This window comes from Manacus candei, unplaced genomic scaffold (assembly GCF_025592945.1).
Source record: "Manacus candei isolate 608988 ecotype Guabito, Panama unplaced genomic scaffold, ASM2559294v1 h1tg000026l, whole genome shotgun sequence".
NCBI classification, from domain to species: Eukaryota; Metazoa; Chordata; class Aves; order Passeriformes; family Pipridae; genus Manacus; species Manacus candei.
Window position 1 is genome coordinate 5,227,410 of NW_026138074.1, and position 72,089 is coordinate 5,299,498.

The 72,089-nt window shown below is 38.4% G+C and overlaps 1 protein-coding gene across 1 annotated transcript; it reads right to left on the reverse strand.

The window, feature by feature from the left end:
* Positions 1-1,248: 1,248 nt before the first annotated feature.
* Positions 1,249-53,909, reverse strand: STT3B (STT3 oligosaccharyltransferase complex catalytic subunit B). The gene is made up of 16 exons (XM_051788975.1): positions 53,443-53,909; positions 29,864-29,972; positions 27,851-28,138; positions 26,120-26,185; positions 22,422-22,521; positions 17,857-17,955; positions 16,115-16,261; positions 14,149-14,197; positions 12,395-12,549; positions 10,620-10,831; positions 10,335-10,522; positions 9,659-9,830; positions 7,096-7,269; positions 6,013-6,126; positions 4,774-4,986; positions 1,249-2,888 (listed from the first exon to the last, which is right to left on the reverse strand). The coding sequence occupies exons 1-16, from the start codon at positions 53,673-53,675 to the stop codon at positions 2,808-2,810; spliced, it is 2,400 nt and encodes a 799-aa protein (XP_051644935.1). The 5' UTR covers positions 53,676-53,909; the 3' UTR covers positions 1,249-2,807.
* Between the last annotated feature and the right edge of the window lie 18,180 nt (positions 53,910-72,089).

Consider the following 72,089-nt stretch of genomic DNA (forward strand, 5'->3'; position numbering starts at 1 on the left):
TCTGTTACAAAATTACTTCTACAAGTCAAAATATTTCTTCTGGGATTACCAACATTGCTGTCTGCCTCACTGCTCTCAACAGTAATGATTAAGAGATACAGAACTTATGCAACACTGGCTTCTAGACACTTGCAGTTTTAGTTCCTTAGCAACTCAAACCTGGCTTAAGAGTTTTTTTTTAATTGAGATTAAACATACTGTTTTATGGCAATTATGCTTCAAAATTTGACCTAGCAGAACAACAAAAGAATGTCTGTAGCTAAGGAAATAAACTATGGAGGAGTGGATGATGATGATGCAAGATGGTGGTAGTCTTTGCTGGTAAAAGTGCTGTCCAGTTCTCCCACAGAAGAGGTAGGAGTTAACTGCTGTAGTTCTCAGATGCAGGTGTGCATGGTGTGCAAATTCCTGAGGAACCAAGGAAGGTGAGACAAAGCCTGCCCATTCTTCTTTGTAATATTGCTTTTTCTGAGTGGCTACCTCAATGACTCCAACCTATAATTTCATTTTAACTGCTGAACAGCGGCAGAAGCCTTGAAGTCAAGTTAGATTTAAGAAAGCTCAGGTAAGTGGTAGGCAACTTTAGGCCCAGGCTGGCTGAGATTCCTGCAGTTGGCTTATTTTTATTTCACGTAACTTGGATTCACTTACTTGTGCTGTTCAAGAGAACGCTGTCGGCTAAGGTGGAAAACAATCTGATGAACTGTAAAGATCCCTAAAGATGGGAAGACAGTCTTGTATTTTCTTTTTTAAAATGAGGCTGAGTTACTGCCAAGCCAGAGCCTGACTGGCAGGATCTGTTCTGCTGCCTTTCAGGTGTTCTTCCAAATGTTAGATCCCTTATGTCTTAACCAGTGGTGACAGGGCAGGGTCCAGATTTGCTTGGAAGCAGCAAGATACTAGAGATCATGCATCACACAATCACCTCTTCTGCCGGTGGGTAAGTAGCTGTAACAGCTGGAGCTTCTCCAGATGCTGGAAGGATTTGCTGCAACATGTGTGGTTGGGAAAGATGGCTGCTGTTCCCTGAAAATACAACAGCCACCTTAAACTGATCACAGCAGAGGCCCTACATTTGTCTTAGTAAGCTTAACCTGGAGGGATATCAAGGAGCTGCTGTGGCTTCATTACAGCAACTTCATGAGGTCACAAGAGATTTGCATTATGGAGTTCCAATGACTTAATTTATGACTAGGACTATAAGCAACATGTTACGAAGTTAATCACAACAAAACTGACACAACAGCCTTAACACAAAACTTGAATTAACTTTATTTTCCCCTACAGTCAACAACTGGTTTGCATTGAGCTTTAAAGCAACAAAATAAAATGAAATCTCCAAACGACAGGGGGCCAGAAATCCAGATTTAATTAACTTTGTGAAAATGTTGCAGCTGTGGTATTGGTCTGTATAAACCATCAGAGTCAAAAATGAGTTCATAAATCAAAAAAATATTCTACACCTTGAGAAATAAGTCAGCAGTAACATTCTCACAGAACACTTTAAATTTACATTTTCTTCATGAAAGGTACATACTATTCTGCATTTTACATCAAGTTATTGATGCAAGTTTTGTTTCTATAAAAAGTTACAACCTGTGGCAGGAAAACAAACTGCAGAACCTTTTCATTTTAATTAAAATTTTCAAGTCTGTATAAAGTTCTCCTAGAGCTGGAAAGTGAACATGTTCAGTCTCCATTTATGTTTTAGTGCATTTAATCTGACAGTTTTCACCACTTAAAAAAAAACAGTATAAAAGACAGACAAAGCAAATAGCACTATAGCAGGAATTTCTTCAGTTGATGTAAGCACTCTAAATAAAAATGCAGAGAAACACATTTCCAGAAAAACTTCTACCCTTACAAGAAAGGCAGTGAGGGGGGGGAAGAGGTTTGCAAATCTTCTACCTCCGATAGCCACAGAAAAAGGGTTTTGTATACCTGTCAACCTTCTTTTCCCCAATAAACAGGCTATACTTCTTTTACCAATGTAAACATTCACCTAAAATAGTTTAATTTCTGTTCTGAAACACCAGCTGCTACAGGGTGCTCAGTTGTGTGTTACTATAGCATTCATTACTGTCGTTTCAGATCTTTCAGGAGGTTACAGATTTAGCCCTTGTATCTCTGGTGTGCAAGATTTGCCTTGTCTACCTTGTGAAATGACAGTGTAAGGCAGCAATACTGCAATCCCGTGTTGAACAAAAGCAGCTTGTCCAATTAATCTGTCCTGTCTCCTCTTGTGAAAACTGCAGCTTTGCTTCTTACACTCCAGCTCAAAACCAGCCTGCAGCAAGAGTAAAAGGACATCGAAAGAAACCATTGAAAAATAATCATGGGAGTAACTTGTTTTGAAAGTTGAATTTGAGAGAGCTCTGCCACCTCTTTTTTTGTTGAAAAAAGAGTCATTGTCAGATGTCACCATTCCAGTTTACATACTGCTGCTATTCAGCTGAACAGTGTTGTCCAAAAAAGATTGACAAGTATGCATGTGCCAAGGACCAAATTACAGGGTTCTTTGGTAGTCAGTCCAAATTCTCAACAGATTTGAAGGATAATATGTACCAATAAAAAAAATGCTGCTAGACTTGGATAGCAGCTCTGTCTTGCTTCACATTACAAATCTAAAACAGCTGTTCTCAATAAGCCAATATTTTTAATCAGACATTGCCTGAAAATTTTGTACAATAATCTGGACCAATGATGGTTCTGTACCCTCATGTTGCTGTGAAACATGATTTGAGCTAAAGGCAAAGACTGGTTATCTCAAGGACAACTGCTTCGTATTAGCAATCAGAACAGTGTATTTAAACTGTCTTCCTGTTGGGTCTCTTGCCTTTCTTTAAAATTAGTTTATTCTTAATGTAGCCACGCTTCCTTTTGGAGGTCTAAAAAGAAAAACAGAATAACATGTATTAGTTAATGATTTAGTCTTGACCGCGGTTTAATGATGTGCATTTCAGTGCCTGATCTTTAGACTGATTTTAAAGAGCTTAAATGCTAAGTCCTCAACTAGGCATTATCCAGTTATTATTTTTGATGTTGGGATTGTTAATTCCTGCCCAACAGTTGCTCTTGCACAAGATGTGCTTTTGCAAGCCCCATACACCAGATCTGTAGAATTGTTTTCAAAGCTTGTGCTGAGGCAGAATTAATAATTAACCAACATCATACAACTCTAATATGCCCAAAGAGCACAACTGGTGTAGTGTTAGTTTTGCCTGGAAATACTGTTGTGCAACTTTTGCACTATTGATTCTCTTAGAAGTTAGGTAGAACTCTTTGCTCAAAGCAGCATTTTTAAAAAGAACAAAACCCTGAATAATCCCATTTTAGTCTTCAATGCTCTACTGTTGGTTTGTAGCTTACTTAGTTATCATGGTTTAGGTAATAATGGGGGGAATCATTAATGTTGTTCATAGGTAAAATTAACTTCAAAGTTGTATATACATGGTTAAGTTTGCGACAGGTAGAACTGTACATTGAATGTGCCTGCCAGGAGGCAGCTCCCACACTTGCTGCACTTTGCTGTGCTTGCCAGCAGGCTCTGTTATGTCAATGAAATACAATTTTTAAAAATAACAATGACATTATTGCAATAAGGTGAGACAGATACAAACTAATAGGAGATGGACTGAATTTCCAGTAAGGAAGCAACTGCTGAAGAACTGTGGCTACTAAGGAGCCCTCAGAATGCATTTAAGAAATCCTAGTTTAGACATTTGCTCCATGCTCTTCCCCTTGGTTCTCTGATTTCTTAGTGGGAAGCAGAGCCTATTTGTACTGCAGGAGTTGGTGATGGATCAGAAATTGCAGCAGCTTTTATCATCTTTAGATAGAGAATTGACCCATCCATGGCTTAAGTGGGGTCAGTGCATCTATCATGGATAAATATAGCCTTGCTTGTCACTTAAGATCAAAAGTTAGTGTTAAGTGTATGATAGGCACAATAAAGCTTATAATTTCCTTTCAACATGTCTAGCTTTAGTGGCAACTCCTAAATGCCTTATTTTATGTACTTCCATCAAATCACAAAAATAAACATCTTGACATTTAACATCCTCTACTTGTAGAGAATATTCTTTACTTGTACTTCCATGAAACAGTGTAAGTTCACTGCCTATACTAATTTAGTTTGTTAGACTGACTTCTGGAATCCCTTTTGCAATATCTATTTGAACATACAGAAAACAGATCTTGTGAAGGAGAGGGCTGTAAGAGGCTCCCCAACTCCCCTGGTATCAGATCTTTCTTAGGCTAAAGTAGCACAACATACACTTTTAAAAACATGAAGATGACTTCAAACAGTAAGCAGACAGACACTAAAGTTCCATCAACAAAAGTTTCATATTTAATTTATTTCATACAAAATCGCCATTTTTAAACTTCTAGGCATCACTACTTTCAAACAAAGTCAGAAAGCAACTTCCACATTATTTACTTAGTGAGCCAGTTACTGAAACATGAATTGATGTACTTTAGAGATTATACTTCCAGTTACATGAAGACTTAAGAGTTGTAACAGCCAGTGACACACTCTATTTCCAGTTAGCATTCTGCCTAAAAATAATCTAGCCTTGTGTCTTCACATGCTTTTAAGTTAAGCAGACAGTAAATAAACAATTATTACCAGCAGGCAGGTCTGAAATTGGACACTAACATGAACAGTATCCATAACATTCTGGCTAGTGGAAATACATAATTCACCAGCTATGTGATTCACTTTTAAAAATAAACTCCAAACCCCTTTCAGTTACTTCACTGGGAACCCACCTTCTTTGACAAATACTTCTGTTTCGGTACAATGTTGGTTACTCTAGGTTTATGATCCAATGTCTCTCTGTTGTCTAATTGTTTGACCTTGTATATTCTAACAAGCCAGTGCTCTGAAGTAAAGGCTTCCTCCAGATGTTTAAATTTAATGTCTTTGTTGCCTATCTCCGCATTGCGTGTACGATCGAATCCTGGGGGTGTCCGAAAATCCAGCTATAAAAATTAAAGCTGCATATTAGTTCAAGACAAAACCCAAACCACTGGTCACTGCAAACTGTGGAACTTCGTACTGCAAGGCCACTCCTTCAGCTGGCCCCAGTCAAAGGGCAACATTTCTCTTGCACAGGTTATTGCTACACAGAAAAAACTCTCAGATCCTTTTTACAACTGTGAGAGGGAAAAGTTCATTCTGACTCCTACAGATGTCACGGGAGACAGCACTTAATATCCCAATAAAAATACCATGTCTGCATTCAGAGATTAAACAACTCAAGTGACAGTCAGAGGTGTGGCAGCCTACAGTGACAGAGTGCTCTCTCCTATAGTGCAATAATTTGCACCTTCCTGGTTTTCCATACAATTTGGAAATCATTGACAATTATTAGTTAAATTTGGCCCCCTGTGTTACAAATAAGATTTGCTGAATAAAGGATTCTTGTGCTAACACATCAGAAGGAAGAGCCCTTGTGGGGGGGGGGGCAGGGAGGGAAGAAAAGGGAGCTAAAAACTCAAACAGGTTTAGCTACATGCATGTGTTTGATGCTCCCAAAGCAGACTGACAACTGCTGCCCTTACTGTAAAAGCGTAGTGTCGCTTAATATACTGATGTGACTTGGACAGAAATCATGTAGTTTCTGATTAAACAGTCAACAGTTCCACTTGCGTGTTGCTATTACAAGAAACAAATCTAAAGCTCTCCACAACGTGACAGGTAATGCTTTAGTGAGTGCACAGCACAATGGAATCAAGATATTCATCTGGGGCAATGTGAAGGACAGCAAAAAAATAAGTACAGGTGTAGGTTGGCAGCAAAGTACAAATGTAGGTGAGCAGCAGAAATGCTTTCTGCTAATGGTTATATAGAGTAGATCATGCCTGGATGTGTTTTAATTTCTAAAGCTGACTCATGCTGATTCTGTCACTCCAAGCAATGCTTAATCTAAAAGATAGAAAATACATAGAAACAACATTTGCTTTTTCACATTTCAATTATGATTCAGTAGAAGTTGTAGCACTTACCTGCATCTCTCCAAATCTGTAATAGGACATTTTATACATGAGGCAGTTCAGCAAAGTTGGAGAACCTGCCTTGTCTACTCGGAATTCTCCCTGAGGGGTAAAGTAATCACTTTCCTTTAAAAAGAAAAAAAGATACAAAGAGTCAATATAAACTAAAATCTCAAGGTAACTTCTCATTCCCTTCTCCACAAAAGAACCCCTAAGAATCTCAGCTGACTTTTACAGTTTAAAAGCTGATTTAAGGCAACCTTAAAATGAAAATGATGGTGCTCATTAAAGGTAAAATAGTTACAAAGTACCTGCTTGTAACGCAGACCCCAAAGGATCGGTCTCCTTAAATCCTATTGTGCTGCTACAAGTTTTGTCACTTCACAATAAGTGGTGCAGGAAAAACGATCTCAAACTGTAAAAGTTAGTTGGGCACCTATCAAAATTATTCTTCAGAAAGGTAAAAAGCCCTGTATAGATAATATAGGAGGTCTGCAGGGTTACCATAAACTTCATGTGTGCGCAGTGTTTAAACAAAAACTTTCTGCCATTTTCATCTCTAGTACAAGATGAAACTATGCACATGGACTACTCCCTTAAGCCTGAGCTCAATATCTGAAAGTTTTTGTTAGGCTTAAGAAAATATTACTACAGACTTCTGCAATCTTGGAGGTGTTTGAACAGCTTAAACTCTACATGAGTCAATATTAACACTTTCACTTGTCTCCTACTATTACAGAGTTTGAAGAAATTTGAAATGCTGACTATTTAAACAGTCTGAACACACATTTTTTAAAGTATGTGATGGTGCACAGTGAGACAGACACACAAGAACTACAAAAGAGATCTTGTACTTTCAGCATCATGCAAAAAATTTAAAAGCTTTTGAGGTTACTGACCTTTCAAAATCATAAATATTTAAAGAAACTGGGCTACAGGCCTCTGCACTCCTACTGTTCTAGGAAAACAATCCTAGTATATTTTTCAAATAAATTTGCAATAAGCAGTAGAGATTTCTCTTCACTGTAATGATCAATGCCAGAAAAATAATAACAAATAAAAGGTAAAAAAAAAAAAGGTAGCAGTTCCACTTACCCGAATATCTTTAGGATGTTCCCCCTCTGCTATTCTTACCATCCACAAGAACTTATTAATATCATCACCAGAGTAGCCAATCACACCACCAAAAATAATCAAAACATAATCCACATCCAGGCTTCTCATGATCTCATATGCTGCTGACTCATTTGATGACATTGCCTTTCCCACCTGTATCATAGCAAAAATATCATAAATATCTGCACAGCTGCCTATCAAATACCTACACAGATCAATATTGACAGACCAAAGCCCAAGAATCCTGTGCAATGTGCTCTTGGATGACCCTACTTGAGCAAGGAGTTTGGATCAGATGACCCATTCTGTAATTCATACTTGCCAACCAAAACCAACATTTTCATTCTAGATAAATAAAACCCATTGTGAATATTTAGAAACTCAAAAGCACAACCTTTAGAAAGCTCAAAAGCACTCTGTAAAGAGGAGTGCTGCCTGTTGAAATGAGTGTTTTGAGTATAAAATGTAGCAACAAGGGTTTTTCTTTTGTGGCACCTACAGATTGTTAAGTCTGTAGGTGTCTTTTGGCTTTATTGCCAAAAACTTAGTGTTGCAGAAAATAACTCATTACAAATCATTTTCAGAGCTTTAGACACAGGCCAAAGTGTATAAGTTATTTGAAATGTTAGTGACTTTTTTTTTCCTTGAGCTCTGTCCTTCATGATAGGTGCCCAATGAAGCAGACATGCTGCACTGCATTCAGTAGCACACAGGCACCCTCAGCATTAAGTCAAGGTAAATTTACACAGAGTCAGAACAAAACTTTTTAAAGCTGTATCCAGCACCTCTTCCATCCTGGTCACTTCTCACACTTAAACAATTCCCTCTGGTCAGCAAGTGGCACTTAGTTCAGCAGCTTTGTTTGCTGCTGAAGCTCCTATACTTGGGATATAACACACTGTTGTAGTAAAAGGGAGTAACTACAACATAAATAATATTGCATCTTCAGCTAAGAACGTAATTAGAGAACGCTTAGCTTTGGCTGCAAGCTGTCAAAAAGACCAAGAACCTCAGCTTCTTGGCCATTATCCTAATTAATGTGAAGATATTTGGCAGATTTCCATCTCTGTGCAGGAGGAAATCATCTGGACACGTCTCCAGGGCGTGCCTCATTTACAGTAGAAGATCAGATATTCACCACAATGCACATTTATTGCTTGGGTCCCCCTTTATGGAGTATTCATTCTGAAATGGAACTTGACAGCACCAGCAGTCATACTGGAGAGAATTCTTTATTGAAAACTATCACTGCTAATTGCTGCAATGTGTATGGCTACTGTGCTTATTAGGCAATAGAGATGACTTCCACAGCCTCTCTATTCACATGATGCACCTTGTCCTGCAAGGATCTGTGGGTTTAGAGAGGGAGGCACACAGAGCTATCAGAGCTGAATATCCATCAAAATACACTAATGCTGCCATGTCAACAACCAAATTAAAAGTGCCTCAGAGCACACGGCAATGCTTCTTGACTGATATTAGCACCAACAGTACAGTTTCCCAAGCTTGCTTTTGGCTGATGCGACTTCCCTGCCCCTGTCAAAAGCACATACATGTGATTCTCCCCTTCCCCAATACACGTTTTTTCAGGACTCTGTAAGCTCAGAGCACAACTTCAATTATTTGTTTCCTCTGTACACTGCTTATTGGCAGATCTGGTCCAACTGCTGTACTTGCTACTGATACAAGACAAGAAACTATCCTAATACATTCCTCAAGCCCTACCTCCACTCTGTCCCTGTAGCATGACACTCTGGAAGAAACAGGCACTGAGTGATGACTGATGTCATCACAGAGTGCTGATGAGTCATTACACAGCACCTAGTAAGGCTGCAAACCCAGTTGCAATATAGAGCTTCCTTTGGTTTCTGAAAACAGTGTAAGTTGCCCAAGGTGGTGCCCCTGTAACCACAAGCAGTGCTAACACCCTGCCTTAAGCCCATATAAGTACAAAGCTTAAGCTTACTCTTCAGAAGTGAAAGAAATTAAATGTGCAGATATTTTTGTCTAACTGCAAATTTGAGAAGACAGAATTGCATCAAATCTGCTACACTTCCATTGCTTGTCAAACTTTGTCAAACTTTCTCTAATTTCCCAGATGCCTGAAAATTTGTTAATCCTTGTGGTCAGTTTTCTCATGCCAATCAAAAATCCACTCAGCAATGACACTGCTGAACTGAAAAGACCCCTATTTGGACAGGCCAGTAAAGCAGCAGTACCAGGTAAGCTGTTGTAGCACTAATCCCATGGAGAATGGTTACATTAGGTTTTGTCTATCCTCCCAAAACGAAAAAAAGAGAAACTGAAAAGGAAGTTTTGGAAGCATCGAGTGAACAAAACAAACCCCAAAGCAAAAATCAATCCCTAGACTTGAGTTCTAATAAATGCAAAAAAAAATCTGTTCCTTCCATCTCTGTGTTTCCCACTCTACGTAATTTCTCCTTAATATCACACTGCCTATCAAGAGACATTTACAAGTTCACACTGGACTGCAATGGAAACATTTTGGTGCTTCTACTCCACAGAAAACTGCCTCCCTTACCAGGGCGATGTGGCTGTTGTTCCAAGTATTGTTGTCAACCAAGGTTGTTCGGTTGGCCATCCCAGCTATCTGGTAACCATAGTCCCACCATGACATCACTCTGGCGTGCTCATCTGTGTTTTGTCTGAGCCAGTAATAGGCTTCTCTGAAGTCATCTAGGATATTTCGGGTGCTGCAAAACAGTTCATTTTATTCTCATCGGAACAAATACTAGCAACAAACCAACTGCACCACGATAAATCTCGGCTCACAAATAAGGGTTTTATTATGAGTTCAACTTTCTTTGAGGGATTTGGTCACCAGCAGTCATAAGTTTGAACCCTCTGACAGCTGAATGGCCAGAAGCTGAACTGCTTTTGAAGACATGACTTAGTGCATTTCCTGTCAAATATATACTCTTAAACAAGTTTTCCCAGTTGACTTGAAAATTGTTGGTTTGTTTATTTTTTAACCATCATCTTTATTGGCTTTGGGTAGGATTATTTTTATATATTGACATTAAATATTTCAGAAAATGTTATATCTTTTTGAAAATTAGAGTATTAAGAATTTTTTATTCAGGTGACAATTCTGCCTTAATATAATAAGAATTGATAAGTAAAGCCAATTGTTAATGCAAAGGCAGTAGAAAGGCTTTTGCCCTTTAATCACTTTCAGACCCACAGACCTTACTTACCCATCGTGGTTATAGGAAGCAAGAACCACGCTGGGGCTGGAGTATGCATTGCTGGTTACCCAGGTACAGTGAACAGCAAACATCATCAACAACATCAGCATCAGCATAGTCACAATGTTTTTGATATTGGGACCCAGTCCCTCTTCTGTTTTTTCCTGTTCAGATACATGTTTCCTCACTTTGCCTGCCTAAACAAACACAAATTTATCTGTTATGGCAACTTTTTTCCCTCTTGACAATGGAACCCATGTTTTCTGACTTCTGACTCTTGCTTCCTCCCCTCACCTTATCATACAGGTTGCCAGGGTTCCTTTTATCATCTTCATCACTGCTGTCCTCTATTGGTGGATTTTCCCTCTTCATATCATCACCCAAATAACGCTCAAAGACATTGGAGAAAGCGATTGCTGACAGCATACAGACCACTGGAGTCAAAGTGAGCATCAGTCGAACCATCACTCCAGCAAAGTAAACGGCGCTGATTGCGTACAGAGCAACTGCAAAGAAACAAACCTGCTGATGACATTTAGAAAATAATACTAACTGTCTGCACATGTACATGGTCTCCATAAAACTACTTCTGGAAGTGAGTAGAGCATCTGTGTATATAAAGACTCAAGTGTGCATCTTGCATTTCATTGCTTTTTAATTTACAACATTCGGTTGAATTAACACTTATCCCTGTTAAGCCTCAAACATTTCCTGAGGTTCACCTTGACAACTGTTAACAATAACACAACCCCGTTTTCATATGCATTAATAATGTGCCAGAATATACATTATTAGTGAAATTTAATATTACACACCAAAAATACTACTAGAATAATAGGCAGCTTCATTTGATTAAAAAGGTCAAACAGCCCTAGACCAAAGAAGTTACTGGAACTGAAAAAGCAAAAGGAAGTGTTACAATTTAATGCAAATATTATATTCCAATTTTAAGCTAGAGATATCTGTGGACAAATTGGGGGCTTGTCTACATTATAATTCCATACAGATGAAAAATATGATATTGTGAGCCCTATTCTGAAGGAAGCTTTTCTGAACAGTACTATCTCCACTCTGTCTCCCACAAAACACAAACCAATGTTTTCAGAAGAGTAAGGAATATTCAGAACACTTTCCTTGGAAGAAAAAAAACCCCAAACAATGCTGTATACACTGATTAGGAACATCTCATAGTGGTTTCCTCCTGATGGATCCCTTGTCTGCTACAGTTTAACAACATCCTCTTGTGAAAGATTTGCCACAGAAATCATCAAGGGACACCAATTTATCAAATTATATTATGTAAATATCTTCTACTTTGCACTGAGGTAGTATGGCTCTCCACCCTCACTCATAGGTCTCTCTATGCCCTCCTACATGGATGATGCAGCAGTAGGAGGCTGAAAGCAAGTTGCCCAGCACTGGTCTTGACAAGAATTAATTGTAAGCCACAGAGCACAGAATACCCCAGAGTCACTGGATTTATTTAACCCAGTAAACATTCCCAATGCCCACACATCTCTTAGGCAGTCTTAAGAGGCAGCTATATTAGTCTGGAGTCTCCTGTCCTGTAAAAATTCGAGACCTGACTGATCTTCATTCCTCCATACGGATTAAAACTGCAAAGCACATCCTTACAAGCCTCTTTCATGATCTTAGAAGTTTGCTTTCAGAGTACAGCTTTGTACAAATAAGCAATTTGTTGGCACTGACATAGGACGCTGAGCTGTTCCCCCGGCTGATCCGCACTGCGGAACCGCACCTCCACGCGTGGTATGAAACGTCAGCCTGGAGAAGAGCATGAAACTCCTGGTGCAGAACTGAACTGTAGCGACAAATAATTCAATCCCACCTCTTGGAACTACATTCCATCACCATTTCAGCAACCTCTGCAATTTCATAAACAGTTTTAAATACCGCTGGATGCAGGCAACTTTTAATAATCATCTCTAAACACGTCACCTTTAAACCATTTTTTAGAACAAGCCATATATCAGCTTTGAGGAAACAAAAAAACAGAATCAAGTTGAAGGCAAGATTTTTCAAAATAATTTAAAAATATTTTCTCTTACCAAAGACTCTTTCATCATTGATGTTTTTGATACAGAACCACAGCCCTGCTGGGAAAGTACACACGAGAATATGCAGATCAAAAAAGAAGGAAACCCATGTTGTAGGCTGATGCTCAGACACAGAGGCAATGATCGGGATGTGAATTTTCGCATACCTTTTTTAAAAAAAATTCAGTTCAAATTATTTCGAAAAGATAAAATTATTAAAACTTGTAAACATTAGGAATTCTGAACTTGATTTCAAAGGAAGCATTTCAATTAAAAATGGTAAGTGCTCTATTCAGCAGAAATCTGATGAAACCTTTATACCAAAAAAGTCACGAGGTCTTACTGCATCTAGGAAGCATTTGGAGTAATTTAAAACAACGATATAAGGGATTATTTCCATATTATTTAAGGCAATGAAAATTATGGATGTTTTGTTTGTTTATGGCTACATATAAAGCCAAATTCACCAAAATGAAAACACAGTTATGGAAGCTCCATTGTTATGTTTTTGAAGAGTTTGTCATCACTGCCAGTAAGTCTCCTAAACTTTCAACATTGTTTTTCAAAAACTCTCCTCTACATAGAATATCTTAATTTTCTTAGTAAAGAAAGTTACAGTATTAAATACCAGATCAGTTACTGGTGCACCCAGATTCTTTTAGATGCTGAAAAAAAAAAACATCAGGCCTTGTCTACACTTGGAAATACATGTCATCTAAACAACATGACAAACACTCAGTGCAGACAAGGACAAAACTGTGCTCTATATTACAGACAGCTATACATATGGACCTAATCTCAGGTGCTATATGATTGAGTGGTGAGGTATCAAACATGTCCTTTTCTTCACTGAGATCTAGTTCTCATTCAAAACTGCACTGTGTGTTTTAACACAGTATGTTTTTCTAATGTAGACAAGCCCTCAAAAGTTCAATGCTTTGTATATATAGACAACTTCATTATAGGCGAAGAACAACATCTAGATATTCTTCAAATAAATTTGAGGGTTCTTTACTGACATCTGTTCTACTGTTTTTATTACAGAGTTGGTACAGAACCCTGTAAGAGCTGGACTTTGGAGCCTGAAAAAACCGTGAACTGCACAAAGTTTGAAGTTCTCCTATCCCTGCTCTAAACTTAAAAAAAATCTACCAACTGAATTTCACCTTAAAATATTTACCTGCAAAAAATACTTTCCATTTTATTCCTATTCTCCTGGCTGGCTAGAGAATCTAACATTGCATTTTTAAAGGTTAACTAAAACAAAGATTAACAAGGTTTTTAACCTGTGAAAACACATTAATAAACCAGAACTGTTCAGAGCAGACATCTGTATACACAAAACAGATATGTGAACATTACAGAGGCAACATGCAAGATCATATGTGCAACATCTTTGTGATTTCGTGCTATGTTGCACAATGAAATTAGTCTAAGGCTCTTAGTGATTTTTAAATGTGCACTCAAGTGTTGATACAGCTTTGGTTATTTTATGCTGACATACACACTACAGTTTCATATAGAAAAAGACATACCATTACATATTTAAAGACTTCCAAACAAGCAAGAAATTTAATAGACAAACTAGTGAAATGGCTGTAAAGATCATGAAGTGGTTACTACAAATGCTCTCTTTAGATAACTGATTTAAGCCCACTATATTCTCCTTGACTAAAATACTAAATGGATTTGGGAATGAGGAGAGCAAATGATTATTAGTTTTCAGCAGAATGCTACTGATATCTAAATCTCATATCCTTACTTACCCAGTGTCCCACAATGAATAAAATCTGCCACTCCAAGGAGCAATATAACCTGAAAAAGAGAAGGAGGGGGGAAAAACCCTTTTGCTACCTGAGTATTTAAATGCAATAATTTTTCTACTCCCTCAAGTTATAGCACAAAACCAAATGAATTTCACTGAACTTGTGATATATGTGAACCAGGCCTACTGCATTAGGCAGGCTATAAAATCTACCAACCATGAAGCAAGCTAGTTTTAGAACACATTTACAGCATCATATTGTACTTGTTGAGTACAATATGAATATCAAGACACACACCCCTCCAAAAATCAAAGCAATGCAATAATAAATATTTCTCAAAGAACATGACAGATAGCAATCTATACTCTGTAAAGATGTATAGGAAAAACAAAACATAACTGATAAGAAAGTATTTCATTTTTCTGAAATGCCAGGGGAAACTGGGAACGATCTACAGCCAAAACACTAGCACTTAAGGAAACACTGGTTTCCCATTATTTCTCTGTTGATGGATCTACACGTGGCATAGAATATAAAAGCTGCTACTAGACATGCTGATAAGCTTTACATATTGCTTTTTAAAACAAGGCCTTTAGATACTTAAATATCATAAGAGATAGTATATCTATGAGATGAAAGATAAAAAATATTATTAAAAATTATGAGCAAGTTTCTTCTTAAATTTTATTTCCACTTTCTTTGCAACTGTTTCAGCTCCTTCTGAAGACAGATACAGACAAGGTAAAATAAGAGAAAGTTAAATACAGAATATGCTGAGTTTGGAAGGGATCCATCAGGATCATCAAAATCCAACTCCTGGTCCTGCACAGGACACTCCAAAGATCACACCATGTGCCTGAGAGCATTGTCCAAACACTTCTTGAACTCTGTCAGGCTTGCTGTGACCACTTCCCTGGGGAGCCTGTTCCAGTGCCTCAGATCCTGTCACTGGTTACAAGAGTGCAGAGATCGGTACCTTCCACCTCGCCTCGTGAGGATGTTGTAACTGAGTCTCCCCTCAGTCTCCTCTTCTTCAGGCTGAACAAACCAAGTGACCTCAGCCACTCCTCATATGGCTTCCCCTCCAGACCCTGCCCCATCTTTCTTGCCCTCCTCTGGACACTCTCTAGTAGCTTAGTATGTTTTTTATATTGTGCACCCCAAACTGCACACAGGACTCAATGTGAGGCCACACCAGTGCAGAGCAGAGCAGGACAATCCCCTCCCTGGACTGGCTGGCGATGCTTTGCCTGATGCCTCCCTGGGCATTGTTGGCCCTCTTGGCTGCCAGGGCACTGCTGACTCATATTCAACTTATCCTTTTATTTATTACCCAAGTCTTTGTGCATGACTCAGTAATATTAAGATCACGGAATTTAAACCAAGCAGAAGTCAATTTTTGCCTGGCTAACATAATTAGCAGGAAAATAAGAGTGCTTTTCTTCATCAAGGGAAGCAAGTATGGTATCAGATCACCAAAGGAAGCGTGTCACCAAAGGAATTGGAATCAAAAGGCTGCAGTGAGGCATCTGAGGATGGAAACCAAGCAAAGACAAGCTTGTTCTTGTGAGACAAGGCAGGGATGCCTTGAACAGGAATCAGACTCAAGTATTTCAGAAGGGAAGCAATTTGACCTTGACCCATTAATGTTATCCAGAATACTGTATTACCCAGATTAGCTGTATGTATCTTCATAACATGCTTTGACTACAGTTATGTTTCTCATCCACTCTGACTTCTTACATCATTATGTGTATTGTACATAAGCCTGAAATATTGGCATGTTGGCACAAAGTTGTTTTTTTCCTGCAGCCCAGAAAGCACAGTGGATTCCAACACAAAGAAACATACAGTAACATGAGCACCGGTTTGCTGTGGCATTGTCAACAACTACTTTAGGCTAAATCAAATGTTGACCATCTTGGTTTACCTGCTCTGAAGGTAAATTAGTTTCACATTTATTTACCTGTGTATGTCAAATAGATGACACTCAGGAACACAGTACCAGCAGCTAGTGAGACACCCAAGAAGAATAATGTCTGAAATTCTTGCTTTGTTAATCTGTCTCTCAGATACTGCAAAAATGCATATGCCTGCAACAGTGCAAAAACACCTAAAGAGAGAAGAAAGTTTTTGTTTAAATACTCAAAAGCAGTAACAGTAACCGACATACTTTGGCTACATTTGAATTAGAAAAATAAACACAAGGTACACCCTAACGTCTAGAAAGTAGTATGAAATGACTTTCTGACAAATAGCTTTTAATACTTAACAGAGATGACACTTTCTTGTAAAGACAGAAACTTCCAGTAAGAGAAAATATTCTCCAAAAATTTATTTGCTAATTATATCAAGAGCTCAAATACCCTCTTTTAGCCTCCAACACTGCCTCAAATTGGGGTAAAGGAGAGAATCACCTGAAAACTAGATTGCACTGATTGTGACAAAAATACAGGTTAGCATACCTAGATATGGTGAAAAATAAATTCACAGACTCCAGTCAACACACAAACAAAGTCAATATAGAAATATATGGAATTTACGCTACTGAACTAAACAGAGGATTAAGGAAAGAAAAAGCCAAACTAAACAAGCAGTAAGTGACAGACAAGTGAATTACATAAAATTAGTGTTGAAACACCAGAAATCACTGGCAGAGCACCCCACATCCTCAAAAAGGCTGTTCAGAGTTTAACATCAAACCCACAACTTGGACACAATTTTGCTGTTATTATTCATTTAAGATATATAGTCAGATCAATCCAGTGATGAGTCCATTCAAAAGAGAAAATTCACTGGTAGCTGGCAGAAGAACAAAAAAAGATTAAGTCTCCAGTCTTTCTTCAAATTAACAACGAATTTGATGTCCATAATGAAATTTGCTAGTTCTGAACTCCTAGAGAAAGACCATTCACTAAATAAATGTAAAATCCTTCAGAAACAAAATGTGGTTTGGTGATTTTTTCTTTTTCCATTATACTCAGATTGCTGAAAAAGAAGTGTCAATTTTAAAAGTATTTTTATATTAAATTTTCATGATATTCCAATCACTGTCCCAAATACATTTTGATAAGTGACTACACATAAGAAAAACCCCCGAGGAACTGAACAAACTGAACTGTATTGCACAAACAGTACATGCAGTTTAACTCAGTGTTAGCAGAGGTTCTTGCTCTCAAGAAATCAAGATATCTGACTCTTAGTAACTTCTGAAAAATCAACATAAAGAAATTAAAAAAAAAACCCGAACAAAATTGAAATCAGTTATTTAAAAATCAGCCTTGTGATTAGTAACTTAAGTTATTTGTATTTAACCCACTCTGAAAAATTACAGAAGACTATCAACTCTAAAACCAAATTGCTCAGTAAAAACTGTTACCAGTAAGGAATGTTTCAATTGTACAATGCTTGAAGGCAACATTGTACTGCAAAACAGGAGAGATAATCAACGTGTAAAGTAAGTGCTTGTCAGAATGCTAATTGATCCAGTGTTATAGAGGCATTTTACCTCCATTAGCTCACACAAGAAGAGGATAATGTGTCAATTAGAAAGAAAACTTCCCTACAGACACTAAATTGTACCTCTTTTTCTTTAACAATTTGGTTTGCTAGTATGTGCTCTTTCTAATACGAGGAAACAAAGCCGTAAGGGTTTGAGGTTTTCTTGTGCTAAGAAGCCTCTTGGAAGCAAAAGTCTAATTTTCTTACCTGCAGCTGCCATGTGTTCACTTGTCCTAATTGGCTGAAATCCCACAAAAGGTATCTGCATCGATAGTATTAACCCCACAATGTAGAAAGTGCTATATGCTGGGAAAGAAAAATGTGAGGAGAGGGGGAGAAAGGCAGGAACAAAATTAATACACGTTTGAAAAAGAATTGGTTCCACAATAAAGTCCATCTTTCCCCCTAACTTCAGTGACACTGAAACAGAACAGTATCGTTCTAAATATTTCAACCATCCTAATTACTTTTTCCTCCTTTGACTAGAATAAACTTGTCTATTGCATCCAATTTTAGCAGAAGTAGCAGAGTACTGTTGTTCTTAATTGCATTGGTTTTTCTACTCCTAGGGAATGAAGCCATCTACCTAAGATGTTCTAGCTTCCCTGTTTTTGAGGGTCATGGATGAGGGAAAGAGCTCTCTCATAAAAAGCGACAAAAGAAGCTTTCTATTTGAGGAGAAACTGAAGGGATCAGACCTCAAAAAAGCAAAACATGTAAGAGCCCACTACCTATTTAGAAAAATGCAAAGAGAGACACTTTTTCTTTTTTTAAACACAAGCCTAGAGTGATGCCAAGAAACTGAAAAGTAATAGAATTAAAAATTAATATTAAGTGTATATATTGATAGATCTGTATCAACCATGGGGCTCCAGAAAGTAGAGGACAAGATCATAATTAATATTAACAGTAGTATTAAAAACATAAATTATTATTACACATGCAGTACCATTCATATACTTTATTTTGAAAGGGATTTTGGTCCTCAGTATTACAGGGTGAAGAAGAGATGGGAGGGGAAGAAAAAAATACCAACTCTGAACCGCTACGAGTCTGATTATATTTGAAGTAACCAAAGTCCAAATGAAGTTCTGTTCCTTCAGTGGCAAACAGCAGCAATCCACCTTTCAGATCTTTAAACACTCCTACAGATCCTAAACCACTGTCTCTGTTATGGTCTGGATCTTATGAAGAGATCCCTGTTCTCATATAATCCTTTACTGACCTCCGTGAGATCAGTTTTGGGGAGCGCATCATTGACCAGAGGTATCGTTTCCACAGCACCTGTGTGGTCTCAACGAGGGATCGTGCTCCCAGAACACTCTGTGTGTTCCAAAACGCTCAGAAGTGACACTGATGGTATTTCCAAGCACTTGGTGTATTCCTTCAAGCATCTGGATTGCACGACTTGGTCTAGCTACTGATCTATGCCCTCTTATGTCACTGAAATACACTTTTCCTGTAGGAAGCTCAATTTTTGAAGAATTTGCTACAACATAAATCATTTACTCTACCAAGCAACTGTTACAACACTGCCATCCTGTGGAAGTTCAATGATTGGCATAAATCACTACATTTCACATTTGTTAGACCATTGTAAGTCATCATTTTTAAGTCCAGTCCTGCAATTGCTTTAGTTTCTATATGCACTGCCACCCACTCTCCAATCCCTTACTCCCAGTTCTTCCAAGAGCTACATATTGCCTGGTATTGAAAAGATTAAAAAAAAGTAATTTACACAACAACACAATTTTTCTAGGAACTTAGAAACATCAAGGTGATATATGATCACGAAATTTCCATGTTCCTTTACAGTCTACTGTTTGCACAGTCTTTGCAAAAAGGAGTTAATTTTCACTCCTGCAGGCTATAACTCTGACCGAGTCCAGAACAAAAACATTTTGACCTACTGTAGATAAACTCATTTTACAAACAATTGAAATTGCCATTACCATATACCACAAACACAGGAAAGACCTACTGAAAAGCTTTTCCAGAGAGTATGATATATTTGCCCACATGCTTACACTTTTAATTAATGGATTACAATAACTAGAAATAAACATTTGCTCTGAAGTTTTAGAATATTGAAGTAGTTGATGTAAATCAACTGTTCACTGTTCAAATGACCAAATCCAAAACAAAGAACAACGAGTTACTGAAATTAAGTTTTAAATTCTGGAAGATGCTCAAGTGTTTTGTTATTAAATATTCTGATGAGTGTACGGAACTTAAAAAAATTGTACAGAAAAAAAACCAAATTGAAGTGAACGTTATGAAGTATTTTAAATGTGCAAGTGTGACTTAAAGAAAAACTAAGCACAGCAAAAGAAAATAGTATCAATGGTTGCTGTATCTGTATAAAGAGGTTATTCACTTCTACAAGTGCTGCTAATACACTGGAATTGTAAGCACTTGTTTGTATTGATTACACTATTATTTTATGTTCAATCAAACACAGTCAGTAGAATCTGACTGAAAAGTACTGATCATTGTCAAGATGAAAAAATAAAAGCACAGCTTGAGCTTTCAAATGTAGGTAGCATCATCACCATTGATGCCAAGTGGGTCAGAAGCTATCTGGCTGATAAAGTCATTTGCCTGCAAGCCCTAAAATATTTTAAAATTGGCAAAACCCTCACATTCTGGGAAATTTTTTACTCATTAAATGGTTCTGAATTACACTCCCAGGCATATCAGATCACACCCCATTAATCTTTTCTTTGGTGTATGAACACCCATACGAAAAACATGTACCAGGAAAGAATCATTATTTCTAAAAACTTGGTGCTGCCAAATATTGTTCTCTACATTTATGTTACTATGTTTGATTGAATGTAAAATAACCTTTACCAAATGGCTCATGCTAGCTTAAAATAAACTTAAGCAACTGATCTAGAGATTGAACCCCCCAAAATTCTCAATAATAAGTAAAATGGATGCAGATTTTACTAGCTACAGTCAGCTGACAATATTTTACAGAAATTTTAGCTGTACATTGGTAGTTTTTTAAGAATTATGAGACTGAAGCAGGCACACTAGCAACTACATTTCACAGAAACTCACAAAATATCTTTATTCTCCCTGTTTCAATGAGCTTTTGTAAACTCTTCTCCCTATCTGAATAGTTTGGAAGTGAAGCACACTTGAATTTCCTCTCAGAAGTGCTTGAACACTCTTACCTGTTTCACAAAAACATCCTGTTAAACAAACCTAGAAATTATATAGTAATGTGAGATGTACAGACTCCTCTAAGGCTTCCCATGAAAGCTTAAACTAAGCCAGCATTTGCAATGAAACAGCAGAGCAGCGATCACATTTTCATTCTGACAACTCCATGGCAGTATATATCCCTCACTGCTGAAGGGCAATAACATTTCAAAACACTGTAGCTATTTGCAAAACAAACATCTGTCAAAACCTTTAATTCATATGAACCTGCAGTAGTATTTTCCCCACACAATTCAAGGACTAGTTCATCGAAAGCAGAAGAAGCAAGAGTAGTTATTCTTTATTGTTTCTGGCTGCCACAGTGCTTCAGGATTTTATAATTACTTGATTTAATTTTCTCTTGCATAACTCATAGAAATTGGAAAATGAAAATATTCAATAAAACAGTTTTAAAAGCAAAACGAGATAAATTACTTTCCCTCTAAGTTATGAAGTAGTTAATGAAGAAGTTAAGTAATACAAACATTAAAAATTAAAAATGGGCTAGAGATTTTTCCTTCCCTTTTTTTTTTTTAAGAATTTCCAATTCTTTTACATATATAGGATAACAAAGAAATATGAAACCAGTACTTATAGTTTGATAACAAAATCTCAAAACTGAACTTGACTAAATTGAGTAATTATTGTAGCATACAATGGTTCATCTATAGACGCACATACAGTAATTTCTTTAGCAGGCACTAAAAAAGGCATTAAAATAATTAAAAATACAAAGATGCAAGAGTATTAAAATGAGTAACAAAAATATATTTACAAATGAAATAATGCCTTATGATTACACCTCAGCTCACATTATGTTCTCAAACTACCTACTGTTAAAGCTAGAACATTTTTAATGTGAAGCCCATTTATAAACCTCTGAATACCTGAATTGCTTATCAATTATTTAATTCACACACCCACATGATGGCCAACTGATTTTATCGGTAAAGTGTCTGCAAAAACAGTTTACAGAGTATTGAAATGTCAGGCAAATCAATTAAAAAGTTAGTATTCTAAGATCCCTATTCACACTTTCCAGAAGCTAGAAGGAAGGCTGATTAATCCAATAAAATTTTAAAAATTTACATGGAACATCCAGTCCTAGTCTGTTATATAAAACATACATGGCTGCTTAAAATTTCCTAAGTCTTTTACTATATTTTTTCATAATTTCTGCTGTACAACTTTTAAAAATACCAATTGTTTTTCATATTAGTAAAAGAGAAAAATATGAAATATTACTAAAGGCACACATGTAATATGTATTTTAAAAATATTTCAAGAATTCTACTATATCAAACCACTCATTTTTTTTTGCTGTGCACCAGAAAGGAAAAAATTAATTAGCAGCTACATACACAAAATTTTAGAAGTGTATGTTTTAACTCCTTATTTCCATGTTGTAGAAAATAACTGACTATAATCAGTAATCAAATTAAGAAAGTTCAGTCTGATATGCAATTACTTAATACCCACTTGATAGAAAACACATCAGTACAGTTAACTTCATATCTCACATTTAAGCATGTGACAATGACTGTTCAATGAACAAAACTTACCAATGTAGACTCTCCTGCTGTATCTCTGCATCAGCAACAGAACAAACACATGCAGTGGAATAAGGTTGATGATGAAAACATAACCACCCCATGCAGAGACCTATGACAAATGGAACAGGAAATTAGATCTGAAATTATCTGCAAATTCTTAGGATAGCCAATGCTGGATTTAAATATGGTGATGGTCTAACAAGAAAACACAAACTCCATCTAGACAGGCAGTGAGCACTACTAGTAATACCACCAGAATCCTTCTCAACATTTATTATCAAAGAAAAACAAACCACAACAAAAGCCCATGTATCAAGGGATTTGGAAATGGGCTGATGGATTTTCAAGGTCCTCCTTCCTGAATCTCCTCCTTCCAAGCTAATCTGGTCATACTTCCAAATATGAATGGGATGCTGGGGAAAATCTTTTCCCCATGGTGAAGGCTGCAGCACAAGGCAGCAGCAGGATCCCTAGGGCCACAAGCTGGACTTTGATGATACTTGTGGGTCCCTTTAAACTCGGGATATTCTATAATCCCATGTAGGATCCAAAACTTTCTTTTGATATACAAATTCAGCACCATGTTCTGCACTTTTTGCTGAGGACAGGGAACACTATCTCCTGGCACAGAAGAGAAAGGGAGCAACGTACACCTCCAGGAGCAGAACTCCTGGAGCAGAGCAGCCAATGCAGGTTGCTGTGTAAGGAAAGAAATAAAAGCAAGGTTGTGGATGCACACAAAAGTGGGACTGAGCGCTATGGAATGGTAGACAACAATATCATGGATATTGCAAATCTTTGGCAACAAGAGCTCCTGAGAACAACTCCTACGGTGTACTTAGAACTGAAACACTACAATGGTATTAACACATCACTGATTGCTGGTTCAGGTAAGGATTTAATGAGCTATCATTACTATGTGTTATCTAAATTTCTAATGTATTTAGAAGGGCTAATGCTGACTAGACAATCTGTATTTTAACATGTCCTCTTGTCAAATTACAGTCTAGACTTCCCCCATATGCACCATTGCCTATCCTAGGTCTTCATTTTTAGAATGCAGTAGCTAATGTGGTTTTCACTTAAATTGTACTTTAGGGTTTAGATTTAAGTAGATATTTTTAAAGCCCTAGAAGCCCAAAAGAAACCCAAATTACTGTGTTCTGTAGAAGAGATTCTAAAATAAGGATGAGGCCAAGCATTACCGGCTTTTGACACTAACACTACAAAACCCAGCATTTCAAAATTTGGGGTAACCCATTCAGACAGTGTGATACAAGTAGAATAGAAATCATCTAAGTTTCTAAAAAACTCATTTCAGATTATCATGATTCTATTGCCAAATTACAGCAAGAAGTATCATGGTTTACACAGGCAAGTTTATTTAATGGGAGAAAACATGAAGACACGTAAGTACAGATGTGCAGTTAGAACACTGTTACACTTAGGGAAAGGTTTGAATGAAGCAGGTAGGAAACACTTTGTATGGATCAGAGACCTGCATCTCTAATTACCAAAATATTAAACCAAATCTAAGCACTGAAGATTACACTGAATTGGATGCACTTTGGAACTTTTCAAACAAAACTGAGGCATCCTCATAGATTGGCAAAAAGAGTGAAAACATTACTGCTACAAGGATTACTTCAATGTACAGCTTTGTTTTATTTTACCTCCTCATCATGAAAAGCTGTATGAAGCAAAAGCTGTTCAAGTAAAATAAATGCTAAAAATATAAATGCAAGGAAAAAAACGTTTCTCTATATTGAATGCAATTATATGAGTCAAATTACCACAGTGAATTAGGTATATATTTTAAGCAGATTTAGTGATCAAGAAACATTTGTCAGTTCATGCAATATCCACTCACCTTCAAAGAAACTGTTCCCCAAATTTCCCATGAAAGAACTGACTCTTACTACCTCAAAATTGTGATTGAACTTCTAACTTACACTGAAAACAACTAATTTCATCAGAGAATGACAAATTATTATTATGTAACAAATAGCAGAATTATGCTTTGTCCTAAAAATTTACCTAAGCAAAATGTCCAGAAGGGTATCTTAAAATTCTTTCCAAAAGGGAAATACAACATATAGAAAGTTATCACCTACTTAGGATGAAGCATATGCACTCTGTAAGCAATAAAATTCTATTATCTAATCACTGAGATCTGAGGCTAAGCTGTGGACAAATCTTAACCTTTCACGAGCTGATAACACTTTACAGGAAAATAAAAAATCCCACTTTTAGTTTGAAGGACTGAATGTCACGATGACATTGATTCCATAAGCTCTGTCACCATGCACACCCTGGATCACATCCTCTCCCTCTCACCAAGTCCCACAGACCAAGACAGTAGAAGCTGTTATTGTGTGATTTTTCAGCAGTAGAACTGTGAAGTATTATATTTGTTACCTGTATGTTTAGGAAGAGCATTTTCAGAGAATCTTGCCAATACACTGGCACAATATAAAAAACACTACGACACATAAATATAACAACTCAAGAACTTAATTGCCTGCTTTTGTACTGCACTAGAGCATGTACCAAACCTGCAGACTCTCTTCACTGTAATGCTTTATAAACAGCAATGCTGTTCATAAAGAAGTGGCTGTTTATTTAATGACTTGGTCAAAATGAGGATAAATAGGGAATGAAATAAATGTACTCTTAACAAGAAATAGCTATCCTATCCTCTTTGGTGACAAACACGGGGCTATTATTTCCTATATTAACAGTAAAAGTCTCCCAGGAAACCAAATGCACAGTAAAGCTAGAGGAAAACTAGGCAGCATGCAGACAACCTTTGAATTAACCTTCTACTTTAAGGCACATAAAACAGTCCGTAAGTTCCTTTTTCTTGCAAATCTAGTTACCTGACGGTAGAAAAGCAGCATTTGAGACCTCAGTCTTAACTGTCACCAAGCAATTAGCCTGGCAGTCCCACCACTGCCTATTTCGAGGATAATTTATTTTCATACAGCCACACAGAAAAAGGGGAAAAAGGACCTTTGACTGATTCATACAGGAAAATTCTTCAAGTCTAAGGCTTCAGAAGATGGGAGGAGGGTGAAAACCAATTCTCTCCATTTTTCTATTAGTTTTATCTCCTCAGTTTTTCTACTGTTTTTCCCCTCTGTTAGCCCTTAGGAACATCTGTGCAATAGCCTCCATCTTCACAGATCAGGAATGAAAAGAGTATTTATGATCATTTATTATGACATTGAAATCATTCATCAACCCTGGTGCTAAGCTCTATGGCATAATTTTACCCAAAGAAATAGTTTTCAAAATTACAAAAATGTAACTTTGTCCTTACATTCTAAATATTCTGATTATCATTTCATTTTCATAATAATGACAGACAGACACAGGAATATTAAAATTACACCTTAATTTACCTGTACCCAAATGAAAATCTGACTGAATCAGACTACCCACTCATAGCATAGGAATAATTTATAAATTATTATACTTCAGTACTTTAAAAAAAAAAAACTTTTTGGTGTTTATTAAATACTTTCAATTTCAATTTATTTATTATATCTTTTAGTCATATATTTAAGGTTTTAATAGAAATATGAAGCAACAACTTCATATTATGGTTTCAATAAAGATTAAAATATCCTTTGGTTCTTTATTAACATATGGATTATGTAATCCCTACTCAAATAGTTCAGCTATTATATATATAAAAGCCTTACCATGTAAAAGTAGGATAGACAGCAGCAGATTGTCCAAAAGACTGACCCAGTTTTCACAGACTTCACCTGGAAGAATAACCAAGTATTTATGAATCACAAAGACAGGACAGTATTCCAAAATTTCATTCCAACTCAATTGTCAAGAGAAATTCTTTAGCCCACATCAAGCTATATTTGTATGTCTCTGAACTGATGTCCATAGAATTGTACCACTAAAGCAATGCTTTCACACACTAAAGGAGCTTATATCTCTAGCAAAAGCAGAGGCAGCATATGACCCAACTCTCTGCGTCATGGCCTGATGTAGAACAGTAGTAGCAACACCTGTACTACTTTCTCTGAGACTTTAGACCACTTTAGAATTCTGAGTGTTGACTATCCATGCTGGCATCCGACCCAACTCTGCAATTACAGACATAAGAGCTATTCTGTAATTTTGAAAAACTCAAGTGTTAATGAGAGCATCCAGATACTACCAAAGGTTTAGATGGATCCATAAACAGCCCAGGAGCATGAATTTCTCTAAAATTGATGGTGGTGACTGTGGTGTAGGAAAACAGGAACGAAGAACAGACATTAAATAAAGCTAGAAAATTTTCAATAAAATATATTTGATTCACACATAATTCTACGGGCGGTCATGCAAATATTACTGCATAAGCAGTTCAGTTAACTATGGATTTCCTAAGAACAGAGAACTGCTATTGTGTCTCAGTTAGTCTAAAATAACAATGTAAGTTGATTCTATTATTGTTATCAAACACAGCACACCTTTACAGCTGCAGCTTATTCTAAGACCAGACTTACAAAAAACTGCATTTAGGGTAACACCAGTCACTCAGTCATGACAAAACTCAATTCCCCTCTATCATATTCCTACCAACTACATCCCAAGTTTGAAATATTCTAAAGCTAAAAATATCTGTAAATGCAAAATTATGAGAAAAGGTGTAATGACCACGTACTTATGTGCAGACACTCAAAATGAGAAGTATATGCATTCCAGGAACACACAAGGGACAGTGCACTACAGTGTCTATGCTGAATTAACAATATAGTTTTGCTTTTGTGTTATTTCCAAACTAGATTCAATGGTCCAGAAAAGACACAGCTTGCCTAAACTCCTTCATGCAAAACTGCATTACAGATGAAATTCTACGTGCAGATTAAGGAGTGACTGACAAGCAGCTTTAGCAAGCAGACTAATTAAAAGACATAAGACTATTTTTTTAAGCACTCGAGTTAACATTAATATCTTGCTCTAGACAGCTTTGATTAAATAATTTGGATACTTATATCAAAGCCCAGACAGTCCACACAGTCAAAAGCTTCTCCAGAAGACAATTCAAAGCACTCCATATTCAGTCTACTCCTTTTCACTAGGTACGTAAGGAGGCTAAAAGTTAGATGCACACATAATGCTAATACCTATAAACCGAAAAACAACCTCTCTGTTTGTTTTAAATTTATAGACTCATCATCATTTTTATTATTACTATAGGACACACATACTTCAGCAGAACAGTACTTCTACATAGTGAACTAAAGAGAATGATTGTGGAGTGGTTCAGATCATGTGACTTCTCAGTACTTGCCCGATCAAGAGCCAAGGGGAAGAGGGATGAGAGGGAGGAAAATAAGAATTCAATGGATTCTAAGAAAAATCAAGTCACTGGGTTGGAGGAGGAACCAAAAAACCTTTCCAAAGCAAAAGACTCAGTAATTACTTACCCATAAATAGTATGTGAACTGCAGTGCAAAAATAGCTATGCCTTCATTGTCAAATGATCCTGCTACTGATCGAGATATGTAACCTGGAACTATGGCGATAAAACAGGCAGCTAAAAGCCCTGCTCCCTGGTTCCACAGTTCTCTGGTGAGCAGGAAAGTAGAAATAGCTGTAAGGCCGCTAAAGACTGGTGCTAGAAACACACATACATCTCTTATATGGACTGTCACGTTAAGCATATTTAAAATCCAATGTATAAGGCCTGCTGTCACCATCAGTCCTGGGTATACCTACAAGGAGAAAAAACCAGAACAAACCAAAACATTAGGTTATTGCAGAAAACTAGCATGGTGGGTTTGTTTACATATAATTTGCAATGAAATGGTAATTTCTTAAGCTGATATAAGCAGTGAACATTAGCATAAGCTAACAGAATTATATTAATACTACTTTAATCGTGTTTTGACAACATCACTGAATACAAGAGGTTCTTTAAATTTTATCCAAATGCTAGCAACAACATATAATCTATTTCATACATGAATAAGCAGCATACAGGTAATATCCTACCTTGTTTGACATTTAACATATAACGAGAAGAATTTGCCATTAAGGTATGGAAGCAGAAGCTAAAGTTTGCCACAGAATTTCAAGCCAGTTAACAGCTTTAAGGAAAAAAAAAGCCCCAAAAGCCTAAGACAACAAGAAGAAACCCAAAATTTCCCAGCCCTATCCATTTTCCTTCAAAATATACCATGACATTCTTTCACTTCTTGGTACCAATGGGGAACGAAAATGTGCATCAACACAATCTAACTTTTTTAAAGTTGAAAAGTTGATGGTCAGTCACCTGAGTGTCATATATTTGCAAGACATCAGTAGAGATCTTTGAATATGAAAGATTAAAATAAAGTCCTGTAAAATTGAATTAAGATGCCCTCCAGGGAAGGTATGAAATCTATTGAACCCATCACAAAATATTGGAGAACTTTAAAATATTCTTAATAGGAATTCTACCCTCTCACATTTATCAACATTAGAAAAATCAATACATATTAGAAAAGTTAATATGAACTTCACCTGCCTTAGTTTCTTTCAAAAACAAAGAAGGGCATTGTATGAAACTAAATTAACAAACGACAGAATGTTCCCCTGCATATATTTCAATTCCCTTTCCTAAGAGGTTTTACTTCATATAAGATAGGTATGGAAGTATGTAACACTCATTTATGTTACATAAAGAGTTTCAAGACTCTTTATCTTCTTTACTTTGGTATCTCCAAGATACTAAAACAAATGGTGATCTGTTGCAAAAAACCCCTCGTTAATGCCTTTAAATGTTATGTACTATAATTAAAAAGCTTTAATGAACTTTCACACATTAAAAAACTGGTTGTGGCTGTGTTAATAACTTAAGTGTTATTAAAGGTATTCCAATGAACAACATTTGTATTCTGATTTGATAACATTGTTTTGTACATCTTTCCTATCTTGAAAATTGCATCGGCGCCAACCTTAACTATTCCTGATGCTTCATACAGGTGCCATCACTGATTTAACTTCACAAGGTCTTTTCCCACTGAAATCCTAACTTTTTTCCATACATACAAGAAGTCAACTCAACATCTACCACTGGATTAAAACTTGTACCTTAAGAGATTTAGTTAACAGTTTCAACAAAAAAAAAATTAAAAAAAATAAATTGTTTTTCCTTTTTTGATTTCATGTACAGGTATTACAGGAGTAAGACCTTTTTTTATTACCATAAGAAGTTCATACGTAAGAAGTTCTGTATTTCTTGTTCACAGTATGGTGTTGGATAAAGACTAAAGCATGTTGACTTACTCTCAGTTTCTGCACCTAAAAATTAAAAATATCTTGATAGTCCCTCTGCAGCAATTTGACAATTAAAGGCATATTTTATTAAGAGTTGCCTTTTACTGATGTCGAATTTGCATTGAAAGTTCAAAAAACTTACTGCAAAGTCACGTTTAAGTTATTATTATGATACTTACAGTTCCACCTACTATTCTTCCTAGTGGATACCATGCTCTTTCATCAAACCAATTTAAAAATTCATAAAACCCATGAGATGCAAGATGATGTGTTGATCTATAGTTAAACCTAGAAAGAAACAGAAGAAAAGATGAGGGGGTAAGACGAAAATCCAAAACCTGTTAAAATAAAAATCAAGAACTTCAGCGTCTCATTTAGTATAGAAGTACAATGGTCCTCTCTAAATCCATAGCATTCTAAAGTAAATTATTAAGTTCTCAGTTACTAATGACTATGTTTTCTTCATTTCTACAGCCAGTGTATTTACACAGATGATATGTTATGGTCTTTGGTAGAGTTTTTTTTGTATGTAAATATTAAAAGGTTTTCTATCACTCTGAAAAACACTCTGGCCATTTTTGGTATTCCTTTTTTAAGCTACTAGTTTTCAAATATAGTCTCTCACATCCAGAATATCACTTAAACAGAATTAAGATCATGGAAGAATCAACGCAAGACTCCCACTCTGAGACAGGACAGCTGTGGAATCCATTTGCTACTTCTCTACCTCACGTAAAATTGAGAGGTGACTAATGTAATAGGCAATGAGAACCAGTCCGTTTATTCACACTATCAAACTAATGGCCTTCACATATTCCCTTCTTTCAATTCCCTTCCCTTCAATCAAGTAAGAATGTATACAATATAGAATCTCTGTAGACGAAGTTTCACCTTCAAAGTTTGTACATTCTCTGCTGCAGAAAATACCTTGTAGAACAAAAGCTCTCCCGTGCATACCTTCAGTTCAGTCTACAAACCATTAAAAAGCATCAATGGACTGCCATTAAGGCACTAATCTTTCACTTTCCTGGCACAAAATATCCCAAACTTCTGATAAAAAACTTCTCAACTATTAAGAAGTCTATTAATTCTTGAAATTAGGTACTAGGCTGTGAAAAGAACTACAATGCATGTTACCCCAAAAGAGCAACTCCTTCATGATCATTCATTCAAAAGCCAAACTAAAAAGGTTACAAGTATTGATAATGGGAAGTTTTCTAAAGAAAGTTTAGGCTCAGAAACGCCTGGGTGAACACAAGGTCTGAAACAAGCAACATCCACAAAGCCAACCCTTCTAATAGATATTCTAATTGGAATTCAGTTAACAATGTGAAATCTATTAGTTAAAAAAGTATTAAAGATTATATTCATTACTTAAGTAGAAGTTCAGGTGACTAAATGGAATACCCCAACAGGTTAGCTGAGCAAACCACCATGAAAGACTTCCACAGACACTGCTAGTATTCACAACTAGAAAAGTTTAGGTGTGTTTTTAATTTTGTCTGTTTTATGAAAGTATCCACTTATATCAGTAACATGCACCACTTCTAACACAGATTTTAAAACCACAGCAAATTCTCTTGCATATTTAGGATTCCCAAAATATTACAGGTTTACCTTGAATTAATTCAACAGAATCAAGCTACTGTCATTCAAGACTGCAAAACCCACCAAGTTCCTAACTGTTTAATCAGTACAAGTCTAATATCTGAAGTAAAACCACACTAAGGTCATGAGCAGCTTTATTTATCTACACAGTGACAGAACAAAAAACTGAAATTCAAGTTCAGATGTCAGCAAATTTGCATATTTCAACTGACTGAACTATCACAGCAGCGGTCAAGTGACATTAAAAATAAATAAATAAAAAATAGAGTGAAGTATTTTCAGGAGCACTCTCTTACATGTTAACTAAGCAATTATATAGGATACATTACCTGATAAAACCGTAGAATTTGAAGAGTTATTAGTCATGTTTATATAAGAAAATTCACATGACCATCAGTCATTCTGACCTAGAAATCTTTGATTCAAACAGCAATGTGACATTGGTTTCTAATAAGCCTACAACTATTCCCATTTGATTAGATTTCTAAATATTAATTAATTCTCCATTTCTGAACTGTCAACTATAGTGTGATTTATGAAATGCTGTACCTGTGAAATTAGCCTCTTATCTTACTATAGTGAGGTCTATTGTTAATTTGGTTAGTGCCAAGTGCCTGCAGTACAGCATGAAACAAATCAGGAATTTCACATTGCAGAGGATGCACACGATCCAGACATAAAACACACTGAAAACCCAGCCAATATTGTTATCCGAGAACTTTAAAAAGGAAACATGAAAGATGTTTACTAACATGGATTACTTTCAAATTTTTAGATCATGACTCAAACTCAGAGGCTACAAAAGTATGACTAATGTTTACTTTTAGAGCATTAAAAGATTAGTTAAACAAATGAAATTGCCAGTATGTGTTCTTGGCTTTCTCCTCATGTTTTGAACCAGTAAAGCTTCATAACTGACTTCAGAAGGATGTGAACAACTGTTCTGTGCTTTGGCAGCATCCTATTAAGTCTTTAATAAGAATAATTCAGAATTGAAATGCAACATAACAGGACTTTAATTCTACCACTTCGAAGGTAAGAATTTAATCTTCTCTCCTAAGGTACTTTTAGACAGATACAAATCTATTAACCCTTCTTTCAAAAAACAATTGATTCTTTTGCCACAAATGAAAGCATGCAGAGACAGCTGGGTATGTCTTTACAGCACAAATTATTGGTAATATTATAGGTACATTAATTTTTCACTGTGAGAAGACCTGTAAGTGACAACAAAAAATAACCTTCTGGACACAAAATGCTAAAAAATTATTTAGAAGCATAATTCAGCACCTCATTTTGACTTAAAAAAAAATAAATGCCCGCTTCACCTCCCACTAGGTAACCTGTGACCAAAATTTAGTTAAAATGTCAATATAAAACATATAGGCACATCAGAAGAAGATTAATGAGTGATGCTGAATATTAAAGCCAGCTTCAGGCACTGAAAAAGTGGCAGCAATGGGCAGTGCATCAGATAACAGTGTGGTCTGGCAACCATATGATGATGCCATTATTATGCTCTGATATCACTTACCCACTTTATAGCGCTCTTTGTTAGGGACAAACTTGAACCTTGTGAAACTGTTTCCTTTTTAGCCAGAATGGAGATAGCTGCTAACAAACAGCATCACATCACAAACCACAGTCACATAACCTTCTTACTACCTTGGTACTTTTCAAACTGTGCTTGAAACGCAGCACAGTGGAACTGTATTTCTACAGCAGTGCTGTCACAGTACCTGTAACTATCTATAGGCTTCACAGGAGTGCAAAACAGCCCTGGAAAATATTAGAAAAACTGCCACCTTTGCCTATGCCCACATCTGGGACATTTAGGGGCTGTAACTGAGGAAGAATCAGAACAGAGGCAAGAACGACCAGTGCTGGGTAGGGGTTGCACTTCAGGCTTGGGTGTTACTGTCTGCCCTAGTTCTTCCACCACCAGCAGCAGCAAGAACAGGTGATATTTAGGGTTTTTATCTGACCTGCTACACCTTATCCAAGGAGACACTGGAGTACACTGCTGGTTACACTGACTAAACAGTATGCAGTACTGTGTGACAGAACCAGAGTGAAGAATAGGATCCCTTTTCTCCCACCCTCAACCCTCACACACATCTGATCTTGAGGTATGGGAACAGTTTACTGATCTCCCAAGATTCCCTTTTTATCCTCCCTCATCCCTTTGAGGTAAGTCAATTTGAGATAGACCTGAGAATAAAGAACAAAAATATGTGAAGTACATGCCTAATTAAATACTTAACAAGAAAGACTGAGACAAATACTCAAGTTCTCAGTCCACCTTGTGAAGAAGATACACTTGCCAATATTCAACTAAGGGCCAGACTAAGGCCAGTAAGCATTGATGTTTCTTATTTTAGCTGACGTTCTAGGAGGAAAAGTGATGCTCTGCTGCTCTCCTTGCCTCTTTCTGTCAGGTCTGGAGTTTGAACTGTCTCCTCCTCCAAGCTAAGCTTTAGAGGAATAATCAAACAGTCCTAAGTCTTTGTACATTTCAGATTTTTAAGTCCCAGCTACCAAATTAGGCTGGTATTGTAGTTTGAACCTTTGGGGGGGGATGCTCTAGTGATCACAAAAGCACTCTATGCATGGTATCATTAATTCTGCGGTACTACTGGAAATACCTACATTATAGTCAGTTCAGCAGACAAACGGAGATAAGTTAATAAAGATATGGTTCTCATTTTTAAAGTATATTTTACTAGAGAAGAGAGTATATGCAGCAACAACAAAGTAACTCAACAGAGGTATAACTTTTTTTTTTAGTAGCAACATTAATTTAGAAAGCTTAACTAGGCAACTTACAATGTAAAGCCTGTAAAGTTTTCACTTATATATTATGTGCTCTTAATACATAATCTTACCTATCTGTTCATGCTTAGGTTTGATTTTTATTCCATCCTATGAACTGCTTTTTTGATGACACAAGGTAATACTGTAAGATGACTACTTAATGCCAGTCACAGCAATCACTCTCTATCCAGGAGCTATGGAATTCTCCAGCACTTCACAACAATAATTAATGCTATATTTATAAAGAGACATCTTTGGTTTTGACATTCCAAGTGTTTCCTTGACAAAGTACTATTTAAGATAAAACATTAAAATAAAATTTAGCCTACTGAGAAAATAATAAAATATAGAAAATAAGAGCACAAGTAGAGCAACGCAGTTACTCCATTCAGACCTTAACAACACCTAAGGCAAGTTATACTGACAGCAATGGAATTCATTCGACCCCTCTGTTCCAACACAGCACAAGATCAGTGTGTTGCTTCTTGTGGGAATGGTGACTGTTTAAACCCCAATCAATTTCATGCTATTATTGTCCCATCATCTAGACTTTTTATCCAGCATTTTATAGCCATCTGAGAACATGTAATCTCCTTACAGGCAGAAACTGCTGAAAAATTTCTAAGCCTGCAATTATAAAGGCTTCTGTGCTCTAAAAGTCTTCATCTGCAGATGCACAAAATTTTCACATCTGCAAACTCAGTAAAATGACATGATACAAACCGTGAACATTACAAGCTATCTGAGCAATTCTAGGAGTCAGTTTTTAATGCAAATGTAGATTACAGAATCAATTCTGCCATACAGCATCTAATTAGAAATGGCAAGTCTAGATTCTTGAAAAGGATAGTTGTGGATTGATTCCATATCCGACATATTCTTTGCATCCAAAGGAAGAATTTATTCAGTGCAACACTATGGAAAATCTAATGAGAAACTTCACTAGCTTCCATTGAAACGAAGAAACTTATATACAGTATTCCATAATAAATTTTAAAACACCTGCTTGCCTACGTATTATACTACGAGTACAACATCCTGCAAGTCTTATTCTGAATTCTGTATCTACGAATAAGCAATTACCACAACGAGTTCTGGTTTTTAAAATGGAAGTATATTACCCCACGAATCACACAATGAATTCAATGTACTACAGCAGTATTTCTCATCAGGAAAATCCTTACTTGTGTTGTGTTTATAACCTTGATAAGTATGTATGGACATTTAAGCCATTTTCAACTAATCGAGATCAGAATTTTGGAGCAGCAATACCTACAGGCAAAAGTACTCATGACAGGTAAAGAGCTTTTCCTAGTGCCCTCAACCCAAATCCAAGGTGTTAGACCTCACAGTAAGAATGAAGAAAATATACACTGAGATCTAGCTGTGTAAGAACCCATGAGATGGAGGGTGGTCCTCTCTTTATCTGAGCCAAAACTGACATAAATCTGCAAAATGGAAGAGCAACCAGGCAATTCTATTTCAGAATAATCTCCTTTCTTTTTGACTTAACCTCATGTCAGTGGAATGGTTTTATTAGGTTCTAAATATCATACAAACATATACTGCATGAATTTCATCCCTAATTAGCACATTTATATATAATTTAATTCCTTATGTGTCCACGAATCTTTTTTCTGGAATCTCTCTAGGCACACCTACCATGGTTTTATGTGGAAGCTGTTATCACTTTGCACAGTCAACTTCTGCACCTCACTGGACAACAAACACCCAGGAGTCATGAGCACAGAACTTTACCCAGTCTTTCACAAGGGACACAGAACATGTTTGCACAGTTCTAACTAAAGTTGATTGAAAGACAACTATTAAAAAAAGTCCATCAGAAAGAAAAAATAAAAGCTTTGACAGATGTGGAGTTTAATATTGTCCTAATTATGATGTTCTTAGGGGGTTAAATATGGAATTTTTGATTGTTTATATGAATATTTGGATATGTAAGGACTCTTTGCATTCTGAGATAAGCCTCAACTAATATCAAGTATTCTCTGCAATACTATTAGAATGATCCCTGATGGGTAAAGCAGTAGAAAGCCAAGGCAGAAAAAAAAAGCTGGATGCAGAAAAAAAATCAGCAGGGCAACTATTTTTTCAGGTCCAACATTCAACTATGCTCAATGGAAACCCTGAAGAATGGTTATAGAAGAACCATTAAGAATTACCATTAAGAATATCAGAATGTCCCCAATGTGTTTAAGAAGGATTACAGCATTCCTACTGCCACTACTTGCATGGTATTTTCACTGCCTGCAATAAGATGTCACGCTCAGCAAATGCTAAAATCAGGAACTGCATGCTGCCAGTGGCTTAATGATATGAAATTCTACAGGGAGCATGCAGTCACTAACTTCTTCAGAGAACCCAAGGCATCTCCAATATTTTTGCTAAAGAATTGCAAGCTTTTTAAAGCATTCCATGACCACGACTTATATTTTTCACACAATATACCACCATCTGAAGCCACGATATGCTTCCCATCATCACTGTAGTGGGTGTATATCTGTCTGCAATTTCGGATACTTCTTCTGATGCCTACTGCTATTTTTCATTACTTTTTTTGTCTTGCTTTTGAACTATTTGATGTCTCAAGGCAAATTATTATGAAAATAGTTAGTTTTATCAATATTAAAAGGCATATTTCACCAGTGAATTTTGCCACTCATAACATCTAACAACATTTCAGACCTAAAAAGAAAGCGATGATGACATTTCTTAGAACAGTCAAAGTTCCCAAGGGATTTCAAAGATAAGATGCAAACAGAACCATCTGAAATTGCTACAGGGGAAAACTGAATGCTCATTTTCTTTTCTACCAGACACACACTTTACAACAGATAGTACGCTACAACCAGCATCAATATGGATGGCAATATTGGGTCTTTATCATTTGACAGCATCAGCTTCTCAAGAGGCATCAAGTCTCTGCTCAGTACAGTATAAACCACCACAAACTCAAAAGGTCCCACAGTCTGTTTCTTTCTAAGTGCTATTGGGCTACTCTGTGGCAATTTGCCTTGAATCTTGCAACTCTGAAGGTTTTGCATCGAATTAAAGAAAATGTTCAAGTCAGGTATTTCTTCCAGATCAAATAGATTTGTGCTAGACTTGTTTTTAACATGATGGAGGCAGCTTAACTTCAAGATCTTCTAAGTTAAAGGCTGGTACATGAGGATCTAGTTGGCAGGAAGGAATTAAAAAGGCAATTAGCCGAACGCTATCTTTTAAGACGCAAAATATCTTTTCTGTGAAAAATCTGACAGTAGAAATCAATGAAGTGAAATGACTGCTTCACAAGACGTGACTCGGAACAGAGGATGGCTAGCTCCCAAGCCACTTTTTTCATGGTCTTCTAGAATAGAAAAGCAACATGTAACATCTAAACAACTCTTATTAAACTGATCTCAAACATACTACCTGCTATCCTGTAGCAAGATCTAATACGTGCGTGGAAGAGAATACTAATTCTTGTAATAGCCCAAAACACAGAGTAAAATAAAGGAAATTTATTATTCATTACAGGTACTTTAATTATATTTTAACTATTTGGGAGTATGTGGCACAGTCTTCATCTCTATTACATAAATAAGTTCATCTATATGCTACAATGCAGTGGCAACTGAGGAAGTACTACCTACATCAAAATGCAGTTGAACCAACTTCGCAATCACTTCCCATTATGTGAAATTTAAGAAATGGGCCTGCCAGACCGCTTCTACCCTGTAAAATACAAGACAGAGTAAAAAGTAAACAGGACTCTTTAAAAGGCTCCAGATCCCCAGCATCACAGATGATATTTAAGCAGTGACAATCTTATTTCAGGCAGAACATCTAAATACTTACAGCACTGCAGAAGAGCTTTAGCAGAAATTATTTTGTACACTCCTGAATAACCAAGAGCCTGTTAGTAGACAAAGCCTGTGTAGCATGACAAAGTAAGTCCAGCCAGAATAAGACATTAGATATCAAACCACTCTGTATAAATTATGGTAATGTAGGTTTTTTTAAGCTCACAGAAATCAAAAGTATCTACAGTGTTGTGATTGCACGTCCAAGTCAGTTTAGCAAGTTAAATAAGTTAAAATAAGGTAGCGTTTCACCCCTTTAGTACATTTCTGAATGCACCTGCTATTCTTCCTCCTGCAGGTCTCTGTTGCCTGAATTTTTTGACTATGCTTCCTTTCAATTATTCTTTCTGTGTGTAGATCATGTTTAGTCCAAGAAGCTGGATCTCTCATGGAGCACCTGTTGAGCTCCATCTGTTGCAATACTGACTTACCGACTTTTTACTACAATGACTGCTGAGAAAATAAAAATTAATGTTTCAGAGTGGATAATACAAAGCATCATCAGAGTAGAACAGACAGTCTAACTTGAACAATTTCTGCCCAGTGATTAACACCAGACAGGTTAAAGACCTAATTTTATCTAAATTAAATATGTCTGTCCAAATTCTGCTTAACCCTTCAGTAACTTGGCACAAACAGACACAAATATTGCATTCACCAGGAATGTTGCAGGGATCAGGCAATTTTTACCTGTGGGTATGTACATATATAGATAGAGCTACCTGCCGAACAAACCAAACAATACAATCAGGGTTTGCAGGGACCTAGAGATAGATCTAGTTATGCCCTTATTATTATCAAATTATTATCAAATAAAGCTGAAAAGAAAAAGGCACAAATACAGCTCACAGTGCATTGGTAAGGGGAAAAAAAAAAGTATTCCAACTCTAGGATGCCTTGTATTGAATTACACACTCACAAATTTAACTACGGGAGTTATCCTTCAACTAACCTTTGCTAGGTAAAAGGAGTGCAGAGCACTCCTAATCCACTTCTGTGTGCAAATCAGACACATCAGCTTGAATCGCAGCTAAAAAGCAAACCACTCTAGAGATGCCGTAAAAGACAACAAAAATGCTTCTATAAATACATCAGCAATAAAGGGAGGGCTAAGGAGAACCTCCAGCCTTTATTGCATCCGGGAGGAAGCACTGACAAAGGATGAGGTGCCTAATGCCTTCTTTGCCTCAGTCCTTAATAGTAACACCAGCTGTTGTTCCAGCCCCCTGAGCCGGAAGACTGAGATGGGGAGCAGAAAGAAGTCACCATAATCCAAGGGGAAATTGTCAGCAACCTACTACACCACTTAGAAACACATACAAGTCTATGAGGCTGCATGGGATCTACCCAGGGGTACTGAGGAAGCTGGCAGAGGTGCTCACCAAGCCGCTTTCAATCATTACCCAGCAGTCCTGGCTAAATAGGGAGATCCCGGTTGACTGGAAGTTAGCAAATGTAATGCCCATCTATGAGAAAGGTCAGAAGGAGGATCCAGGGAACTACAGGCCTGTCAGCTGACCTCAGTGCCAGGGAAGGTTATGGAGCAGATCATCTAGAGCAAAACCATGCAGCAAATACAGGACAATCAGGGGATCAGGCCCAGTCAGGGTGGGCTTATAAAAGGCAGGTCCTACTTGCCCAACCTGATCTTCTTCTGTGACAGGGTGACTTGCTTAGTGGATGAGGGAAAGGCTGTGAATGTTGTCTACCTGGACTCTAATAAAGCCTTTGACACTGTTTCCCACAGCATTCTCCTGGAGAAACTGGTTACTCATGGTCTGGACTCTTTGTTGGGTAAAAAACTAGTTGGATGGCCAAGCCCAGAGAGTGGTGGTGAATGGAGTTACAGCCAGTTGGTAGCCAGCCAAAGTGGTGTTCCTTAGGAATCAGTGTTGGGGCCAGTCCAGTTTAATATCTTTATCGATGATCTGGACGAGGGAATTGAGTGCACCCTCAACCAGTTTGCAGATGACACCAAGTTGGGTGGGAGTGTTGAACTGCTGGAGGGTAGGAAGACTCTAGAGAGGGATGTGGACAGGCTGGATCAATGGGCCAAGGCCAATTGTATGATGTTCAACAAGGTGAAGTGCCAGGTCCTGCACTTGGATCACAGCAGCCCCATGCAGTGCTATAGGCTTGGGGAAGAGTGGCTGGAAAGCTGCCTGGTGGAAAAGGACTTGAGGGTGCTGGTTAACAGCCAGCTGAACATGAGCCAGCAGTGTGCCTAGGTGGTCAAGAAGGTCAATGGCATCCTGGCTTGTATGAGGAATAGTGTGGCCAGCAGGACTAGGGCAGTAATTGTCCCCCTGTATATGGCACTGGTGAGGTCACACCTTGAATCCTGTGTCCAGTTTTGGGCCCTTCACTGCAAGAAAGACATTGAAGTGCTGGAACATGATCAGAGAAGAGCAACAGAGCTGGTGAAGGGTCTGGAGCACAACTCTGATAAGGAGCAGTTGAAGGAGCTGAAGGTTGTTTAGCCTGGAGAAAAGGAAGCTCATGGGGAACCTTAATGCTCTCTATGACTACCTGGCAAAAAAGGTTGTAGTGAGGTGGGGGGTCGGCCTCTTCTCCCAGGTAAGAAGTGATAGGACAAGAGGAAATGGCCTTGAGTTGTGCCAGGGGAGGTTTAGATTAGGTATATGAAAAAATTTCTTCACTGAAAGGGTTATTAAACATTGGAACAGGTTGCTCAGGGAAGTGGTTGACTCACCAACCCTTGAAGTATTTAAAAGAGGTGTAGATGAGGCACTTCAGGATGTGTTTTAGTGCTAGAGTTGGCAGTGTTGGGTTAATGGCTGGACTCAGCAATGGTAGAGGTCTTTTCCAACCTAATGATTCTATGATCTCAACGATTTCAACTGATTTTTCTCTGCAGCAGATTAAGAGTACCCACATGACCTATTAATACAGTCCAACAGAAGGGATGCTGGTCTCCAGCTGAGGGTAGAAACAGTTCCAGTTGTTTGCAAAGTGACTATATATCCACTCACACTGAAGAAAATTGATGTGGGAATAGGATGTCACCAATAAAATAAATAAAGGTCAGGAAAGTAGCTGAAAACAGAAAGTGGCCTTCATTCTTCCCTACAATACACAGTGTGGAGTTTTTTTCTCATGATATTTTGCATTCTTGATCCACTTTCAGTGTCTGACTTATTATCAAATAAGTATGGTAAGCAGAATTTAAAGTCAGCTATCCACAACTTCTATTTTATATCTTTCATACTGTTTTAAGTAACTCTAAATTAAAAAAAACCCAAACAAACAAAGTTTTCACTGAATTTCATTCAACCAGTTAAGAACTGTACCTAATGGCTACCAAAGTTTCTTTAAAGACTATGCACAAGAAACACAAAAAATGCAATAACAAAACATTATTTGCTCTTCAGGTATTCACACCGAAATGATAAAGATTAACCGTACTGTGATGACTACAGTGCTCGGCATTTAAGACAGTATATATAATTAATATTAAACTCCTGCCATGTACAGTATGAAATTAAAGTTACATATTTATTTTCTCATTACATGATGGAATTTCTAGTATTGCTTTGTATTACTATATTGTAGCTATTCACCTATCTCACTGTGCTCCTTTGTCACTTTAGCAAAATTCAATTCAAGCTTAGAAATGACCTTAAAAATGGAACACTCAAGGTGGTGGAACACTCAAGATGAGCTCATCATAATGGCTGGGTTTCGCAAATGAAGATTTAGGAAGGCTCTATCCACATTTGTTACAAGCACACTGGTGGCTAACGAGGTCAATACGAGATAGACACGTCCGGTTGCAAAAGGCACAGCAGAAAGACTCCTTAGGTGGTATATTCTGCAAGGCACGATTCTTTCTGCGTTGTCTTTTCTCCTCAAGAGTGATCCTGCATGTGTTCTCAAAGGAAATAGCAGCATTATAGATGGTGTGTCTCCAGGCCTCCTGATTGGAGGCCAGAGTAGACCAGTTATGGTGATCAATATGGCCAAGGCTGAGATGTTGTTTCAGGGAGTCCTTGTATCTTCTCTTTGGGGCTCCTCTCTTGTGGCAGCCTGTGGCAAGTTCACCATAAAGCAAGATCTTAGGGAGGCGGTGGTCCTTCATCTTTGAGACATGCCCTGCCCAGCGCAGCTGTGTTCTCAGCAACATGGCCTCAATGCTTGTGACTGCTGCTTGTTCTAGAACAGATGTATTGGTCACATAATCTGACCAGTGGATGTTTAGGATTGTACGGAGGCAGCGCTGATGGAAGTGTTCTAGGAGACGCAGGTGGTGGCGGTAGATGACCCATGATTCAGAACCGTATAAGAGAGCAGACAGCACTATGGCTTTGTTACACACAGAATTACAGAATATGCTGAGCTGGAAGTGACCCACAAGGATCATCGAGTCCAACCCTTAGCTCTGCACGGGACCATCCCCAAGAGCTGTGCCTGAGAGTATCATACAAATGCTTCTTGAACTCTGTCAGGCCTGGTGCTGTGACCCCTTCCCTGAGGAGCCTGTTCCAGTGCCCAGACACCCTCTGGGTGAAGCATCTTTTTCTAATATCCAACCTAAACCTCCCGTGACACGACTTCAGACCATTCCCTTGGGTCCTTTGCCTGGTCACCATAGAGAAGAGATCAGTGTCTGCTCCTCCACTTCCCCTAATAAGAAAGTTGTAGACTGCAATGAGTTCTCCTCTCAGTTTCCACACATATGCTTTGAAACTGTCACAGTTGTTGTTATAGAAATATTCACAGACTACACCCATCATTGCCTCTATCACACATCCAGGAACACGCCCTTTCAAAACCAAATCACCTCTTTGACCAGCCTGCTACAGTGATATATACAGTTTGGAAGCTACAGCCCTCCTCTGTCTTCTAATAGCAAAAGGATGAGTTTCATTTCTAATGCCATTTTATTTAATCATAAGTAATGACTTGAGGTACTATGCCTTTCCCTGCTTCCCTATTGCCACATGAAACAGTGTAAGGCAAAATGAATGCCTGGTTGCCCATGAAAATGGGGGAAGAAGGATACTAAAGCAAGAGGTTAGGTTGCACTTCAGGTGGGGTTGGAAGGTGGTGTAATGCACAGGATGTGTGAGAGCTGTCAGGAAGGGCCTAGCAGAAGTTATCGAGGGACAGTTATTAGGTCACACAATCCTAAATCTTTTCTCTCCTTGCTCTCCAGACAGGAATTAAATTGGCCTGCTCCAGGACCTTTCACGCTTCAATCCCCACCAGACTGTATGCCCTCCCAACTCTCTCCACAAATGCGCATTTAAATTAGAAAACTAGAGTTAGCCTTCCTGTTGAGAAAAGGGATTCAGCTCTAGATCCCAAACATCCCATGTAACTATTTAAGTCTTATTTATGGTAAAACTTTTGAACAGTTACAGCACAGTAAAGAGCTTTAGCAGAAACTACTGGTATGTTCACCCCTCAATCACCCATGACCTGCTGGTCAGAGAACTCATGGGTACTTGCGATAGGATCAGGGTACAAGATGTGCCAACACAACAGCTCTCTTCCACTGGAAAAGGGGAGTTTCTCCTCTCCCTGCCTGCAGTTGCAGATCTGACACTTGCGCTTACCAGAATTCTGCAAATTGCCTTAACCTGTTAATGCAGCAGAAAACTATCCCAGGAAACATCCAATAGATGATGGGAAATTCATGAGAACCGTTTCACTTGATTAGATGCAAATATGGCAAATTTATACTGGTGAAGACAAGCTCAGCAGCAGCTTGTTGTACTGTAGATATTCAGAGGTAGTCTTTACTCAAAACAGTCTGAACCCCCATCTTATCAGCCACAGCAGCTTTCTGGAGGTTCTCGAAGGAACCTGTGGAATTATCTTCCATGTGTTTTCCAATGCACAAATGATACCCATGGGTACTCCAGCACAGCACATTAGATAATGAGACAGAGGACAACATTGCTTAACTTCCCAGGTAAAAGTACCATTCAGCTAACATTTAAAGCTGTTCTGCAGCTCGAAGGTAGCCCTGAAAGAAGACAGCAGATGGCACCGTATGGAACATACTCTCACAAAGCAAAACCATGATGAGCATAGCCAAGTATATTGTGTTGAAACTACAGTACATTGGAAGCATAAAGAAAAAAGGACCCTGAAGTTGACTCACAAAAGGAAAAGCTAGAAAATAAAACAGTGATGAAACAATTACAAGCATGACGTATTTCACGCAAAACATGTCATCCAGTCTTCTGCCAAGCAAAAATTGGGCTTTACTGTGGGAGGGTGGGGCGAGCATTGGTGAAGCAGTGGTAGAATACAAAATTAAAGCACTAAAAATTCCTTGGCTCCTAAACATGTTTAGCCATAGGAAAATAATTACATTTGTTATCAGTAGATTACCTGAGATATCACAAATTAAGACACCGTTGCAAATATTTAAGGTAGTCTCTCCAGTGCCATAATCCATTTTCTATTTGGCAAATGAAAGATTAAAACTGTTACAGAGTAAAATGAATTATGAGACACATGCAATAGTTTTTCAAATGTTACTTCAGACATCTGACATTAGATAAATCGTTCTCGTAACCTGAGTACGAATAAAATAGTCAAAACACAGCAGCATTGCACAACTTCTTGGAAAACTCCAACACTGCATTTGCTTTCATGGTTCTCATTCTACAGTAAAGTGAGCCAAAGAGACGCCCATTTACTTACATTGTTAACATAGATACAACGCCAAAGCTCCCATTTTGTTTTGCTGACCTTCTAAATTAGAAGAATTGCAACTTTAAGGCGTTTTATCTATTGCCAGAGAATGAATTAAAGACATTTTAAAGACCTTTAATACTCAAATGATCAACCTCAAATATTTCAGCCATGAAGATGAAGCTGCCTTTTACAAGATAAATATTTCAAACAATATTTATGAAATTCTAAGTTACTTAACTGACTTTCTGAATGCTGCTTGGGATAAGTTTAGAATAAGAAGGAAACACATTCAACATATGCAATAGATTACTAAAAAAAGTTAAAAAAAATGGATAAATATAGAAAAGTATTCCGGACAAGAAGGCTTGATTTGTTGTTTTGCTTCTGCATCAAGAAAATGTATTGCTGTATTTTCAAATCCTCTGTCTATAGCACACACATATTGTATTCCACAAGTATTCCTCCCAATCAGCTGCATCCTCGAAGAGGTAGTTTCCATACCCAGATTTTGTTAACATATCCATCTATTGGGAAACTAGGAATAAAAATTAATAAAGCTATACTTCTTGGATTTAAAGAAGTTGGCTACCATTTATGTATAATAGTCACAAAAGGAGAATGCAGAACTCACAAAAAAATGTAGGCTACCCAGCTACACGTGCTAAAACAGTTTAAAATTACATAATTACATGCTATTTTTCCCTTCTGCAAAATCCATATTAAAACAACAGGACAGACAGTGGCAATGTATACAGTGAGCTGTTATTTTACATAAATGTAAATAATACTGTATTAAACAGTCTAGAAGATAACAGCAATTCCATTAAAAACACCACTGAAAATCAATAATCAAGTCAAACTCACATCCTCCACTGCAATGTAGTTTCCCCAAGGATTTTGCTTGTTTAAGTGAGAGAAGTTTTGAAAAGGTGTTTTGCAATTCTTCAAGGATTATCAGCTGAAGAGAACTTTAACGTGCTCTTTACCTAACAAACTAACATAACCCATATAAATTGACTGCCATAGAAAATTATATGATGAGCATTGTAACACCTGGAAGTAATTAGCATTACAGTCCACATACCCCAGTTATTTATGTTAGATCGGCTCTTAAAAAAGTAGCATATGATACTGGACTTCGGTGTCCTATAGCAGACAGACATTTTAAATACCACTTTCTGCTCTTAGAAGCACTCGTGTAAAAACACTCAGTTATTCTTTGTTTAAAACAGACCATTTCTTTTCCTAAAGCACAGGAATACTGCCACACATAACAGCAAGAACTTCTGAAGTATAGGAAGCATTTAATTCTCTGTATGCCAAAGGAGCTTTTACCCTGGGAAAGCAGCACTAAGTTGCAAAATACAGAAGCTGATCTATTTTGTTTGTATCAATGTCCTTAAATTCATTCCTCGGGCTGCTTCGACTTATGTAAGGTGTGGTGCAGCATTAGGGTCAATGTCACAGTACCTCTCAAGCCCAGACACATTAAAACCACTTCAGTTTGATTCCCAGTAACAGCTTGGATGAAGACCACAAACTGCTCAGCTCTGGGGCCGGAAATGAAGTCTATCTGTTGGACATACTATAAAAAGACTAATAGCAAGACTTGTCCTAAGTTTACTTCGTTCTCCAAGCAAGTAGTAAGACTGATGGCCAGAAAAAGTTCTGCTAAAACAGTTAATAATAATAAAAACATCACCACACATGCTGCTACAGGGTCCAGGCTCCAAAGGCTCCAAAAGCAGCCACTCTAATGGCTTTGCTAAGTAGAAAGAAGCCCTCAGGATCAGCCCTAAATGTCACTACAAATATACCTCAAAGGGCTTGCAAGAGTGGAATTTTCAAAAATTAAGGAGGAAAGTCTACAACACATACACAGACAGACATTAAATGGAAAATAACCTGACTAAATCAGAAGAGATTCTTGTGGAACAGCAAAGACACCTCCCTAACCTCAGTCTAGCCCCAACCCACTCAAAACCTATTAGTTCCTAAAGGATTTTGAATTTTCCTGATAACTGTACTGGGTAAAATTTTTATTCTCCCCTTCCTCCACCAGTTCAACATGAGACAGATTTAAAAACACGAGTATTAGGATTACAGGCTGCCAAAAACAGAGACTACTAGAGAGAGAGTCATGTTAGGAAGCAAAAGGTAACCTTTATAAACCACCCTAACCCTATGCAATCAAATCAAATTTCCGTTTTAAAACCTGAACATACTAAGCGGTTCAAATAATAGGATATCTGCCAAAAAAAGTCCATTCAAGGATTTTCATTGTAGCATTTGCACTAGTTAGTCAAGTGTTTGTGAGTGTTTGCTGAAGACCATTAAAAAAAAAGATGGTTCAGTTGACGCAGCCAACATAAAACATTCGGATATCTTTTCCTTTTCATGTTTCACACTACTATCCATAAATCAATAAAAGGGTCAACACTTTGCAAGCATTCTGTCTCACCTCTTATGTTTTCCAAAAGAAGACTGCACAGAGACTAGGGATAGTCTGTACTCAACCATACTCTGCATGTGTTTTATGAGTACTGCCCCTCCTACCTGTCATGCATAACCCCATTACTGCACCCACATGAAATCTGATGAGGTTTTCACCCCAATTACAAGTTGTGCAAGTGAGGAAAGAAACACTACTTGCTAAATAAAGATGACAGAAGACAATAGTAGAGCAGAGGTTTGATTCCTACATGACTGCTATTTTATGAGGCCACACAGTGAACTGCTTTTCAGCTGCATCAATCTAACTGAACAAATCTAGCCGGAGGTCTCCCCACTCACAAAGCAGTCTCAGCTGTGCCTCCAACTCTGTCCAATGTTCTTTTTCCAGATTATCCTCCTTCCATTAAATTTCTAATATTTACCAATTTCACAAGCAGTAGAGAAGTTCAATACAGTCAACTGCACATCATCTTGACTGTTAATGCTATATTGACCTCGTAGAAAAATTTACTTGGCTACAAAACAGCTCCCTCCAAGTAGCTAAACAATATCTTACAATCTAGAAACCCCAAAAGCTAGACTAACCTGTGCTAACACAGTTTCTCAATCCATGTCATACTGCAATAAGTGATCAAAAGAGATGTCTGATCTGGGTCTTCCTCATTAAAGGGTGGGTGGTGGTGGAGTGGTGAAACCTGGCAGACTATTCTCACATCTCTAACCTTTCCTTCCGTGAACACACAGGCCCTGCTGAATCAGATTTAGAGACTATGCTAGAATAATTTTCCTACTAAAATAAAATGGCAGAAACTAGTTTGAGCTACCTGAAATTCTGCTAAAATTATTAGTATTACTAGAGCATGAAAAACTTCCATCATTCAAATGTTAACAGTAAGAATGTAATCTTTAAAAAAAAATTCCAATAAAATAGTAATAGAGTACTTATTTCATAGAATCAAAAAAGTTATGAATGAAGACAGTATAGCAAGTTTTTAATACTAATCTCATGACATTTGCAACATCTCAAAATCAATTCAAAGTGATTATATTCAAACTGGATTGGAATCAAACACTTTCCTGAGGTCTGGAAATTGTCTAAGATTATAAACAAAAGGAATTGTTTTGGAAAACAATCTTAAAATCTGTGGGAAATATTTCCTAAACAGATCCACATTCATGTACTCCCTCCCCTTCAACAAGACTGGGATGGACTGAAAGCTCCAGCAAGACAGCAGTTTGGAGACAAAAATGGCTGCCACCCCTCAAGAACACATTTTCTGTACAATCTGCTGTCTGTTTACCCAGCAAGAAGAGTCATTAGCACGTAAGCCATGGCCAGATGAATTACCTGGGTGGGCACTGTTAATTGAGATTATCAACACTATCATCCTCTTTACATGATTTTTTCTCCCTCTCCTTATGAATACCAGCTTAACCACCCTCATTCACCTCTTCTTTCATCATTCCTGTTGCTCCAGTGTCTTAACACGCTCTGTTTTTATATGTATACATTTCTTCACTCTATCACTGAATCCCAGGTTACCCTCTAAAGTCAGTCACTATTTACATTCCTTCCCAATGTTCATAGGCTTCCTTAAAAATAAGAGGCTAAACTGTAATATGAAAAACTGGTGGTGAACAGGCTTAGGGAACTAAAATGTTACAGTATTTTGAAGTTTACCTTGTTGAATCAACTTACTATGACTTCGTTATAGTGAGCACAAAGAAAAAAGCAGGACTGCCCAGTGGGTGACAGAGGAGAACTACTACAGAAGGCAACCATCAGATCAGCTAACTACAACATAATCCCGCAACCTTACTCTCTCCCAACTAAAATAGTACATTTACACAACCTCCAGTGATCGATCAATTCCATATACCACTTCTAATGTTCACTTGAGTCACACTTTGTATTTTAATGAAGCTTTCATGTCATATTTATAGGTGTTAAATTATATTTTCATTAATGGAAGAAGTTCATAACAGCTCAAGAATCCATCTGGCAAACATGATTTGAATGCAGCAAAACCTGTCTTTTTGACAGTGCCTCAGATAAAAATCTCAACTTCCTTTAACCTATCTGCCTCTGAAATACAAGCAATGACACTGACCTTATGTTTATTTTCACCAGTTCCTCCCCATTCAGCAAAGCCCACTAACGGTAGATGATGGTATCAGTGATGAGAAAGTGCATTGCTTTCATATGTAAAACCCGTACTTGCCACCAGCACAATTATGACCTCAGTGAGGTACAATAAACAGTGGTCACCCTAATGGCAGGTAAATAGCTGGTGGTTTGAGCGATCAATGCTGCTGGTTTGGAAGAGGCAAAGATGTGTATGAGATTGAGGTAGTGCTGAGAGGAACTGGCAGGGCAGTAGGAGACAACATTCCCGGCAGGAACAAGTAGGCAAATGTACCTGACAAAGGCCGCACTGGTGTGTGCCATCCTGCACATGCAAACTGGTACAGAGATGGTCTCATGCTCAGATATACCAGCTTCTGCATTCCAGCTTAAGAAAGCTTTCACTACGGTATCTGGTATTAATCTGGCTTTTAGCAAGATGTTGAAATTCTCAGGGAAAGGCAGAAGTTAGATCTAACGTCATGGGATATGATTAATGATTCAGATACAGTTCTCACACGTGTGACTTAATTGTAAGAACTGTGCAAACAGAATGAATGCTGCTATTTTGACAGCACTCTCTGAAGACTACTGATGTACCAAAAGTTGTTACAATTTCAGTTAGTAGCAGTACCAGAATGCAACAGTCCCGCTAGATATATATACCTTCTACATATACTACACATATAGATTATTCTATATACATATACATATACAAGCAGCCAAATGAAATAGCATATGGGCATGCTGGAGCTGCACTTTAGAAAAACCAGCAAATGGAAAGTAGCCCCTGTTGGCATTCCATAATTTTGGTTGCCTTGGTTCAGAAGCCATGCTGGCATTTAAGGCAACATCTGACAGGAGGAATGCTCTCACTTGACAACTGAGTTAAAAACGCTGTTGTACTTTCATGAAAAGCTTTCACTGCGCACTCATGTGTACGTAATACAGAAATTAAGTTCTTGGTCCGCCCAGCTGCCAAACCACACAACAGATGAATCAAATTTCAGACACGAAACCTGTCCATTCCAATGTACCATCACTATCCATGTTTCAAGTTCTTGGCCTGTCAATGGCACAGCTTAATGTCAGTGCTGCCCGACTTCTTGTATCAGCTCACCTGACCTAGAAGCTGCCAAAAAGTCCTTGGACCAGCTCAAGTATGGAAAGTAAACAAGACATGAGAAATAAAATGAAATAAAGTGGCATACTACACAAAAGAGTGTGAAAGAGTGTGAAAAAAACCCCCAGTAATCCTGGTGATGATGAAAGGTCACAAGCTCTTAAGTGACAGCACAGTGACCTCAAAACCAGTTTGTTTCTTCCTTGCACAGGAAGAATGTTTTATATTTTAACGAAGATCAAAACCAAACACTGTCCTCTCTCTACTGCCTTGGCCTATAGTACTACATTTGGGTCATTTCTGGAAGAGATGCCAACCTGAGTGAGTCTCAGTGGCTGATTTTATAAAACAAGCAAACCTTCCCTCCATCCCGAATCAAACCTTAATTTTATTGTCAGAAAGGCAGCTTGAAAGGACTGTTACAAAAAAAAAAAAAAAGTTGTATTTGATTCAATTAATATGTAGAAAATCCAATCCTTCCTCCCACCCTAGATATCCTGTTTCATATGTCCATACCAGAAAAGTGATGCTTAAGTAAATGGGAAAGCTTTCTACACCTTAGAGGCAACAATATTTTTCCACTCAAAAGAATAAATGATTTGCCTAATGCTCCTCATTTTATCAGATATACCTCAGCTTCCCCTTTTGTGATCCTTTTGGATCACAAAATGAATACTAGAGAATAGGTGATTGACTTATCAACACATTGCAAGATATCCTATGCAAGCTTGACAGAAAAAGCCAAAGAAATTGAGAAAAACATGGAACTTTTCTACCAGGAAAGACTACAGCCACTGACCTGGAGAAAAAAAAAAAAAAAGAAAAAAGAAAAAAAAGGAAAATCCAGTTTACCTGGAGAAGCTGCTGAAGAAGCGGCTAAAAAATGAAAATAGAGCACTGCTTTTAATCCATTTTCATAAGCTCCTTTCCCACATTACATTCAGACTTGTAAGATCCTTCCAACTATGAAAAACCATTCCTACCTAGCTACTTGACACTATTTAAGAGAGCAACATCATTTTTTACTCTTTCCACCAATAACGCTGCTGCAATAGAGAAAGCCCTTTGTTTTCCCTCAGTTTCTACCATTTTAGGTTTGCTTTCCTACTAATTAACTTAAGTGCATTTGCCTCTACCATTCCTGGCATGCAGCAACACAACACTGGCATGATTCTTGACATTTCAACTGCTTCTCACAGACCTGCATTAAAATCAATGAGTTTTGTCAACTTCATCTATTCTCTAATTAACAAAGGTACATAGAACAGCACGGGCAGCAATGCCTTCTGTTTGTGTACTCAGGAAGATGACTTTGCATCAATTTACACATTGCTTTAAACCAGGAGTTTATCTTTACAGCCGTATCATGACTACGAACTTAACTCCCATAGCACCATTTTAGTGTCCTTCAGGGCTTAATAACTAAAGTTACGCAACTCAACACTGTAAAATTTCCATTTATCCAACAAGGATGAGCCTTGACTATAAAAATCTGATAAAGTTGCACAAAAATGTAGGTTGCATGCTTAAAAGTTTCCTCTGTGATAGAAAGGAAAGCCTTTATGCTTAAATTTAGACAGAAGAGCCTGAGAACCAGTGCACAGGATACAACCTCAGGTTCACAGTCTCATTGTAGATGTGTTTAACTTATGCTCCCCCCATTGTTAACTTTATTAATTGAAAGTTTGCATTGCTTCTATTCATTTGTGTTTGCAGAAAAACACTTAAATCATCGGCAATTACTTGACAGTTTGAAGATATTTTGAGATACTTGGCTTTCACATCACAAAGCTTTATTCCTTCAGACAGCATTTAAAAACAAAGCAATTCCTTGTTCTCTATCGACTATTCTGAGCCATGATTTGTGAATGGATTACATTGGGGGGGGGGGAGAGACGAGGGGGAAAAAGCTAGCTAGAAAAGAGGAAGTTGTGCTTTTGAAACTATGAAAGTGGAGTCCGTGCTTTGCAGAGAAGTACAGCAACAAATTTCAGCAACAATTTCAGATTAATCTTAACACAGAATATTTACCGTGCATTGCAAAACGAAGCATCTCCTTCCTTCGTGCAATTAACACCCAAGACATAAAATTTTAAATTAAAACCTGAGAATTCATTATTCTAAAGTCATTTGGCGCTTATCCTACTTAAAGTTCTAAAAACCCCACGGATTCCCAGGATGAAGTAGCCACTAGTATAAAAATTCATTGTCACGTTTTTGCACTAAAAAAAACCCAAACCTGCCCCACAAGTCTCGTCATCTTTCACTTCGCCTTGCTGCAATAAAAGAGCGCAGCATTTCTTGATCTCATACATAAAATGGTTTCAGTCCCCTCCAACAGGGAAAAAGAACAGACGGCTTCTACAGGAGGGAAAGCAATCTTTGGAAAAATTAAGATGTGTAGGAAAGAGCAAAAGTCCTTGGGCTCAGAAACGCAGCTTCGAAACACCTGGCAGTAAATCAATGTCACCCATTTCGCTCTAATCCCTCAAGTCACTTTTATGAAGATTACTTCCTGCAGTGCATTCCTCACCCTCCTCCCTCCCCGGCCGACAAGGACTGTAGGAAAGATCGCTCCGGGAAGCCGCACAGCACATCTGGGACCGGCGCCGCGACAGCAGGACCGCGACCGGGACGCGGGTCACGTCTGGCACAACTGCTTCGCCACCAACCCCCGATTCCCGCCCGGCTCCCGATTCCCTGACAGCGCCACAACTTTCCCCGCGCCCCTCGGAGAGTCCTGCCGCAACTCCAAGGGATCCGGGGGAACTGCCGCCTCCCCGTTCCCGCGGTCTCCGCCGCCGGGGACACCCAAGCGCCCAGCACCGCTTCCCTCCTCCCGCCCCGCGGCGCCGACCCCTCACACTCCCTCCGACCTGCCACAGCGTGTCCCGTCCGCAGCGCCTTCCTCCCGTCCTCCCTCCCCGGCTCCCAGCGCGGCCGTGGCTCTCGGCTCCCTCCGCAGGGCGCAACTTGGCGGAGCGTGGGGCGGGGGGGCCCACGGCGGGGGGAAGGTGCGGGTGTCCCCCCGCCCCGCTCATGGCGCGCCGCTTTCCCGCCGCCCCGTCCTGCCCGGCGGCGGCGGCGGTGGGGACTCACCAGGGGTCGAACTCGTGGATGATGCTCTCGAAGCGGATGACGGCGAAGAGCCGGGAGCTGAACCCGGCCAGCCAGGCCAGGAAGAGGATGGTGAAGGAGAGCAGCGACTGCCAGCCCGCCGGCTGCGACAGGCCCCCCGACAGGCCGCCGGCGGCCCCGGCGCGGCTGTGGAGCGGCGCCGCGGAGTTGGCGGCGGGTCTGTGCTTGTGGTCGGGGGCCGAGTGCTCCGCCATGTTGTACCCGGGGCTCCCTCGCAGCCTCTCCCTCCGCCCGGCGCGTGCGGGGAGGAGGCGGAGGAGGGGAGGGGAGAGAGGGAGGAAGGGCAGGGGGAGGGAGGCTCGGCGAGAGGCGGAGCCCGCCCGTTCCCTCTCGGCGCTCCTCACGGACTGCCCGCCGCCTCCTGGCGCACCCGGGCTCTGCCTCCTGCCGCCGTCACCGTCCCCATCCCCCGCCGCGGGCGGGAACGCGGCGCGGCGCGGGCGAGCCCGCGGGGCGGGGCCTGGGGGCGAAGGGGCGGGGTGAAGGCGGCGGGCGCGCGCGCGGCTCCCAGGAGCAGAGCGACGGGGCGGGGGGGCTCTGCAGGGGAGGGGCCGCGGACGGGCCCCGAGCGGATCGGGGCCTCCCTTCCTCCCTCCCGAGCGGGAGGTTTGACATTGCCGCCCCACCGGAGCGGGAGGAGTTACAGGGGGAGGGCGGGGCTCCCATGAGAAGGCGAGGGGAAGGGCCAGTCCCCGCCGGTAGCGCCCCTCTAACAGGAACTCCGGGGACGGCCTGTCACGGAGCGACAGGTATTTAAGAGGGGCGGGGCCGGCCCCGAGCAGCCAATCGGAGCGGCGCGGCAGCACGCGCGGGGGGACGTTGTGCCCGTTGCTAGACGTTGGCGGGAGTGACTGACAGCTGTTTACGCCAATCGGAGCGCGACATGCGAGTCACGTGGGCGCCCCCAGACGCCCCCCCGGCGCCGTGCCAGGGCGCTGCGGTGCTGGTGGGCCGGCGGGGCGGTGCCGTTCCCGTTCCCGGCATGTTCCGCGCCGCCCCAGAGCACGTCGGGAGCTGGAGTCCGCGGGGCGGGGGCGTGGCGAGCCCCCGGGCGCGCGGGCGCTAGCTCCGCTTCTCGGGAATGTTTAGTTGTCTCGGTGGAAACAGCATTGGCCGCGCCAAGGAACGTGGGAGAGCTTCTGCCTCGGGCAGTTGGGCGGAGTACCTAGGGGCACGGTCAGGGAGAGTCCTGGGTGCGCCACTGGCCTCTGCTGGGAGCGCTTTCGCAGAGTCAATCAGCGAATCAATTAGGTTGGAAAAGACCTCTGAGATCATCGAGTCCAACCTATGACCCAGCACCGCGTTGTCAACTAAACCATGGCGCTGAGTGCCGCGTCCAGTCTTTAACAACTGCAGGGACAGTGACTCCGCTGCCTTGGTCAGGCACGGAGACCAGCACACGGAAACCTTGGCTTTTGTGCAGGGGGGCATTTTTTTTTTTTCCATTTACTTCTCTTTTAGGAGTTTTCACATTGAGATGCTATTTGGAAGCCTTGTAGCTTCCTTAAATATTTTGTGAAACCTGTGGAAGAAGAAAGTGGAGAAAACTGAAGGCTACAGAGGTTGCACAGTCAATGCTGTTTGAGTGGTCAGGCTGACCTCTGTTCTACCCTGAGATGGCAGGGGACAGCCTGCTTTTAGAAAAAGTATGATACCAAGCACAGGCAGAATAAAAAAAAGGTGCATGGCTGTTGGTGCTGTTTACACCTACAGCTCATTTTGTGGCTTTTATGTAGGGCTGCATTTTTGAAATTCAATAGCTTGGGTTTTGTTGTCTGAGGTCTGGGCATTCCCTTGGGTACACAACTGTGGCTCTTCGGAGGTCCTGAAGACATGCAGTTCAATTTCTCTTGTATGGACTGGGACTACACTGGGCCTTAGTTGGCTAATATATTTCTAGTTAGTCCTTGCTGTTGTCCCTGGTTTTATTTTGTTTGCCAGAGGAAGAAAACAGTATGTTTCTTTGTAGGCAAAGTGGAAAACCTTTCTGTTAGAGAACTGTAGAATGGTTTGTGTTGGAAGGTACCTTAAAGATGTAATTCCAACCCTCCTGCCATGGGCAGGGATCCTTCCACCAGACCAGGTTGCTCCAAGCCCCATCCAACCTGACCTTGAATGCTTTCAGGGGTGGGGCATCCACAACTTCCCTGAGCAACCTGTTCCAGCCTCACCACCCTCACAGCAGAGAATATCCTCCTAACAGCCAACGTAACCCTACCTTCTGTTAGTTTGAAGTTGTTACTCCTTGTCCTGTCACTCACACCCATGTAAAAAGTCCCTCTCCAGCTTTTCTGTAGGCCTCCTTTAGGTACAGGAAGGTGCTATAAGGTCTCCCTGGAACCTTTTCTTCTCCGGGCTGAACAACCCTGACTCTCAGCCTGTCTCCATAGGAGAGATACTCCAGCCCTCCAATCATTTTCATGGCCCTCCTCTGGACTCTCTCCAACACATCAATGTCCTTCCTGTGCTGGGGACCCCAGAGCTGGATGCAGCACTCCATTAAAGTTATTGCTTTAGTGGAAAGCTTTAACAATCTGTAGGGAATGCAACTATTTTTCCTCAATCCCTGCAGTAGTCAACAGCTGTGACTTGGTCACTGTATTTGAAAGCAGAGCTACTGTATTGTAGGGTGTGTGTATGTGTTTTAATGTGAACACTTTGATGCACTGTTGCTCCTAAAGGACTCCGTTTCACATACTCTTTTAGCATAAGGCTTAGGAAATCTTGCAGCAGATTTTGAGATTCAGTTTTGCTGAATCTGGCTCTTAAAAGGCTAAATTTTTATTTGGTGGGTGTTTGTTTGTGTTGGTTGTGATTTGTTTGTTTGTTGTTGTTGCTTTTAATACCATGTTCTTTCTTATTCTTTTTTAAGTAGGCCAGTAATATATTTGAGATAGACCAAGTTAGACATTTGCCCCTTTTCTAGTATTGTCAGTGAAGCTTTTTTTAATGAGCTGACCAACTGACATTTCAAGTGAAGGATTTTTTTTTAATTGGCTCATGAACACAGAGCAAACGTGACCAGAAATTTGCAGCTATCAAGTGTTTTCTAAGAGGTACTGGCTGATTTTACAGCAGGGTCAGTCTTGGTCTACTTTTCTGAGTTTCCATTCTCCCACTTGGGATCTTGTTTTTGGTAACAGCGTTCAAGCTTAATGATGCAGCACAGGAGCTGCTTTAAATGGCAGTGTGGTACATAGAATACCTTGTGTTTTCCTCCCTCCCCAACCATTTTTCTACATGTTAAGGAACCAAAAAGGACTGATGATTCATATTAGCTGGGAAAAAAATGTGTATATCAGAGCTTCTTTTTATGTAAAATTTACTACCAATGTTAACTTTCCTTGATTGGAAATCTGATTTATTTAAAAATTATTGCATGTCGTGGTGTGGATGAGGTTATATGGTGTTTACTTTAAATTTCTGTGCTATAACTTTTACTTGCAACAGGGAGGTTATATCATTCTGACTATACTGTCAGAGTTAGATCAGACAATTTTTTGAGCATAGACAAGCCTAGACAATGTGATTTATTTGAACACTGACTAATGGTAAAGTGTTTCTTTGTCATTGGTAACAAATGATATTGTTGCCTATTCATTTTCAAACCATTCAAAAGTCTGTCCTGTTGAATATCTTAGAGCTTGGGCAATGAAATTTAGTGGCAGCAAAAGCACAGTTCTAATAAAAGCTTTTATTAATGTTTCTGTAAATATGTTGTTTGAATTTTTGTATGAAATAAGGTTTAATAGTCTTACTTTAAAATCAATCAAACAAATGCACACAAATGGAAGAAAATGAGAGACTCCTGTTGTTAGATGGAAGGATTTGGTGACTTTGATACAATACTGCCATGACAGCTAGGGAAAGTACATTTCTGTAGAGGAGATGCAAAATGTGCCTACTGGAAACTGTGTTCAACCCATACTAATAACTCAACAGGGAAAGATGTTTTCCACCTATTTTACTTTATTTATTTTCTTTTATTTTATTGTATTATTTATTTTATTATTTATTTTCCCCTCCCCCCCCCATCACATCGTCTTGTGTTCTTTGATTTCTTTCAAGGTAATTCGTTTTGATTTGTTCCACTGTGTGTGGTGGTGCTTTCTTTGAACACAAAACCCCACAAAAATGTCCATGTTAGTGACTGTGGAGTTGACTTTGCATAGTGATTACACATAGTGATTATGATCACAGAAAATCAGTTTCCTATTCTGAACATGTAAAATAAGAGCCAAATGCCTTAAGGAAAAAAAAAAATCTTTCACTTCCAAGCTTCCTTAATAATGGAATTATACAGAGGATAATGCCAAGTGCAGAATTCATGTTATGATTGTACAAACTAGAACATCTTGAAAGTTGTGGAGCTGCATATAGGAAAATGTCAGATGAAAGCTCCTCATTCCTCAACACAGCTACCAAGCATCACTGATGTTCAGTCTTCTACTGAAATAATGGCAGACAAAATTGGTGCAGAAAAATTTGCTTGTGGACACATCCAGGTAATAAATCATGAATCAGAAGTAGAAAGTCATGGTTGTTGGGAGCAATTCATGCTTTTCACCAAAAATCATTAGAATCAATTCATCAGTGTTTATTAACGGGAGTAGACACCTTAGTTTAGAAAGCTATTTGGAGAGCAGTTCTGGTTTGAGGTGAATAAACAAGTCTCTTTAAAAAATCTTTCCAACTTTGTGGTCCTGCAGCTGAACAAGTTATAAAGCTTGGTGTTAAGATTTTTTTGAGGATGGTTTTAGAAATTAATAATAAAGTACTTCCTGAACTGAAGAATATTAGAGTAGCACAGTCTAGCATAACTTGATGTGGTAGAGGATGCTTGATTTCAGCTATCAGTGCTCAGATGATCCTTGTTTAAAAATGTGTGATGGTGTTTAAATGAGAGAAAACATAATACTATTGCCCATAATTATCTTTGGGAATCTGAGGTTTAATACATTTAAAAATTCACTATCTATTGGTCTCCGTATAGACAAAATGACATGAGTTTAAAATAATTTTTAAATTGGTTTAATTCAGCAGCTGCAACCCTTTGTGGATGTGTTTAAATCACTTAAGCTTGTTGTAAATTGATAAAAGATTGTCTACAAAGAGCTTTGCACCTGAGTAACTACAGTGAGGTTTGTAATTGATTTGAATAGAAATGGCACAATTCGAGTGTTGAGACAAGGCCTTCATCTAGCATTTAATTCAATAACAGTGGAGCATAAACCTCACAGTGTTCTACTGGTAATTTCTCCTCTTTCTTTCCACTAGTTTAAACATATGTTGATGTTGCTTCTCTGCTTCTCCTGTCTTAATTATCCTGCTTAATTTCCTTTCCCATGACCTGTACAGTAGTAAAAATCACTCCAGTTTGCATGCACGGGCCTGACAGAAATCACAATGCTTTTTGCTCTCCCTGGCCAACCCCTGGCATATTCTTTTGCCACCATAACCTCTTGCATCAACCTGTCTCTACTTATGAAGAAATGGGGCTTTTCGATCTGGTGGGCTGGTGCCAGGCCTTCTAAGTCTTCATCTCTTGTTAGAAAAGCTGAGGAAGAGGCACACACTGGGCCTTTCTTTAAATAAATAAAAAAAGTGCCATACTCAGCCTTCCATATGTGTATTTTCTAGCCCACATGCATTAGCACTGTGCAACATTTAAAACCTGTGGACCTCTGAAGTACCTTTCTTGAAGAGTGTTTTGTCATGTGTAGTGTTAGGAAGCACCTTAACCAGAACTCCGTTGTTCTTGGCAAATGCTGCAGTCAAGTGTTTTTGCAAAACTTTCATTTTATTCTTTCTAGTAATAAGGAAAGTGCTGCCTTGGGGATGATCAGCCAAAAAAATTAAGTTTTAAAAAAGGCCATTTTCTTCAGGAACATCACGAAACGGCACATCTGAAGTGTGATGTTTAACATGTAAATGCCAGGTACCTAGATATTGTAGATACTGGGTCTTATTAAAATGTTTTGTTGGAACAGCAAAGCTGCTAAGGGAACCAGCTGGAGGGTAAAGCCAAACTCTGGGGAGTAGAGAGGGAGTTATATCCATTTTAAGTATATGAAATCTTGTGCTGCTTGGTTGCAATTAAGGTGAATTTTGTTACTAGATTTAAGTGAAAGGAGAGAGCAGAATACAGGAAAGAGGCATTCTGCTGTTAGCTGTAACACCAGCTGCTATTACAGCATCAGGTGAGATATGTGGAAGCAGCAAAGAACAGAGAGGCAAAGGGGAAAGAAAATTATTTTTTGTTGTTGTTTAAAGCCTGTTGAAATCAGTGGGAGTTTTTTCTTGGTGGGATTTTGATTACCTTTGAGTTGTATTTTCCTTCATTGCCTCCTGCACCAGCACATTCCACCCAGCTTGTAGGGAAGGGGAAGAGGGTTTTGTTTGCACATTGTTTTTTGCCACAGTTCATCAGAGATTAACTCTTCTGATTGTAGTTCAGCTGTTAAGTTTGAGCATCTTATTTGAATTGGGAAGTTCTTCTACAGTATCAAAGAATACTTCAGTGCATTAACTTATTCAGTGGCAAAAAAAATTGAAGGCTGTGTGGTACAATATTAGCAAAGAATTCCCCATGCCTGAAAATTTCACTCTAAGTATTGTGCAGTATTTTTCCATGATTGGGTTTGTAGTCTAAATGTGCATAGCCTTGAGGAAAGAAAAGTTTACAATGGATTTTTTCTGGTGCTTTTCTCTTGATAACAATTCAGTCTAATTCTCTCCTTGCTGTTTTCTAGACTACTTGTAGCTATTCTTCTGGTCAGCTGCTGCATTAAAATCTGCATCAGAATTTCAAAAGAGTTTAAGTGAGTTTGTTGTGGAATAAACTGTGCCAAAATGCATGATACAATACAAAACAGATGCTTATGGGTGCTTTAGGATAGTGTAATTTCAACCCATCCCTGCATATGGATCTGAAGTGAAGACTCCATTGTCAAGAAGAGAATTCAGCAATGACTGCTTTATGACTTTGACTTGAATATTTTTGGCTGATGTAGTGGATCAGATGATTAAAGGCATAAGAAGAGAAAACCTGCTGTATTGCAGTAAAGTTATTAAGAGGCTTTTACCGCCTTCTGTCCACATGTGAATTGAGACACCATGTTCTGTGATATCTAATCCGTAGGTCTTTAGTTCTTATCCCAGGAACTTTTCTTTGTAAATGACTGTAGTACTTGAATCCCAGATTTATTGTTATCCAGTTGAATTTCTGGCACGTGGGTTTGTTTTTTTCTTTATCGTATGTGTTCTGAAACAATGAATCTTAATGTTTAAAATCCTATCTGGAGAAAACTGATCCCACAGTAATTAATCCTTACTGCTAAATGCTCTATGCTTCCCTCCTTTAAATATTCCTTCCACTTTATAGATCTTAGGACATTATAATCCCAATTGATACTCTGTGCCATTTGCTGATACATGCTCCCAGTTAGCTACTGATAAGTGCCTCCAGACTTAAAGATCCAGTTAGTATTTCAAATTAGTTTCTTAAAAGATAATTTATAATTGCTAAAGGAAAGCAGCCACATAAATCTGATGGAAAAATAAAGATCCTTTTCTTATTGGACTATAGCCGAAGTGCTGATGCAAAAATAGGACCAGAGGACAGGCTCTTCTGCCAAAGCACCCAGGCCACTGTTCAAGGCAGGGCATATTGGGCAGGTTATTCGACCATTACGTGCCCTATTCTCTTTCCTTCATATGGCAATCAGCCAGAGTAATACACCCTTAACGTAACAAGCTGTGTCATAACTTTTTAAAGCTTCTTTTTTGTTTTCTGGTGTGAATTCTGTCCTCTACAACTTGTTCTTATTTTTTCCTCTTGTGCTCTCTGTACTTCTGCATTTAAAAGCATGGGGGGGGGGGGTTGCATGAAATCATCTTTAACACAAAGATACAAATTGCATTACAAATGCTGATTTAATAACTCTGTTCCCCTGACACATTTCATACAACCTGCCTGCCCCCCCCCTTCTCCCACCTTGTTTGATATTATGCTTCGTTTTTGCATGGAGCCAGTGTTGCTTGAGATCATCCAAAATTACCAAGACTTGTGTGGTAACCCTAATCTCAGTATTTCTCTTTTCTGAACTAGAACACTTTGGTTTTGCATGAAGGACTATGGTCAATATTACTTTGGCTTCTTTGTGCCATGGATTTTGTGCCAAACTATTGACCTTCAAAATTACAGCTGTGAGAGATTGAACTGTTCCCTTTACTGATACCTAAAATGTGGAGCATTAAGTACAGTATTCAAGATTCATCCTGAGAACCTTTTCAGTCCCATAACCTACTATATCAGACATGCACTGTTAAGAGGGGGTGGAGATGGGAGGTTGGATAGGATGGCACTGGCATCTAAACTGTATGGCAGCTTCCATGCCTACTCTTGTCCTTTGTCATCTAACAAACAGACGATGTTATAAGGAGCTTATCAATATTAATTTGAGAGAGATAGTTTCAGTCTTTCAAGGGTATGGTATAAAGTTAGTTTTTCATGGGCAGCAGGAATATCTGTCATGGGTCACTTCTTCCTCCTTGGACCTTGGTGTACCGTCTGTTGTTTCTCTTTTCTAACTCTCCCTCCTCCTTTCTCTAGCTAGTGTTTTCTTATCTTTCTTAGATATGTTTCAATTTGGCTGTTGGGCTCAGCCTTGACCTGCAGTGGATCCCTTGCAAAGCCACCTGAAACAATTTGTGACTGGCATAGGGCAGCTCCTGACCTCTTCTCACAGAGGCTACCCTTGCAGTCTCCCCACTGCCAAAATCTTCCTGCATACACCCGGTACACGTTTCCAAGTCCACATGGGCAAGCTGGATAGGGAATGTGACCAAACTATCTGCATCACAACATCATTTTGCTGGTTACCAGGAATTTTTTACTTTACTCAAGGTCTTTTTGTTACATGCTGTTCTTATTTATATGTCACACATTGAATATTATGTTTGGAGGCTGTATGTATTTATGGAGTCACACAACTTTTGAGAGGATATTACTTCTTAATACTGAGAATAAATTCAGGAATTTTTAAGATAATGGGCCTCTTTTTTAGAGAAAATACCCCCTTACCTTGACTTACAAGGTTCTTTAATTTTCTGAATTGGTTCTACTTACATCTCCTTCGTATGACTTCCACTTGAAGCAGAGATACACTTCATGGTTTTTATTGCAGGCAGATGGTAAGATTTGTGTGGGAATCCTAGACAATTTTTATTGAGGTGTTAATTACAGGCATTTGAATTATTACTATTGAATTATGCTAATCTTTTCTTATTTCTGCAACAATTATCCTTCTTCTGGAGAGAAATGTGACTTGTATTTGTGACTTTCTTGTTTTCTTCATTAACTCGTTATGTTAGGTAACAACAAGGAGAAGACTGTGTTCAAATGCTCTTTTAACAGCATTAGAGTAATTCTGCCAGGCTTGGGAAAAATGCAGTGTCATTTCATTGTAGTCCTGCCACCCTACTGTGGCCTATATCTTAGTGTGTCCTGTCCTAACCTGCACTGTCAAGTAAAAGTTGAATGTGGTTTCTTCTGATGTGATAGGAGAAAATTTGTATTAGTACAGTCGGCACTGGTTCTCATAGCTACAAACTAGAAAAGCTGTGAATACTAAGTAAGAAGACTGACCATCTTTTACTTAATTCTCTATTTTAGTTGAGGATGAGATATGCTTCTGAAGATCAGCCAGGTCCTCCAGAGTATTATAAGCCTTGTCTGTCAGCATAATACAATTATGTTTTGGAGTACTATAGAGACTCCTAAAAATTCAGAAAAGCAAGGTCAAACTCTGAGTGCTTTTAGGTGTGCAAACCTGACTCATATAAATTTATGATGGCAAGAAGTTTTCTCTATCTGATACCAGAACAATCTGAAGAATGACGGATCTCCAGTAGGGTGAAAAAACGAAATATCAATATTTTAGTTCCTCTGCCTCCCTATGGTATTATTATCCTTTTACTCGTACACCCAGCATTACAGCACCTGGTTTCTTCATAAGCAAGCAGAAGCATTCAGCTCTCTAAGCACTAGTGCAAGGTAGGTCCATAAGAAATGTATATGGTAGAGGATAAGAGATATACTCATAATTTGTTCCACCTATCCACGCTTGAGAAATGAGTACTTCTCAATGCGGGTTTTTAATTTGGTAATTAGACATTCTTGTGCTTGATCTTTAGTTCATTTTGGAGGTAGTATCATAATTCCTAATCATCCCTTTTTATTAACTCTTGGGAAGCCACCCTTTTGTGTATTGGGAGATTAACTGTAATCAGATTTTATCTCACTAAAGCACTGCTATGTAAACCACTTCACCTCTTGTTTAATTGAGAAACTGAACATGGAGAGGCTTTATGTTAACAAGGAAAGAATGAATATTTAAATTGGCCAGAATGGTATGATGGCTCTTCTGAGCCTCTTAGGACATAGTTATTGGCATTGCCTTCTTTCCTATGCTTATGTAGTCCTTATTTTCGGCCATCTTCAAGGATTGGAAAATGCTCTGGAGTTATAAATAATACACTTGTAGCAGAGCTGAGATGGTGAGTGTTCAAAACAAGCTCATCAGTGTATGTATGTCATGAGCAAACAAACGCCGTGTGTTTCTACCTGCATATCTAGTTAATTCTAAATTTTTGGAAAAATACAGTTTCTGAGGCCTAACTTATATGTAGCAGAGCCTTTTCCCACTGGAGGAATATAGTCACAGAGGCCAGTTCTTTTGGTAACAATTCTGTTTACAGTTTTCAAAGTATGTCAGTGGACCATCATCATGGCTGCCTACAAAAGTTTGTAGAAGGAAGCCCAATACCAATAACCTTAGATTGACTGGAGAAACACAAACTGAAAAGAACTGAAAACAGCTATTCTGTTGCAATGTTTATGCTCTTGGTCTAGTGCAAGGTATCCTACTGTGAGCAAGGAGCTGCCCCAGTCATGTCTGCTGATGAATAGAATTTACACACAGAGTAGAAGAACTATAAGAATGTGATAGTGTATTCTACTTTTTAGACTCTGTTTTAGATGTCTGTCCCTAAACCTAATAAAATCTGGGGCTCTGAAGAAGACTACTGCAGATTTACAAATGTACAAAATTTGATGGGAGATGAATTTCTATTCTTAAACCATTAATACTAAATAGACCTGAATTTTCTGCACTTCAGCTGTGTTGCAAGAGTACTGATTGTACAGAAAGGAAGAAAACTATGATGGTACTTTTGGAAGGCTTTACTTCAGTTGTAGAGAAATTTAAGAAATATTTTTAATCCAAAACTTTTATCCTGTGCCTGTGGTGGAAGCAAAAGAAAAATACTTGTGCCTTAAGGCGCACATACAAAATCCTAATTAACAGGAACATTCCTGATGCTTAGTTACCTGGTTAATCTAAGAACTTGCCTACAGTAATAAAGTTAAGCATTTCTTGCTGTGAGTTTTCAAATTCTTTTGAAGATGGGTTTGCTTGGATTCTGACCAGGCTGAATCCATGACAGAAGAACTGGGACTATGAGAGGAGAAAAATCAGTAGATTTCTATCTAGGTGTGGTAAAGTGCTGCCAGAGCACACTTATGGTGGTATATGTGTTGGAGCTGTGTCTGTTATGTCATGTCATATCCTCCCTAGAAGCCAGGAAGATGCTTCTGCTACTGACTGTTGGTCAGGATCAGTGTGATAACCTCTTGCAGAAGCACTTTGGTTTAGTTGGATCAAGAAAGCATCTTTCTTGACAATTTTCTAGGTGGTTGTGTTTTAGTTGTTTTTTTGGGTGATTTTTGTTTGTTTGTTTGTTTGTTTGTTTGTTTTCCCCCTAGGATAGTTAACAGATGAACTGTGAAAAAAAATTGCTGTGCTTACTCTAGAGATTGGGATGTCTTGGACAATTGCATTTTGGTTATCTATCTGAATATAACAAAAGAGACAGATGTGAGGATTCTCTCTAGCAATGGATGACGTGAGGATAATTGGAGATTCTGGATGATGGGAGAAAAGTTGCTTGCAATTTGAGAATATTTTTTTAGGATCTATTTTTATAAAATCTATTTTGGCATGTTTTATTTGAAGACTGTAATTTTAAAGTCATTAAAATGTGTATTTCTTAAGTTGAGCACTTAAACTAGTATTTCTCTTTAAGCACATGAATAACTCCTTTAAAGTGCATAGAGCTTTTCTTATGCTGAAGTGTTTTGCTGAATCAAGTCCCTAGAGTATTTAATGCATGCAAAGAGAAATATATCTAAATATATAAGCATTGTTCCCAGGTTTGGTAGAAATATTTTTACTTTCTATATGTACTTCTTATTTTAAGTTTCCCTTGAATGCAATTTGAATATAATTTTACCGTTCAGCAACCCAGATGGAAGAAACATGCCATTAATATCTTACCCTTCCCTCCCTCCTTCCCTCCCTCTCCTAAAGTTGCATTTGGCAGTAGTGTCATGCTATATATTGATGTTACTATTTTATAAGGAATTTATAAAATTCTGGACAATAATAAGATACTTTTGCACACTGTTCCATACTGTTCCACAAGCACAGAGAAAGTGCAGGACCACGTGCTCTTCTACTCCAATCCAGTATAATATTGATCTTTGTGCTCAAAAAACTATTATCACTCTAAAAAGAGGATTAAACCACTGTTGTCAGTAAGAGTTATTCGTAATTTGTTTAGGAGGAATCAACCCACAGGAGTGGATCTCAGATTTTTATTTTTGGTGACTGGGGTGTATATGTTCTCAAGCAGGTGCAGGGGATGCATCCTGAGGTAGAGGAGCATGTGAGGAACCCAAGGTTGCTCAAGGCTCACCGAACTGTAGCAAAGAGTAGCTGAAAGGCATAGCCAGTGCACAGCCCAGTTATACTCTTTCTGTCCTACAGGAAACTGTGTGGTTCCAGTATACAATCCTTCCATTCCCTGTGGAGGGGAGGAAGCAATAGCTGGGGCTGAGGATCACAGATCTCTGCTGTAAAAGTTGAGTAGCTGCGGTCATGCAGAGCAGTACCTGCTAACATTTCCATGGAAAGATTTGCGGCTGGGTCCCCAGGAGTCATTCAGACTGCACTCCATTTTGGGACAGGGGTCAATAACTGAGGCTCCCTGTTCAGTCTCTTCTTCCTTTGGGTTGTAGGTGGCCAGAATTGCATGGCAGAGCAGCTCCCTTATAAGTGGCTGTAGGTGGAGCTCAAGGTGACAATGTTAATTTTAGGCATTTTGGTGAATATCCCAAGTGAGGCTGGAAAGACTCTGGGCCACCGTGTCATTTCAGTAATTCTCACTGATGTGATCAATCATTTATCGCTGTAACTTGACTAGTAGATTTGCAGCTCAAATTTGGCTTAAACACCTTGATGTGTACCCTTTGTTGACATGTGTGTCTTTGCTGTATCAGTTTGCCCTGGGCATACACAGAAAGTTGTGTTGGACCATGATAAAATGTAAATGTGTCAGAAAGAGTCCTGTTTTAGAAACCTAAGTATGATACAATACTTGTGAAATGCTGCTTAATTCTAAATAATTGATTTTATTTTCTTGCAATTTTAGAACTGTTAGTGGACTTGTCAGACTTCTCAACCCTAGTATCTCCTAGAATAATGAAGGACAGTGTTTTCAAAAGATACTGTTTTTATTAGTTAACAAAAGAAAAAAGGAAAAAAATGTACTCTATGAATCTAGAGATAGGAAAGACCTATTACTTTATGTAGCCCATTGCCTTGTGTCTGGAAAATGATTATCTACCATAAAATTTTCTAGTACTTTGGACAATTTAGTTTTAAATATCTCTGCAAATAACAGGATTTTCACTGCTTCCCTAGGTAAGTTATTGAGCACCTTTTTTTTCCCCAAACCATTTCATTATATTTTACTTTATATTTAGCATACATATATAGATAGGTAGATGGATATGGGTATCTTTCAAAAGACAGCAATTTGTTATCTGATATTTTCTGGGCTAGTAGAGAAAAAAAATTCAAGTATTTTCCACTCCAATGCTATATATACCCAAATGCCTTAGCAAATGTTGAGGGTTTGCAAATACATTTCCATATATATTTTGTTGCAGTAAGGGTTCCCCAAAGAGTGAGAGAGGCTATACTATTGAAAAAATACTTTCAAATACATCCTGACTTAAAAAAAGAGTATCCCCTATTACCATGCTTACTTATCACAACCATTTAGTGTACTGCTAATTGCAATGACAGGTAAGCAAAATGAGATTTGTAAATTATATCTCTTTATTTTAAATTCACTCCCTGTCACTACATCTCTTTGCTACTGTCCCTAATAATTCTTCCTGCCAGGCACTGCAGATCCTCATAGGCATTCCTTCTGAACTAACAGTGTTATTGTTGAAACAAATTGCACAGGTCTTGTTCTTTTAATCTCTCTAAAAGATTAAAGATCAAGTAAAGAAAAACATTATAGTGACACAAAAAGCTAGTGTTTACTTTCATTTTGCTTTACCCTTTAATGAAACTGTAGCTGTTCCTGGTAGAAGTGTTTTTGTAGCACGTCTATTTGTCCATAAATATAATGATTTGTCACCTCTTTGGGACAACTTATGTGATAACAATGACTTACAGTGTAAGACTCTACAATGAGGGGATGATTAATAGGAATTTTAGAACAGAAAACAGGTCAGTTCAAGAAAATAGGCCTAAAAATATAGCTTGCTAAAGCAGCTCATGCCAAACTAAATATAACATTTTTTTCTAATTTAACAATTTTTAAATAACTTAAATAATTTTTTAATTAACAGTTTTTAAATAATATTTTTATTCCTTTCATGAATAAGTAGAATCCAAATAGACAAAGGTCTTCCAATATTTCTAGTCTTGGTAATAGAATCATTCATGGTTACAATTTGGCAAGCTTAAGATCCTTAATGAATTTTATCTTAATGAAATAACATGATTGCCTACATATCTGTAGATCAGTTCATGACCAAAAAAGGGATTTGAAACGCTATTGCCTTCATCCCTTAATTGCACACAGCAAGTTTCTGATGTTTTCCCTTCAAAGTGAGGTCTTAAGAAGCAGGACTGTTGCCCTCCCTTCCAAAAAAATATTGTTGGGACTTATGCCCATGCTAAAATGTTTGAAGTCTTAATGACTTTTAAAATAAGTTGTGTCTGACTTTTGTATGCCTTCTTTTCTAAGGGTTTTAGCTTTAAACATAGGATGCCTGTGGAGATATTTTGCTCAAAATAAAAACAAGAAATGAGGTAAAAATGAATCCATGAGAAAGTAGCGCTCCCATCTAAGGAGGCTTTTGCTACTTTCAGTTGTTGAAGTTGCTGAGCAAAGTAACCAAATGAGCAAGCTTGCTGCCCAGGAACTTAAAAATAGAAATCTTCAGAATTTGTGCGTTCCTATGAGGAACCTCTTGGACTAGGATCAGTTTCTTGCGAGAAATTTTCCCACCAAAGCTTCAGATAACTGAAGAAACATCAGGTATTTCATTGATTAGGAATATACTGGATAACCAGCACTGGTAAGAACCAAAACTCCTCTCCGTAAATGTGATTAGATTCTAAAAAAAATTACTAAGTTTTCAATAATCAGGCTTTATGTCTGAAGCAATTTCCAGAAAGTAAAATCTTATTTCCTTTAAAAATTTGTCTCTTTCCTGCTCTTTTCCTGAGCATTATTTAATTTTTAAAGCTGATGAATATCTGCAGTCATCTCTCATATCACACATCTACACTGCAGTCTAGCAGTGCAGCTATAGCTCCTCAGGATACACCTGAGCTGTCTTTAAAACTGCCAGCTTGGGTGCCTGGCATAGTGTAGCTAGACAAGGGCCTTGAGTTCCATTTAGGCTGTTTGATGTATTTAGGCTCATCCTGCCTTGGGATGGACTTTTGTCAGTAACCAAAAAAAGGTCAGTTAAGTGAACTTGCATATGTAGGCTCAAGATACCCTGCCTAGTGGCAGACCAACATAATTCGTTATTCTACTCAAAGTTGCACAGGGTAAAGAAAGGTCAGTGTGTCCAGACCCCTGCAGAGGGAATAAAGGGATTTACAACATCTAAGTGGTCTGCAGTGGCTTCAAACTGTAAAAAATACAGTACAGGATTTAATCACTGCCTTGAGAGTTTATAATATTTGATGTCTCTCCCCAACAGATGCATAAATGACCAAATTCTGACAAGAGCAATAGATTTGAACAAACCAACCTTAATAGAGAATCTTCCAATCTAGAGTATTCAACCCAATCCCCAAGTCATTTAGCATAAAAGCAATCAAACAAACCATTGCCAAATTCCTGTATCACTCCCACCCTCCTTAGATTACTTATCTGAGATTTATTTTTACAAGTTTCCATTTTTATAGTATATTTTTATTACCAGTGATAGAAAAAAATATCTTTTACAGCAGGATGTAACAATATTATAGTGTGTTGCCCTTTGTTCAGTACTATATTTTATTGTTTTTTCTTAGTAGTAGTAATTATAATAATACTTAACACTTATAGTACCCCATGTATTAAAAAGAGCTTTGCTGCCACCAACTCAGTATCTTCTGTGGACTAGCTAGATATTGTATCTCCATTTTAGAAATAACCTGAGATGGAAGATCTTTAACAGCTACCATTTGAAAAGTATCCATAATTGTTGCACTTTGAATTCTTTTTTTTTTTTTTATATAACTCTAATTTCCAAAGGTTCCTGGCACACCTGTCTCTTCTGTTACCTTCAACAGGGGAATCAATAATTCCTCTGAGAATAGGAACCGAGGAGGATAACTAACAGGGTGTCTGCATTTGACTGAAATGGCATTTCCTCATGTGCATTCTTTCCTTCAGCTTCCAGCTGTTTCACACCGTACCCAGCATATGCTCCACCCATCTTGTGGTCACTGTCCCACTGCTGCAGACTTCAGCAGGCAAACCTCAGTCTCTAGAGAGTCTCTAGTCACTCTGCTTTTCCTTCTCACTTTCCATCAATCAATCATCTCAATATTACTGCACATTATCTTCTGATTTACCCGTGCGTTCTTGTCTAGTTGTAGTCCCTTCCTACCACAGTCCTTCTGTTCTTACATTCCTATCCTTGCTTGCAAATGGCTGAAGAACCTTAGTGGTATAATTGCAATGAATTTATCAGTCCAAAAGAATGTTAAAATTTAGAGCAGTGTTCCAACATATGTTACACCCCACACTTTCTACCACCATCTTTTGTATGCAGGAGTTCACATTTCGTTTTGCTTTCCTTCCCTCCTACACTTACAGTTCCTACACACACACATCTGTTTTCCTTTCTCCAATCAACACTAAGATTAATCTGCTTAAATAAAACTACTATTATATTTGTGGATCTGTAGATGCAACATTCAAAATGAAAATATCATCAATTTTATCTGTTTATGTTAAATTTTGTAAAAGAACATACCATGGGAGTATTTCTAGTCTAGGAAAAGAACAGAAGACAGCATGAAAGACTGTCGCGTGGGACTTTGTGGTCCCTGTACTTGTATTATTTTACACTGTAAGGCTGATGACTTTAGTGTGTGATATTTAATATGCATTAAAAGATTCTTGTATTTTTGGAATTTTTTCACATGCTGCTTGTATATCAATGTATTATGTAGGATAACATATGAGGGTTTTTATCACTGAGGTTTTATCAAATCTCTGTAGAAAATAAAATTGGATAGTCCTCTTTTTCTCTTGGGGGGATTTCTTTTTTTAAAATAGTTTCTCTCTTCCAATGTTGGTTTAAGAAGAAAAAAATCTGATCTGAAATGGGCTTTTGAACAAAGATGTAATTTAAATATAGATAGAAAAGTGCAACATTTTTTTCTTTTACTGCATTTTGTGCATTCCAGCACAGTCTGCTAGTGCATGTTGATAATTATATCAGAGAAATCCAAATAAATTTCTATGTCTCTCCCCCAAAATATTTTGCATCTTGAGAATGTAGTCTTCCAGTACCAATTTTATGGATAAAGTTGTAAAACATTTTTTTTATTAAAAGCTTTTAATGTTGACTTTCATAGAGGAAAATTTTTCTCTTTTAAATTTTGTAGTGTGATGTGTAGTCAAAAAAGGTACTTGGAAAGGACTCAAGTTTAACTGCACAGGCTGTTTTTTGAGAGGATGGAAACTGAAAGGAAATTGTTTTAAAATTTTACAGAGAAAAAACTTTGGTTTTGATAAACTATATAAAAATGTATTGTCTGGAGACTCAAAACTTAGGTCTAGACTTAGTCTTGACTAGCATGAGAAAGCATTGCACTTATTAATAAGTAGATAGGTCTTTCCCTATAAGACTGTGTTCAATGCACTGGAGATACTAGAAATGCTTGAACATCAATTGAAAAAAACCAGTTTGTTAAATCTTGCGAGACCAAACAGCTCTTTTTGCACATTTAGCAGAACCATAACCCTGGGAAGCAAGGGAAAAGAAAAAGGCAGAGAGGCTTCCCTATTTTCAGATCTCATACTTGGGTCTGTAAACCTGCAAAGAGCTGAGATCTCTGAGCACATCTAATAGTTTGATACTACCGAAAGCAGGATTTCAGGTTCTGTTATCCCCTGCTTCCTCTTCCACCCTCCCTTACTTCTGCCCCATGGTCCAACCTCTTTTTTAC

Coding starts and splice junctions, on each gene's coding strand:
- STT3B (XM_051788975.1), bottom strand. CDS start 53,675: ATGGCGGAGCACTCGGCCCCCGACCACAAGCACAGACCCGCCGCCAAC. Junction 28,139..29,863: donor GAAGAATAGTAGGTGGAACT/GTAAGTATCATA, acceptor TTCTCCTTGTAG/GTATACCCAGGACTGATGGT. Junction 10,523..10,619: donor CTGGCAACCTGTATGATAAG/GTGAGGGGAGGA, acceptor GTGTTTGTTTAG/GCAGGCAAAGTGAGGAAACA.